Source organism: Schistocerca piceifrons, chromosome 1 (assembly GCF_021461385.2).
Source record: "Schistocerca piceifrons isolate TAMUIC-IGC-003096 chromosome 1, iqSchPice1.1, whole genome shotgun sequence".
Lineage (NCBI taxonomy): Eukaryota > Metazoa > Arthropoda > Insecta > Orthoptera > Acrididae > Schistocerca > Schistocerca piceifrons.
This window is the reverse complement of record NC_060138.1, coordinates 221,495,786-221,567,874: the sequence shown is the minus strand read 5'-3', so window position 1 is coordinate 221,567,874 and position 72,089 is coordinate 221,495,786. Positions and strand designations below refer to the sequence as shown.

The window sequence follows — 72,089 nt, the reverse complement described above, 5'->3', positions numbered from 1 at the left end:
CCTCCTGTAGTAACGGACGTCTGCTTCAGTTTAAGTGTGCATGAGTTGGCAAGGCCAAAGAGTTTTATCGCTGTGAAAGGGTCGTCCAATGATATGCTGCTTGTCTGTGAGTTCATTAGAAAGACGAGGTGAACTCTTTTAAAAAAAAATCATCCAAGCAAAATATATTTGTCATGCAATCGTAATCACCATCAAGGTGTTTGTAATGTTCTAGATAAAGTGTGATTCCTTCTAGTGTGGCTCATCTGATCGAGTTACTAGCTCAATAACAGCTTCAATTGCTTCATCAGTTTCACAGTGCCATTACCGATTAATTAAGAATCAAGAAGAAAATTAAGTCTAAAATTCAGCTTACAGATCAGAACTCTGTTTGTGAAATTTCCCTATGATTAGCCTCCTCTTACAATGTAGGAACTACGTCATATCATAGATCAGCCTTTGGCTGATGTATGAACACTCCATCAGTTTCATCATATGCTTCACCTTTTTTTTAGTGCCGAAATATAATGGTGCATGTTAATCATCTGGTGGTGGATTATAGGGCTTTGAACGAGAAGGTGGTATTAGAATTGGTCCCCTTGTCTGATCTCCATAATTGTTTCATTTGGTTTGCTGGAGCCCAGCATTTTCCAATTTTTGAACTTAATCAGGACTGTCATCAGAGGCTATTTACCAAAGAATCATTGCCTCTTATATGGGCTGGAATTTGTTCAAATACAACTGCATCCCTTTCGGGTTGCCATCGTGGTTTCTGTCACATTTACTGGATTCTGCTTTAGGTGAGCTTTTGATGAATTTACAATTACGTAGATGAAGTTGTCATGCATAGTAAAATATTTTCTGAACACCTTGACAATCCTGTTCACATTTTGTCCCGTTAACATGTTGAGTTAACTGTAAAACCTCTAAGGTTAATTGAGCCCATCAGGAAATGTCCTTTTGGTGACACATTGACTCGTATGATGGCATCGGGGTTGATCAGGATCACAGTAAGACTATCTATCCGTTTCCTCCACCTAAGTGTAAGAAAATTATGGATATACTGATATAGTAGCTTTGTTTAGACATTGCCTTTCCACGACTTATTTTCAGTAGAATAATGAGTTCTATGAACAAATTAATGGAGTGGCAATGGGTAGCCCTCGAAGTCCAGCCGTTGCTAATATTTTTATGGAATTTTTTGAACAGCAAGCACTGCAGTCAGCCAGAAAAAGACCTTTGAAGTGGTATCGGTATGTGGACGACACTTTGGTCATATGGAATCACGGTGAAGAAGAACTGAACCGTTTTTTGAAGCATTTGAATAACATCAATTCAAAAATACAATTCACTATGGAGACAGAGAGTAATGGACAGATAAATTTTTTGGACGTCTCAGTAATTAAACGAGCAGATGGGACTCTGGGTCACAAAGTCTACAGAAAAGATACGCATTCCGATCTCTATCTTCATAAGGATTCAAACCATCATCCCAGGCAGAAGAGAGGTATTATCAAGACATTGGTGGACAGGGCTAATAAGATCAGTGAGCCAGCTTATTTGCAAGAGGAACTAAACCACTTGCGAACCGCCTTCGAGAAAAATGGGTACACTGGCAAGGAGATAGATCGAGCACTCAATCCCAGAAGAAAAATGTCCGAAAACGTGCAACAACAACAACCATCGGTGGAGAAAGTTTTTCTTCCATTCATCCACAATATTACGGACCGTATCGGGAAAGTGCTGGCCAAGTTCAGAGTTGAAACAATCTTCAGACCCACCAAGAAGATTAGTGAATGCTTAAGATCGGCGAAAGATGCACGACACCCTTTAGCTGCTCTTGGTGTGTATAAAATTCCGTGTAGTTGTGGGAAGGTTTACATTGAAACCACAAAAAGAAGTATCAATACTCGCCTAACTGAACACAAAAGGAAATGTCGACTGGGACACACGGACAAATCGGCTGTAGCGGAACATGTTTTTGAAACGGGTGACCATGAAATAAAATTTAGTGAGACGAGCGTGCTAGCTAAGACATCGCATTATTATGCACGTATGTATAGAGAGGCTGTAGAGATTTTTAAACACCACAATAATTTTAACAGGAAAGAAGAAGGCTTGAAGTTAGATAAGATATGGCGATCGACTCTGTACCAAAGATGTGACAATCGATTACCTTCGATCGAGAGTAATGACGCCAGCCAGAGATAGTTTTACTGTTGACAACACGTGACGAGTGGTGGCGCCCTCTACGTGCTCTATATAAACAGGACCTCCACGGCCTAGCAGCCAGTCGTAGACTCACCTCAGATGATGTTGCCCGCAGCTGGCAACGAAACGTCAGGGAGAAGTATTTCTACTATTGGACCACGGCCTCTTAGCCCGGAAGTTTTAATTACTGATACGTCACAGTGTTTAGACAGATCGTGTCTTCCACATTGTTAACAAAGCTGGTCTAATAATCATTTGTTGATACATCCTCGCACAAAACAACATTGGCCGCTAAGCGAAAGAGTCAGACAACTAGGTATTCGTTTGAATTAACATACCAGGCCTACGACATAAACGTTGTTCACCCGCTGGGGTCTTCTGGCGACCCCGTCTATTTTTTTCTTAATTTCTCAACATAGCAGTGTAAAAGATTACTCAGGTTATTTTATTTGGATGTCTCAAAGTATATTTAAATTAAATAATAGTTTCTGACGTGGTGCTTTATCGTGAAACCTGATAAACTGATGAATATGTGCAAGTCTATTCCGTGCCATGGCACAAGTAAAACTAGAACGACGAATACTTTCTTCTGTTGTCCACATTTCAGACTGGTTCCTTTCGGTAACGAACAGCTTCAGCAATCAGTAGCACATCAAAAATGTTCTCAGTTTCACAGAATCTACATTGTCCATAATCTCACTCTGCGCAGAGCAGTATTTGCATTGTCATATTAAACAATACGCGACGCTTCAGCATTGGTAAAGGTGTATATAGTATCTACAATTTCATCATCAAAGAAATTGGCCATTTTCGTCGTGACTTTGTAATAAACTCATCTCCTTTACCGGAATCCCCATCACAATTTTCGTTGGCACTGTCACTTCCTTGTGAATTCACTTTCATGTTATCTTCCGATTCTGACGCATCTTGTTTGTGAATAAAGACCTCACTACGGTTGTGTCTTCGGTGTCACTGAGATCACATTCATCTAGCATACGAATAATGCCATCATCTGAGATATGTATGCAGAGCTTTTATGAAAATTTATGGCGTTGACATTATCAAAAATACCCCAAAAAATAAATCCATCGAAAAATGTAACGAAGCGTACCGAGCAGGGCTCTGCCAGGCCCCCAAGTGTGTTTTCATTTTATTTATATTTTTTTAACGAACGGATCTTTCATCTCACGTCATATAAAAGCAAGCAAGAATAAATTCTTACAATTGCACCATTATAACCAAGAATCACTCTCCGTGATCCCTAGAGGACACCGCTTTGTATTTTATAGGTGTACTTACGCAGTCTCTGCTTCTTGGCGAAATAAACTGATTGCCGTGAAACTTACTTTTTCCAGGACAAAAACACTTTTTTGGTGGTAATATAACTTTCGAGAATGACAAAACAGCAATACATCAAAATACAGAAAAATTTAACAGTCTGGAACCGCGCGACCGCTACGGTCGCAGGTTCGAATCATGCCTCGGGCATGGATGTGTGTGTTGTCCTTAGGTTAGTTAGGTTTAAGTAGTTCTAAGTTCTAGGGGACTTATGACCTCAGCAGTTGAGTCCCATAGTGCTCAGAGCCATTTGAACCATTTTTTGAACAGAAAAATTTAAGAGGAAAACAACACTTGAAAACCAAAGTTATACATGGGAAACCGTAAGAGCATGGCAGAGCGTATCTTCTGATAGGGTTACCGTTTGGAAAAACAATTGTATAGTATATGTTTCTCGAAAGGGAGTCTAATGACAACATCTGACGTGCAAAAAGCAGCGGAAATGTGTCTGTGGCAGCACACCAACAAACCTTTACGTTTGGTTCAAATAATTTCCTGATAACCAGTAAACTTCTTTTAATTACCATTTTGTTGAAACATCGGCTTAAGACGGAAAGCAAAAAATAAATTTTTTGAAGCGGATTTACAAGCAAGCCGTCTTCGGTTCTAATAAAGAATCCCAGCCTGTTTCGGACAAGTACTCGTAGATAATCTATGGTTGTAGACTGATTGGCAATAATGTAATCGAATATAGTGTACACAAAATTTAATGATTCCTTACTGAATTGGTCAATATAATCTTTTTGCAACATCCTTTTTCTGTGTTCATTATCTCTCTCATTATACAGGGGTACAGACTCAGTTTCTCAGGTGACTAATATGGAAGCTGTGGTACACAAAATAGAAACCGGAAATAACAGTCATCATAATGATATCTGTCGACAGTGTGTGTAGAGGTTAGAAATGACAAATGAATAAACATTGTAACGCCAGCTTTGTACACGGTGTTCATTATCTCTCTCATTATACAGGGGTACAGACTCAGTTTTTCAAGTGACTAATACGGAAGCTGTGGTACACAAAATAGAAACCGGAAATAACAGTCATCATAATGATATCTGTCGACAGTGTGTGTAGAGGTTAGAAATGACAAATGAATAAACATTGTAACGCCAGCTTTGTACACGGTGTTCATTATCTCTCTCATTATACAGGGGTACAGACTCAGTTTTTCAGGTGACTAATACGGAAGCTGTGGTACACAAAATAGAAACCGGAAATAACAGTCATCATAATGATATCTGTCGACAGTGTGTGTAGAGGTTAGAAATGACAAATGAATAAACATTGTAACGCCAGCTTTGTACACGGTAGGCAAAATAAAACTGGCCTGGAGAATATTTTATACACAATAAGATATGAAACCCAATTCATATCATCCTAAGCAGGGCAGGTGATGTAAGCTGTGCTGTCTATCTTAAGGTGCAACAAATATTTTACAGGCAAGTTTTATTTTGTACACCCTTTAGATAAATGAGCCAACAGCTTTGCCACAGGGGTAACACCGCTTCACACCAGATTATCGAAGTTTCGTGCTATTGGACATAGCTAGCACTGGGGTGGTTGAGTGTTCGGTCCTACCGAGCACTGCCGGAAAATTGGGTGCACTTGTGAGGCCAATTGAAGAACTACTTGATTGCGAAATAGCGGCTCCAGTAACAAAAACTGACAATGGCTGGGAGAGCTGTGAGCTAACCATTTGCCCCTCTATATCGCAGCCAGTGACGCCTATGGTCTTGGGGTGACACGGCGGTCGGCCGGTTTCCTTGGGCCTTCCGAGGCCTGAAACTTCCTGGCAGATTAAAACTGTGTGCCGGACCGAGACTCGCACCCGAGATCTTTGCCTTTCGCGGGCAAGTGCTCTACCAACTGAGGTACCCAAGCACGACTCACGCCCCGTCCTCACAGTTTTACTTCTGCCACTACCTCATCTCCTACCTTCCAAACTTTACAGAAGTTCTCCTACCTTCCAAACTTTACAGAAGCTCTCCTGTGAGGTACTGTCAGAAGTACAGCTGTGTGGACGGGGCGTGAGTCGTGCTTGGGTAGCTCAGCTGGTAGAGCACTTGCCCCCGAAAGGCAAGGGCCCCGAGTTCGAGTCTCGGTCCAGCACACAGTTTTAATCTGCCAGGAAGTTTCATATCAGCGCACTCTCCGGTGCAGAGTGAAAATCTCAGTCTGGCTGCCGAGGCCTGTTCGAATAGAATTATATAAATGAAGCAATGTGTGTATAGTGCAGGCAGTGACTGACATCGAGTAACGAATGAATAATGTAGCACTCGTTTTTACATTAAAAAAAAAGATAGTTGCTAGAATTTATAAGCAAGTCAGTATTCTACGCTAAGAATACACCAAATGAGGTTGTACAGTTTTAGACTGACGTCGTATTCTGGAAGATAGAGGCTCTAATTTCATCTGGTCATCCTGATTTAGATTTTCCTTGGTTTTTCTAAATTACTTCCGGCCAATATCTGGTTGGTTTCTACAATACGACCAAGGCCGATTACCTGTCCTATCAGTCAAATTCGACATGTTACTTTAACATCAAACCTGATAAACTGGAGAACATGCGGTCGATTCCGTACACGGCACAAGATAAAACAGAACGACAAATTTATTCGTCTGTTGTACACATTTCACACACTGATTCCTTCCGGCAATTCAACTTGTGTGTTAGTAAGCAAACGTTCTTTTTTCCTCGGAAATTAATGAAATGTTTAGTATCAACAACAAGAACAATAACAACAACAATACTACTACGATACTTGCAAAGAATAAAAGTCAAGCCGGCCGCGATGGTCTCGCGGTTAAGGCGCTCAGTCCGGAACCGCGCGACTGCTACGGTCGCAGGTTCGAATCCTGCCTCGGGCATGGATGTGTGTGTGATTTCCTTAGGTTAGTTAGGTTTAAGTAGTTCTAAGTTCTAGGGGACTGATGACCACAGATGTTAAGTCCCATAGTGCTCAGAGCCAATAAAAGTCAGCTCCAGAGCCTTGTGCACTTTGATTTACTATGAAGTACTATCATTGTTTGCAGAGACTTGGGCTGAGTGTGTGCAGAGGAAGGATAGTGAACTGAATGAAAAATGGTGGAGCTAATAAACTACGGACATGAAATTGGAGATTTACCTTAGTAGTGATGACAGGGAGGGAGTCTTCGCTTTTGGTAGGAGCTCCAGTGTAAGAGCGCCTGCAGATTTTCGATTGGAGCTGCCCCTAGCATGGCGTGACGTGGCGTGGTGGTCCTTCCCCTAATTATTTAATGACCCGTGGCGGAGACGTGCGACGGCCGTGCAGATCGCAATAAATTGCTGCGCGCCTGCAAGTGTAGGCAACCCGGCAGACAGGCGAGCTGGCGAGGAGCACATAGTCTTCAGCAGCAGGCGCTGTGCTGCTAAGTTCACTGAGGCACACGACACGGCAATAGCACTGCCGCAGATTGTCACAGCACTAGGAGGCGCCGACTTACGTGTAGTGCCAATGTACAGTTGGAGGAGCGACTTTCGCTGCTGTAATTAAGATTTACATTAAAATTTTCCTGGTGTCGAACAGAACATGTTTTCCAGTTGCTCAATTGCCCTCCTGTAGTGCATATTCAGAAGCATTAGCGCCCTCTCCAAGAAAGAGTAATGATTATTAATTAGGAATGCCAAGGCATTAGCGTTATTTAACCAAGTAACAAGCAATATATCTTGGAAGTAAGTTGAACTTCGTATTTTGTTGCTCGTAGCGCTACGTTGGGAAACGTTTATTGCAATGAGCTTTATTTGGCCCACTATGGAAAGTTAATTAAGCGATGATGAGCTTATCGTACTTATTTATATAAACATTTTATTTGTTAGACTACCTCGAATATTTGTAAAATATAGCTACATAGGACAGATGGCTGAAAATTATCTTTAATGATAACTAGTTTCGATAAATCAGTGATCATCTAGGGATATGATTAATCGTGAAAAGTAAATAATAATAGCAATAATAATAATAATTCAGTGTCGTTTTGTATCATGAGTTACCACAGGTACAATGAAGTATACGGTCCATTATCGTTACTTTCTAAGCACTTCGAACGAAGCAATCCAAAGAAAACACTCCGATTTGTGGCGAAACAGTTTATTGTTAAGTGACCTACAGAAATTTATCTGCTCGTATTTTAAGACTTGCTCCCGCATTTGTGGCCAAACATCACTATGATGACTCTGCCTACAAATTCGCCACTGTAGCCCGCTGTTACTTCTTCCATCTCCCGAAGTCGAAACTAAACCCCGAAAGGCCGAAAGGGTGAGTTTCGCCAAAAATGAATACATAAAGGCAGAAACGCTGTAGGAACTAAATGCTAAACCGGAAATAGTGCTTACGACGCTCTTTGAAGACTGATTAAAGGTCCTCCACGAATGTATTATGTCTCACGAGGAGTGCTTAGAAACGAGGATAATACTACTGCAGAAAACAATTTTTGAGAAAAAAGAAATCCTGTACCATTTTGTTAAAAGGAGGACTATTTTGATTATATCATGAATTGATTAAGGTCTGTGCCGTACTACGTTTCTCTTAAAGTAATCTTTTAGCTCTAAAACAAACATGCAATAGCTACATCACATAAAAGAACAAAATAGTCGTATTTATCTTCTTTTGACTGTACTACAGGGCATTATCATCAGTAAAATCTGGAACCCAGCACATAAATAAGTAACTCTGAACCTGGAAATAAAATACGACTCAATCCGTTACTCAAAGGCAGAGGCTGCTCTGAATGAATTTACCGACGACCGGTGAAAGTTCTGGGTGACTTTAAGTGTAGCTGACTAAGACTAATTTTTACACACACTTTTTCAACGTTATGTACAGAAAAACCTCTAACTCCTACTGATTAGAAAACACATAACTGACTACGACTCACTATTTTGCCATGTACGATTTGTGTCGAATATAAAAACACAACGTACTGGTAACGAATATATGTAATAACGCAAAGACTGACAATAAATATACAAAGACAACGGAATTAATTCAATATTATTCAGACACAAATGCACACGGGGATCATATTTCTTACTACATTAATGACAATCGTATCGTCTGCTCTATCCAATCAAGATTTAAAGATTCTAGTCGCACTCAACAACGTCTTACTTGTTATTTTGCTCACAAATCGTTTCATACCGCAGTCGATGCTGAAAGAATGCGTCGCAGTGCTACACATTGTAACCAGTAATCGCGCAGTAGACTAAATAGTTCATGAATACGTGGTTACCAAACCTTTCGTCTTTTAGCGTAAATCATTTAGTACGAACTCTGCATCTAAAAGTTTAATGGCTAGCCAGAAAAGTATATTTAAAAAATAAACTAAAAGTAATGAAAAACAGAAAAAGAACCTACGCACATAGGCTGTACTTAATGTACAAGTGCTTAATAAATGTCCAACATAGGTTAATGAAACACGAGAGTAGTTGTGTGAATAATTCGTATGCATTAATATGTATACTCTAAATATCTTAAACTAATGGTATACATGTTCATTTCATCTCGTACTTTCATTGCCATAGGACAAAGAAATCAGAACAAGGGAAATCTATAATCATTGCTCATGGAGTTTACCTTTCCCTTACACTTTGTAACTAAAAAAATAAAAATAACAACAGAAATTACGTGATACACAATATACAGATAATACTGTAAGGCTGTCCTTCAGAAATGGTCACATCTTACAGGCACTCGCTACGAAATACCGTAGAAACACCTCGAAGGTGATTCAGTTTACAAGAACTTCCGACAGAGTGTGAAGGATTACTCTTATCACGCAAAAATCGTAAGGATTGTGGCCTCATTAATCGATGTCTGAGAAGACAATTGACTCAGAGCACGCAAGCCACGAAGTGGAACGCAAAATCTCCAGATTTGACAAGAATTCCCTCTCAAAGAAGTCACAAGTGCTCCACACATTTTGACATAAAGAATCCCAAAATAGTTACGAAATGCACTGCCTAAATGCCTAGATGCGACCACAGTAAGAACCTGTAAACTCACCCAAAGGAACGTGGCAAGAAATTCCAACCAACATGACTCGGCTTCTCTTGAAGATGTAACAAATTGGCTTTGAGCACTATGCGACTTAACTTCTGAGGTCATCAGTCGCCTAGAACTTAGAACTAATTAAACCCCTACTAACCTAAGGACATCACACACATCCATACCCGAGGCAGGATTCGAACCTGCGACCGTAGCAGTAGCTCGGTTCCAGACTGTAGCGCCTAGAACCGCACGGCCACTCCGGCCGGCTAAGATTTAACACAATGAGCATAGAACACAAACGCTCTTGCCACAAATAACTTCCCAGTACAGGTTATAAATTTCCATGAATGATATCTCTTCAGTTTTTATTCGTTCTCCGTAACACATTTGTGTCGTCAATGCTATAAGAGAAACACTGGTTGCTCACACTTGTGAACACGACTTAACACAGGGAAAACAACTAGGAAACAATTGATGCATGCAATAAGATCATACAAAGTTTATCATCTTTCTCCTTCTTTTTCCATTACAGTACGATATCTTTTTTATTAGTAATCAAATGCCACTGTCCTAAGGACGACGTGATTCAGCTTCGAGCGGCCGCCAGAATCACATATATGGTAACTAGCTTTCAACGACGACGTACCGAGTTGCAACAACACCGCCGTTGCTCCAGTGCCCTCGAACCCAGTTAACAGAATGAAACACAAATACACAGTACACACTATTTTTAACATAAAGCTATAACTATCACAGGTATACAGGTTTTTGATGGTATGACCCGATACATTGTAACTACGTTTCCTTGAATATAAATATTACATACTTCGTATATGCAGTATTCTCACTCCAAACCATACGTCAGCGAAGGCAAGTGGTGGTGGCCAAGGATGTGGTATATTCTTTCATGAATATCAACACGGCATGTAGATCACGAATAAATAAATTACTAGGATTGGGGAATCTTCGTTTTTATTTGTCTACTATCAGGTATTAAAATCCATAGAGAAGAAATAAAAACTTTGAGGTTCGCCGATCATTGTAATTCTGTCAGAGACAGCAAAGGACTTGGAAGAGCAGTTTAACGGAATGGACAGTGTCTTGAAAGGAGGGTATAAGATGAACATCAACAAAAGCAAAACAAGGGTAATGGAATGTAGTCGAATTAAGTCGGCTGATGCTGAGGGAATTAGATTAGGAAATGAGACACTTAAAGTAGTAAAGGAGTATTGCTATTTGGGGAGAAAAATAACTGATGTTGGTCGAAGTAGAGAGGATATAAAACGTAGACTGGCAATGGCAAGGAAAGCGTTTCTGAAGAAGAGAAATTTGTTAACAACGAGTATAGATTTAAGTGTCAGGAAGTCATTCTGAAAGTATTTGTATGGAGTGTAGCTATGTATGGAAGTGAAACATGAACGATAAATAGTTTCGACAAGAAGAGGACAGAAGCTTTCAAAATGTGGTGCTACAGAAGAATGCTGAAGATTAGATGGGTAGCTCATATAACTGCCCGCATCTCGTTGTCGTGCGGTAGCGTTCTTGCTTCCCACGCCCGGGTTCCCGGGTTCGATTCCCGGCGGGGTCAGGGATTTTCTCTGCCTCGTGATGGCTGGGTGTTGTGTGATGTCCTTAGGTTAGTTAGGTTTAAGTAGTTCTAAGTTCTAGGGGACTGATGACCATAGATGCTAAGTCCCATAGTGCTCAGAGCCATTTTAACCATTTTCATATAACTAATGAGGAGGCGTTGAATAGAATTGGGGAGAAGAGGAGCATGTGGCACAACTTGACTAGAATAAGGGATCGGTTGGTGGGTCATGTTATGAGACATCAAGGGATCACCAGTTTAGTATTGGAGGGCAGCGTGGGGAGTAAAAATCGTAGAGGGAGACCAAGAAATGAATACACTAAGCATATTCAGAATGATGTAGGCTGCAGTAGGTATTGGGTAGCATGGAGAGCTGCATCAAACCAGTCTCAGGATTGAAGACCACAACAACAACTATCAGGTCCATTGTTACCGTGGCCGATGTATATGTCACCATTCCCTTAAATAAAAGTTTTTGTACGTGTGCTCCATTATCACTTAGCAGAAATTGAGTAGTGAAGGCCGTGTATGCACGTTTGAATCAGGAGCGCCGGCGTGACCGCCGTTATATAAGCGGCACGCGGTTCGGCAGTTCTTCCGCCGGCGGACGGGCGGGGAAAAATGAAAGGAGCGGAACGGCGCTGCACGGCAGCGAGAATGTCGGAAATGTAAGACGGACGTGCGGAAGAGGAGGGCGCTGGCGCCGCCGCCGGCTCCGGGCCCATCGCCGACAATAACTTGGGCAGTTATTCTTGTAGCTGCTGAAATATGACGAGGCCGCGCGTCTCCGGCGGCCTTATTGGCAGCGAAACTGCCCCCGGACCAGTTATTGCCGTCCCGGCGGCTGCGCGGCTCGCGGCTCGGTCGTTAGCCGAACCCGCCGCAGACGACGCCGCCGCCGCCTCCACCACCGCCGCCGCGCTTGAATAATTACCACTCGCCGCGGCGGAAAAACCGCAGCCCGGCCACATAAACCTGCAAATAAGCTACTAAACCGTCACGGCTGCGGCCTTGGTGTGTCGCAGCGCTTCTGACTCGACTCGGGCCTGCTTCTTTACAGCTACCTCAGATATAAGAACACTCCTCTCCCTTTTGAGACAGTCAGCAACACTCTCAGATTCGTAACTGACAGGCAGAATAACGAAATGATAAACTCCTACTACGTAAATTTAAGGTGGAGGGGGAAGAGAGGAAAGGAAAGGAACTACTGAAGTCAAATGTATCGAGACTTTTTGCGCAGTCAGCAGCGGCGAGTGAAAATGTGTGACGGACCGAGATTCGAACACGGGATGTCCGCAGCTCGTGGTCGTGCGGTAGCGTTCTCGCTTCCCGCGACCGGGTTCCCGGGTTCGACTCCCGGCGGGGTCAGGGATTTTCTCTGCCTCGTGATGACTGGGTGTTGTGTGATGTCCTTAGGCTAGTTAGGTTTAAGTAGTTCTAAGTTCTAGGGTACTGATGACCGCAGATGTTAAGTCCCATAGTGCGCAGAGCAATTTGAACCATTTTTGAACACGGGATCTCTAGCTTACTAGGCAGTAGGGTTAACTGCTGCGTTGCTCAGATACACCGATTATCGCAACTGCCTGGACTATCACGGCACTCCTCTCAGCCCATCAAACACTCCCACCTAGAGCCACCTATCCGCAATCCCCGCCCATTTCCTCCATGCTCGCTACTTTGAGATTCGCGCAAGAAGTAGAACATAATTGTGTATCTGCACTGAAGGTGGTGGATTCATTGCCCATCGAGAAAATCAATTTTATGAAAGCACCATATCTGTCCTTTCAGACATGTCCAAAACGACAGACACCACGCATTCATATAATAATCTCCTACCCTACCATCATTTGACCACTAAACTAATTTAAAAATTATTGGCATTATACTATTCAAAGTGTTACATGGCAGTTTTTGCCAAAATGTTACTTAACCTGTTTTTTCTATGTAATATTCAAGCCCAATAGTCAGTACATTCAATTCTGCAGACAATATTGACTGCTGCCAATGATTGCACTGCTGATTACTCCTTCTTCTTCCTTCCTTTTAATACAGCGAGGAAGGCCTGTTATTTCTGCAGCTTTGATGATTTTCTTTAGTTTGCTCGCAACAGGAAGTTAACTCAGGCGGTCTGGGGTGTCGTAAGATAGTTTGGTGCTGAAAGCCAACTGTAAGCAGGTAAATAACAGGGAAATGGTAGTCTCCCAAATCTGTTCAGTAGGAATGTAGGACAGGGCGAACTGCATTCCATATAAACTGCATTGTGCAAGGCTTATATGCTGGATAAGATATTAAGGTCAGATAAAAGACAGACTTTCAGAGTGTGAGGCCAGCAATCAGACACTGCACACCACACCATTACTGATTAACCAGGACCAAATATGGCAGAGTAGGAAACTGTTATTTACAAAATAACTATTGGTCGGAAGCCGTAAGGTCAACTGCAGTCGGCTGGTGGGATTCCAGTGCTGGCAGAAATATCTTAGTTTCATGGAGGAAAGTCAGGAACATTTTCTGCATGGTCATCGAAGAGTAGAATGAGATGTCTCCGTTTTGGAGCAATGAGCAGTTTATGAGGTCGACGCAGAATTTCCAGCAGCTATTGCCATCGTTTTCCACATTCGCTGCATTTAAGGGTGCAAATTTAACATTAAAAGTCAGCCAGTTCCACTCGTCATATGATGATGATGATGATGATGATGATGATGAAGTCCCATACTCCTGGACAGAGCGTAGGGGACGATGCGGGAGACCCGCACCGCTGTAGCAGGCAAGGTCCCAGCGGAGGTAGTTTGCCATTGCCTTCCTCCGACCGTAATAGGGATGAATGCGTCATATGATGCAGCGAGAATATTGATGTTCGGTCTTCCTTTTCTGGGGTTCTCTCTTCAAATCACTAATCATTTTCACCGCGATGATCATATCCACCATATAGTTTCATATTATCCTTTCATTTATCCACCCACCGGTTCCAAGGCTATACTTCATGCTCGCAATTTCTTGTCCACTTATTGACGGCCTCGGTGGTCTAGCGGTTCTAGGCGCTCAGTCCGGAACCGCGCGACTGCTGCGGTCGCAGGTTCGAATCCTGCCTCGGGCATAGATGTGTGTGATGTCCTTAGGTTAGTTAGGTTGAAGTAGTTCTACGTTCTAGGGGACTGATGACCACAGATGTTAAGTCCCATAGTGCTCAGAGCCATTTGAACCATTTTTTGTCCACATATTAAATGTTTACGTGCTTGATCTGGTCGCTAAATCATTTTGTTTCATGTGTTATGGCACTAAACCAAATTTTTGTAGCAACCAGTAATTTCCTTTTCTACTTTTGATGAATCCCTTCATTAATATCTCTGTGAGAAGTGTGGTACCCATACTTTCATTATAATTGAGCCACCCCTAGCAATTTTCTTTTAACAAGACATTATTCATTGCACAACATTATTTCTCTTAATTCATGTGATCTTATTGGGAGCTCCGATTCCTTCTTGGATACCTGGGACCGCATGTATAGCATCTTAGGGTATGCTAAACAGGTCAGCTGGCACCTAAACGAAGATAACACTGTGTGAATTATACAGTGGTGGAATTATTTACTGTATCACGTTCTATAACTGAATAGTTTTGTTTTAATCGTTGTATATCTAAGGGAAATTGGTTTTATTTCCCTCTGTTTCTATAGGGCGCAAATATACTCTATACGATAACAAGTATTATTTTATTCTCTTTATTTACTTCTGTAAAATGAGTTGCTATTTACACATCACTTTCTTAAGGAACCAGATGGGAGTGCATATGTAACCTGATCTGTTTTCCTTTCATTGTGAACTACAAGTGTTAATCTTAGAAGAGACACTGTATTTTACTTATGCGACACAACAATGTTAGCTGTTACTTTTTGTACATACACAGTTATCTGCACCTCTTCTGAATCCATTACTCATCTGTTTCCACTGTAGACATTTAACACTTGGTCGGCCCCTGCACGTGCCTTAATCGCCGCTCTAATCATGTGGACGTTGAGAGAAGTAATTTTTTAATGTGCTTCTCAGCCCATGAAACCACACTCGCGCCAGATGCTCCAACAGTTTCCCCTTTTTGCGACAGCATTTCCCATAACCTTCTAACATTTCTCACTAGGACATTGGGGCTATTTCAGGCCATTCTTCCGTTTGAACTCCATTTTGTCTCAGGAACATTTTTATTAAAAATGTAAAAATACGTAACAATTAAATTGGAACATCATCTGCTTCATGCATGATACAAACACTGATCGCGGGACTTACCTTCAAATCTCTGTCGTACGTAGCAGATTCATCCTGGAAAATGCAACTAGAGAGATTTACATACTAGTCTCTTATTGTGCTCATAAGCTTCTTTCCAAGCATGCTGACATATATATGTGCTTTGACTTAAACCATTTATGATGTCCAGACGATCTACTCCATGGGTAGAAATGCATCGTGCAGGATGTTTGATTATTTACGTTATATACGAAGGGAAAAAATTTTCACCTACTCTGCGACACACGAACAGTTTGCTGTTGGACACATGCAGATTAAATTTACAGTCATCGGAAAAGATTACTCTGTCCCACATCTCCGGTGTTCATGCATATCTGCTTTTGCCCATTTTAGCAGCTGTTGTGTTACTGTGTCAACAAACGCTTCTTTCCAGATCGACGCGCAACGAGTCTAGCGTCTGACAGTTTGTTTCTGACATTTCTGCTGCTTACTAGGACGTCACAAATTTCCTCCCAGTCTCGCTTTAGCGCAAATGATGAAAGGTGACGACTGATGAGAGAAATTCCTCCCACTTACATATGTTGCTTGACAGTAGACGCTTTTTTTCTACTTTTCCTTTCTTACGATCAACAGTTCCTTTCTCCATGTATTTTTTCAGTAACCTCGTAATTGTAGCCTGATTAAAACCTGCCTTAGAGGATATTTTTCTTGTGCTGAGGCCAACTGACTCTTAAGCAAGCAACTTCTTTGAAGTTAATTTCATGGGTCTTCGCATATTTTCACTTCACTGTGTCAATACAAAATGACTTTATGAACACTGTTTTGTTGTAGATGACAAGAACACCAACAATAAGTTAGATACTGTTCGAAAAATGTGATAATAAATGAAACAATAACGGCAACACTATATACCCGACTATTTAACAACAGTGGACTGGTATAACCTGAAGCAAACAGCCGTCAAAGACAAAATTATAAAGTCATATTTGGTGATTCAATAAATAATTGCACCACTGTAAGCTCACCAGACAAAATATTAGTTACCCCTTTAAAATGCCACTTGATGGTAGAAATGAACTTACGCATTCGGCAGTGCCTAACACTACATTGCGAATACTGTTGCGAGATTTGCGGATGTATCAACGGAGACTGATCAAAGTGTCTAGGAGGTATGGTGTATCTCTCGCAGCCATGTAACACATTTTTAGGAACAGTTGTCCTTAAATGATCTTAATAGATGGGCACCAGAGACGAGCGAAACGGCTAATAAATGAAAATCGGTTCACAAAATCGACAGAAATTGCTGCGTCGAGTAAATACACGTCTGTCTCAACAGGCTCCGAGTAAACATTACAGAGTAAGCTCCGTGCAGTGGACGCTTTGAGTCAGATACGTCCCAAAAGGCTATTATTAATATTTGTGTTGTGACTTAGCAAGACAGCCAAGTCACCACGAGAGGAAGCCGAAAGGCACGCGTTAAGCTCACGCAGATTGGCGTGAGGTCTGGAACAGGACAATATCTTGAGAATTGCAAATAAAGTACGTAGTTGATATAATACTTAACTTTAATCCACAATTGTAGTACATCGCTCTTGATGATACATGCTTCATAATATTAATTATCAATTGAATACGGCGCCTTGCCAGGTCGTAGCAAATGTAGCTGAAGGATATGCTAACTATCGTCTCGGCAAATGAGAGCGTATTTGTCAGTGAACCATTGCTATGAACGTCGGCTGTACAACTGGGGCGAGTGCCAGGACGTCTCTCTAGACCTGCCGTGTGGTGGCGCTCGGTCTGCTATCACTCACAGTGGCGACACGTGGGTCCGACGTATACTAATGGACCGCGGCCGATTTAAAGGCTACCACCTAGCAAGTGTGGTGTCTGGCGGTGACACCACAATTTGCACCTTAAGCTACACGTTTCTTTGGGCCAAACGAAACAGAAACTTAATAGTAGCTGATTGAAGGCAAGCAGTGTCGTCTGGAGAGTGGAGATTTTGCCTCTTTTCGTATGATGTAAGGCGCCGAATACACTGATGAGCCAAACCATTATGACCACCTGCGGAATAGCTTTTTTGCCCTTGGAACGAAATACATCACTGATTCTGCATATCAGGGACCCGACAGTTTGTTGGTAGATTTGTGGATGTGTGTGACATTAGATGTCTACTCACAGGTTAGGTAACTCGCGTAAATAACGGGCCGCTGATTGGCATAGCGACCCGGATGGTTCCATTGGATTTTCGTCAGGCAAATTCGTCGCAGAGGCGTCAGCATGGGTTCGCCATAATGCTCCTCAAACCATTGTAGCACGGTTTTCGTTCAAAGACACGGAAAATTATACCGCTGAAAAATGACATCGTCGTTGGGGAACATATCAAGCATGGAAGAATGCAGGTAGTTCGCAGCTGTTAGCGTGTCTTCGATCACTACCACAGATCCTAAGCAAGGAGAATGTGTCCCACAGTATAAAACTGCTCCCACCAACCTGTGTCCGTGGCGTGCTGCACGTTTAGAGACGCGCTTCACCTCGATGACGGCATTTGTGGAGACGACCAGCGACCTATTATAGCAAAAATATGATTCACCCAAAGAGCCGACACGTTTCCGTTGATCGACGGTCGAAGCCGTTTGGTCCCATGCCCTCCGCAGTCATAAATGTCGATGTCATTGGGCCAACATGTGAACACAGGGGTGGACTGCTGCAGAACTCAATTTTCAATAATGTATGATGTACGGTGTGCTCCGAAACACTTGCGCATGCACCAGCATTGTGCTCATTCGGCAGAGATGCAACAGATCACCATCTGTCCTACTTTACAGAGCAGACAAGCCTCCGAACACCGCGCTCTGTGAAGAGTCGTGGACGTCCAACCTTTTAGCACCTAGTGGTAGTTTCATTGTCCTTCTCCCTTTTTCCGTAGATGCTCACGACAGTAGCACGTGAACATTCGAAAATTTTTCGAGATACATGTTCACAGGCTCTGCGTAATAATAAACTGCTCTATGTCAGAGTCCCTTATCTCAATGGATTTACACATTTGGAGGTAACATCTTCAAAATGGTTCAAATGGCTCTGAGCACTATGGGACTTAACATCTGAGGCCATCAGTCTCCTAGAACTTAGAACTACTTAAACCTAACTAACCCAAGGACATCACACACATCCATGCCCGAGGCAGGATTCGAACCTGCGACCGTAGCGGTCGCACGGTTCCAGACTGAAGCGCCTAGAGCAGCTCGGCCACATCGGCCGGCTCCAAATCTTCGCTAGGGTGGTTCCCAGTCTGTGTCTGCCCCGTTACATGTTTCTGTTACCGCGTAATCTACCTTAACGCCACGAGGCGGCATCCAACACCACGGTGGGCAGTGTTCAAACGTTTTTGCTGATCAGTGTATACTATAGTTGAAGTCACGAACGACGGCGGTCGAGTTTAGGCTTGTTCTGCGCACCTACGTCACACATGCTCCGACAGCCAACGAGCGTTAAGTATGTTCTAAGCGCTGTGCTGTGAATGCCGTGGCTAATGTGAGCATTAAACGTGATCGTTGCTAATTGTTCAGTAAATTTATATTCCATTTGTTGCAAGTTTCCATCGCTGATTGTGATGTTATGTGATAAATTCTCCACAACTATGCAGGAGACATAATTTCCTTCAAGAGGAAAAAAGCACGCGCGTGCGCACACCACAACTGTCGCTCGGAATCGTCAACAATGCAATCCCCATCCGTGCCTCGACATGCGAAACCGCCATCAATCGTGGATCGGGCTGTAGAGCTCCAGTGATGTGCTTTACCCTCTGAGTCCCAACAATGTGAAAAATTATATAAGTTTAAAATTTCTCACAAAACTAATCGTTATTGTCATAATAAGCAACGAATACAAAAGAAATTGGCAAAAAGTAAAATTAAGTTGTTTTATGGACATGGTTTTGCTTTGAAACCTCTAGTACATATAATTTTGAGACACCTATTATTCCTTGTGACACATTATAAAGCAATTTGGCGTTTTTTAAAGATAATATCTTATATTTCGATACTTTAATGAACTCACAATGCAATTGACCCTAAACAATTACCAGAAGTGTGGCCTCATCCTCATCAGTACTAAAAGGAATCCGTTAAATTACGATTACACGAGAAATGACTCAAATCTAAATGTTGTCATATCGATTGAGTACCTTGAAATTACGATTACGAGCAACTTAAATTGGAACGATTAGACAGATGGTGATGTGGGGAAGGGAAACCAAAGGCAGCTTCCTACTGGCAGAAGACTTATAAGTTGATACCGGTCTACTAAAGAGACTGCCGACATTACGTGGGCCCGTCCTCTGCTAGACTACTGCGGTGCAGTATGGGATCCTTACTAGACTGGACTGACGGAGAGCATCGAAAAAGTTCAGTGGAGGGCAGGTTGTTTTGTACTATCGCGAAATAGCGGACAGGTTGCCAGACGGATTATACGCTGGCTGGGGCGGTAGTAATTCAAACGAAGTCGTTTTCGGTTCGGCGAGATGTTTTCACGAAATATCAGTCTCAAACGTCCTCCTCCCAATGCGAAACTGTTTCGTTTACACCCACCTACATAGGGAGAAATGATCACTGTAATAAAATAAGGGAAGTTAGAGATCACACGGGAAGTTTTAAGTGTTCGTTTCTGCCACGCGCTAATAGCAAATGGAACGGCAGAGAAATAATGTGAAAGTGGTATTTAAGAGTGAACATAAGAGCAGGCACGTACATGTAGACGTGTAGCTGTATATGCCTGAAACAAATTATAGTACTAAATAACAAGCAAAAATGGACCTAAAATATAACAAATTTTGTATCAAAACTACGTATTGCCCCAGTCATTTCATTGCGAAACTACTCTTAAAAGTAGCAGTACAAACTAAAATTTAGGTTACAATAAATAAAGATATACTTAATCTCCTCAATGTAGCTACTATTAAAAAAATCGCATGTTACGAACTCCTACAATCAAATAGCACAAACTCCACGTGGACTATTGCTTTCAAAGTCATAAGTGACTGCTACAATGCACTCCTTTTGTAGAAGTATCTCAGCGTACCTCTAGATATGTCTGTCTTGGAACAGCATTGGTGGTTTCAAGCAAAAGGCACTGGTACTTCAAATCAAAAAGAATAAAATTGTGGTTTTCGGGAGAAACCACTGGTACTCAAAGTTGTGTGAAGGCTGGATGTTTTGGTGGTATGTTTCTCACCATTCGTTGGGTCCTTTCTTTCAGATTACCGCGATTAGAAACGAGCATTCTAGAAGAACAAGTGTCGTGCTTTATTCTACGTATTCGTGATGAGTATTCTGTGGACGCTCCCAGCTTGCAAAATGACAACAGCCATGTCAACAGGGATATTCGCATGTGTTCCAGGTACAACAACACGCACCATAACGCATTTCGACTGGGCCGCCAAAACATCCGATCTTAACCCTGTGGGAAATTTCTGGAGCTTTTGGAACAGCAGGTGAAATTAATCATCACTGTGCGACTTCTGCTGGATTTGGCATACCTGAAGAAACTTGCTGACTCTGTTCGTTGGCGAATGGTTGTAGGCGATATGACGCGTTATTGGCGTGACGTCTCCTGGAGACGATTAATGTTTTGTCCTCTGTTCTTACTTCTTGTTAATAAAATTTGTTATTAACAAGTTTAGAAATTATTGTGCGCAGTGATATTGCAACACAGAAATAAGATTTAGAAATGTAATACAAAGTTTGCCTTTAACTGTATCTGAGGCTACTTCTTTCATACGAATGAAAGTTTGAGACTGGAAAATTACAGTCTTGTTGCAGTTTCCTTTTATCTTTCTTCTCGTTCCTTTTTTTTCCTTTCTTATTGAAAACGCTGCCAGCCGCTGTGGCCGAGCGGTTCTAGGCGTTTCCGTCCTGAACAGCGCTACTGCTACGGTCGCAGGCTCGAATCCTGCCTCGGACATGGATGTGTGTGATGTCCATAGGTTAGTTAGGTTTAAGTAGTTCTAAGTCTATGGGTATGATGACCTCAGATGTTAAGTCCCATAGTGCCTAGAGCCATTTGAACCATGTTTTGAAAACTCTGCGCAATTATCCTCATTCTGACTCAACAATCGGACTGATGTGGTGGGTGGTTAAAATTAAAATTTCGCTACTTGAGAGGGCCCTCATGATGATCGAGTAATCGTAGAACAATGAAACTTTGAGGAAACGTTCTTAAGGACAAGCCGAAGAAGAGTAATGAATAAAACACTTGAGACAACACATTTTAATTTCGACGTGAGAGGGTAAAATTTGTCTATTGAATGCCACGTTTATGTTCCAGATTACGAAAGCTGCAGACTGGTCTACTGCTGCCCGAAATAACGCCGGACCATGGAATGTTCAGCTGTCGTGACACAGCTCGTGCAGACTTCAAGATCGCACATTGCATCCAGCATTCTCAACCGTGGGAACAGTCACTTCTTCAACAATTTCTGACGCAATTAGCAGTCTGCTTCTCCCAGGAGCAATTGCCAAATCGCCAGCTAACTTGAACTTCGAAATCATGTTCTTCGGTCCCGGTGCTGAGAGATGACTTCTCTGTATTCCTTTAATTCGTCGTTACTTTCAAAGAGCAACAGCACTATTGCTCTTGTTTTGATAAAACTTTTTTACGAGTAAAACCCTGCTGACCTTGCTCACACTCATGTCGACTGTCTGCTAGTAGAATGTACAATGATACTTGTGTTTCAGGCCAGCCTTGCCATACCAGTACTGGCGCCTGTCGGCAAGTCAAGACGCTAGCGCTCATAGCAGTGCAAATCCTGCAACGCGCAGCCTGAATATCATTCGTATAAAGTTGGATACACGTACTTTATACAGTTTTCCGTCTACACTGCTTCAAGTAGCAATAGTCATCATTATGTAGATTGAGTGAATGGAAAAGAGGGCATGTCACTTGACTGTATGTTGTGTTTTCTAGCTGTTCTCAGTAAGGCGACTGTTTTGGATCAGCTCTCGACAGCAGTCTGTCTTGTACAAATCCGTTCATGTGTGGAAATTATATCCTATTCAATTCCTATTTGAACTGTTTATCGTCCGTATTTCAATTCCACGTCACGTTACATCAAATTTTCCTCTTTATAGATACGATTAAAGGTAAGATGCACCTATTTCCATATAGGTATATCAAAGTTCTCTTTTTTGCTGGACCCCAGACATTCACCGTGGAAAATAAGATCTGTTCGAAGAACCAACATTGGTTCAGGGATCACCACCACAAAGAAATACCAACGATAAAGTACTGCTCGACACGGTCCACATACCGTGAAGGAACTGCAACTTTCAGACAAGTTATGAACTGCCAGGTCAAAGCTCGCAGCCGAGTTCTGCACCAAAGAAGCATGGTCAACCCGAAGGTGGTTTTAGAGAAAGAGGGGGAGAGCAGCCTGTCTACGAGGAAGAATGCTTTCGAGACTCCATTTAAAAATAAGTGTATGTGTGTTTACCGTTTCCATTTAAATTCGCTTTACTCAAAACGATTTTTTTACAGTTACTGTTAAAAAAATGGTTCAAATGGCTCTGAGCACTATGGGACCTAACATATGAGGTCATCAGTCCCCTAGAACTTAGGACTACTTAAAACCTAACTAACCTAAGAACATCACACACATCCACGCCCGAGGCAGGATTCGAACCTGCGAACGTAGCGGTCACGCGGTTCCAGACTGAAGCGCCTAGAACCGCTGGGCCAGAACGTCCCGCTACTGTTCCTATATCTGGAAAACTACGTGTGAAAGGTAGATGAAACCTTGTGAACTGCTTTATCACGACTTTCCACACCTACTGAGGCACAATCACGGCAGTGATTTCAATGGGCTTGAAGCTACGTGTTTGCATTTACAAACATTTAATGTAAAAAATTTCTTTCGCGTTTCATTTCTTAGTCCTGTTTGAGTCAACATAAGAAGTTTGCATATAATACCTGTAAAGGTTTTAGTCTGTTGTCTTCATTGGTTCCAAAGATAAGGGTCAGAAATGATCGGTGGTTAATGCTGGTAACATAGGCCTCGAAAACTTCCTTTAAGGGAAAGAAGTAGCTGACATTTTGTGAGAAGAACTTTGTATATTTACTCAAACGCCAGGGGCGTTCGAGCTCCGTGCGGTAATTTTGACGGCGCGAGTCGCGTTTCCAGCGGAGCCGCTCGCCGTAACGAGTAATTTCCGCACGTGTCGCCGGCTGGAGACCGCGCTGCCGCTGCCGCTGTCGGCTGCAGCGGAGCGCGCCGTGTCACGGCGACTCGCCGCAGCCGCGTCACTAGGAGGGCGCCGCCGTCGGCGTCGGCGGGGCGTCGCGTCGCGTGACAGTGACGGGTGTCTGGCGGCGTGGCGTGCTGCTGGCGTGTGGCGGCAGGCGCAGAGCCGAGAGCCGGCGGGCCGAGGCGCCCGCTAAATCACGCTGTTGACAAACAAGAAGGAACCTCGCCGCAGCCTTACCGACAATAACTTGGGCAGTTAGTCTCGGAGATGCCCGCTCGCTGCTGAAATATGGTACGGCCTCGCTCCGCCCCGTCCGCGCTTATTGGCAGCGGAACTGCGCGCGTCGCAGCAAGAGAGTCACTGCCTGCGGGGGAAAGACCTGCTGTCTCTTCGTTTCGTCACACTCTGTAGCAGGTACTGCACGTTAAATTCACGTGGGAACGAAGTCCAAGCTACTCAGGGCGATTCCACGGACCTCGCTCAAAACGAGGGCACTTAATTTTTTCCTCCATAAAGACTACAATTGGTAGCTAAATATAAATAAAACAGTTTTTTATGTTAGTCACTTGTTTACTGTGTTCACTACACATTTCGTTATTTCATAGCAGCGTCTGCAAGTGCAGAACAGATTTGCAAAACTATCGCTGGCTATCGTAGACTATTATAACTAAGCGCAGACTACCGCAGTTTTCCTAGTAGCTTTCGTCACTTTAGGCTGTACCCGCCTTACCTGTACGTTTACATCTACATCTACATTTATACTCCGAAAGCCACCCAACGGTGTGTGGCGGAGGGCACTTTACTTGCCACTGTCATTACCTCCCTTTTCTGTTACAGTCGCGTATGGTTCGCGGGAAGAACGACTGCTGGACTGCCTCCGTGCGCGCTCGAATCTCTCCAATTTTACATTCGTGATCTCCTCGGGAGGTGTAAGTAGGGCGAAGCAATATATTCGATACCTGATCCAGAAACGCAACATCTCGAAACCTGGACAGCAAGCTACATCGCGATGCAGAACGCCTCTCTTGCAGAGTCTGCCACATGAGTTTGCTAAACATCTCCGTAACGCTATCGCGCTTACCAAATAACCCTGTGACGAAACGAGCCGCTCTTCTTTGGATCTTCTCTATCTCCTCTGTCAACCCGACCTGGTACGGATCCCACACTGATGAGCAATACTCAAGTATACGTAGAACGAGTCTTTTGTAAGCCACCTCCTTTGTTGATGGACTACATTTTCAAAGGACTCTCCCAATGAATCTCAACCTGGCACCCGCCTTACCAACAATTAATTTTATATAATCATTCCACTTCAAATCGTTCCGTACGCATACTCCCAGATATTTTACAGAAGTAACTGCTACCAGTGTTTGTTCCGCTATCATTTAATCATACAATAAACGATCCTTCTTTCTATGTATTCGCAATACATTACATTTGTCTATGTTAAGGGTCAGTTGCCACTCCCTGCATCAAGTGCCTATCCGCTGCAGATCTTCCTGCATTTCGCTACAATTTTCTAATGCTGCAACTTCTCTGTATACTACAGCATCATCCGCGAAAAGCCGCATGGAGCTTCCGACACTATCTACTAGGTCATTTATATATATTGTGAAAAGCAATGGTCTCATAACACTCCCACGTGGCGCGCCAGATGTTACTTTCACGTCTGTGGACGTCTCTCCATTGAGAACAACATGCTGTGTTCTGTTTGCTAAAAAACTCTTCAATCCAGCCACACAGCTGGTCTGATATTCAGTAAGCTCTTACTTTGTTTATCAGGCGACAGTGCGGAACAGTACCGAATGCCTTCCGGAAGCCAAGGAAAATGGCATCTACCTGGAAGCCTGTATCTAATATTTTCTGGGTCTCATGAACAAATAAAGTGAGTTGGGTCTCACTCGATCGCTGTTTCCGGAATCCATGTTGATTCCTACAGAGTAGATTATGGGTTTCCAGAAATGACATGATACGCGAGCAAAAAACATGTTCTAAAATTCTACAACAGATCGATGTCAGAGATATAGGCCTATAGTTGTGCGCATCTGTTCGACGACCCTTCTTGAAAACTGGAACTACCTGTGCTCTTTTCCAATCATTCGGAACCTTCCGTTCCTCTAGAGACTTGCGGTACACGGCTGTTAGAAGCGGGGCAAGTTCCTTCGCGTACTCTGTGTAGAATCGAACTGGTATCCCGTCAGGTCCAGTGGACTTTCCTCCGTTGGGTGATTTCAGTTGCTTTTTTATTCCTTGTACACTTATTTTGATGTCAGCCATTTCTACGTTCGTGCGAGGATTTAGAGAAGAAACTGCAGTTCGGTCTTCTTCTGTGAAACAGCTTTGGAAAAAAGGTGTTTAGTATTTCAGCTTTACGCGTATGATCCTCTCTTTCAATGCCATTATCATCCCACGTCACGTGTGTTGACTACGTATTGGGATCTACCTCCCAATTCCCTTTCTCTGCGTATGTGAGCTGTGTCTTATTACACTCATGCTCATAAATTAAGGATAATGCTGATACATGGTGGAACAACGCCTTGATGGGCGGTTTTCGGATTTAAATCACCTCAGGCTATGACCATGCGGTGCATTTGAGCTGCGGTCGTTGCACGGTGGCGCTGGCAGCAGTCCACATACGCAGACTTGTGTTGGTGCATGCCAGAGTCTGGTGCAGCGAGTAAGTGTGCAGACGTTTTCAGACGTGCTAATGGCGACTATATGTTGAAAATGGCTCAAAGAAAATATATTGATGACGTTATGAGGCTGGTCAACCACAGCACGTCGTAGAACGGGCCCTCCGTGTGCCACAAAGTGTGATCTCAAGATTTTGTCAACGATTACAGCAGGCAGGAAACGTGTCCAGGCGCTACAATATGGGACGTCCACAGTGTACAACACCACAAGAAGACCGATATCTCACCAACAGTGCCCGCAGACGACCACGGAGTACTGCAGGTTGCCTTGCTCTGGACCTTACGACAGTCACTGGAACAGTTGTCTCCAGACACACAGTCTACAGACCACTGAACAGACATGGTTTATTCGCCCGGAGGCCTGCAAGGTGTATTCCAATGACCCCTGGTCACAGAAGAGCCTGTAAAGCCTGATCTCAAGAACACAGTACATGGTCATTGGAATAGTGGTACCAGGCTATGTTCACGGACGAGTGCAGTGAACAGTGATTTTCGCCGGGTTTTCATCTGGCGTAAACCAAGAACCAGATACCAACCCCTTAATGTCCTTGAAAGGGACCTGCATGGAGGTCGTGGTTTGATGGTGTGGGGTGGGATTATGATTGGTGCACGTATACCCCTGCATCTCTTTGACAGAGGAACTGTAACAGGTTCAGGTGTATCGGGACGTCATTTTGCACCATTCTGTCCACCTTTTCAGGGGTTCAGTGGATCAAATGTTTTAAATGGCTCTGAGCACTATGGGACTTAACTGCTGAGGTCATCAGTCCCCTAGAACATAGAACAACTTAAACCTAACTAACCTAAGGACATCACACACAACCATCCCCGAGGCAGGATTCGAACCTGCGACCGTAGCGGTCGCGCTGTTCCAGACTGTAGCGCCTAGAGCCTCTCGGCCACTCCGGCCGGCGGTTCAGTGGATCCCTCCTTCCTCCTGATGAATGATAACGCACGGCTTCCCCGAACTTCCATCCTGAAGGAGTACCTTGAAACAGAAGCCATGAGGCGAATGGAGTGGCCTGCCTGTTCTCCAGACCTAAACCCCATCGAGCATGTCTGGGATGCTGCACGTCTTCGAACCCCTGCGACACTTCAGGATCCTCGACACGCACTTGTGCAAGAATGGGGCCTCTATACCCCAGCAGCTGCTCGACCACCTAATCCAGAGTATACCAACCCGTTGCGCGGCCTGTGTACGTGTGGAGGGTGATCATATCCCATTTTGATGTCGGGGTACATGCGCAGGAAACAGTGGCCTTTTGTAGTGCATGTGTTTTGGGACGGTTTTCTCAAATTATCACCAATACCGTGGACTTACAGATCTGTGTCGTGTATGTTCCCTATATGCCTATGCTATTAGCGCCAGTTTTGTGTAGTGCCACTTTGTGTGGCACCACATTCTGCAATTATCCTTAATTTATGAGCATGAGTGTAGATTCCCCTAAAAACAGGAAATAGTGAACCGTCTAAAAACTGAGAGAAATTGTACAGAGTGGACATTAACAAAACAGGCACTCTGCAAGGACGGATACCTGATTGGAAATGGTGGAAAATGGCTTCTATGAATATGCAACCTAAAACGCATCGTTGCCAAGATAGATGGCGCTGACGAATGAAAGTACGTCTGACCACGATCTTTGTGTTCCTTCTGTCTTGTAGGCTGTGTGATTGACGCAGCGTACAACACTGAAGCGCCAAAGAAACTGGTATAAGCATGCTATTCAAATACAGAGATATGTAAACAGCAGAATATGATGCTGCAGTCGGCAACGCCTATATAAGAGAACAAATGTCTGGCGCAGTTGCTAGATCGGTTACATCAATGACAGGTTATCAGTATTTAAGTGAGTTTGAATGTGGTGTTATAGTAGGCGCTTGAACGATGGGACACAGCAACTCCGAGGTAGCCATGAAGTGGGGATTGTACCGTACGACCTTTTCACGAGTGTGCTGTGAATATCAGGAATCCGGTGAGACATCATATCTCCGACATCGCTGCGGCCGGAAAAAGTTCCTGCAAGAACGAAACCAACGACGACTGAAGAGAATCGTTCAACGTGACAGAAGTGCAACCCTTCCGCAAATTGCGGCAGATTTCAATGTTGGGTCATCAACAAGTGTCAACATGCCAATCATTCAACGAAACAGCATCGATACGGGCTTCCGGAGCCGAAGGCCCACTTGCGTATCCTTGATGACTGCACGACACTTTACGCTTCGCCTGGGCCAGTCAGTACCGACATCGGACCGTCGCTGACTGCAAAAATGTTGCCTGGTCGGACGAGTCTCGTTTCAAATTGTATCGAGCGGATGGACATGTACCCTCTATCTCAACAGGGGGTCTTCAAGCTGGTGGAGGCTCTGTAATTTTGTGGAGCGTGTGCAGTTGGAGTGATATGAGACCCCTGGCACGTCTAGATACGTCTCTGATAGGTGACACGTACGTAATCATCCTGTCTGATCACCTGCATCCATTCATGTCCATTGTGCATTCCGACGGACTTGCGCAATTCCAGCAGCACAATGCGACATCCCATACGTCCAGAATTGCTAGAAAGTGGCTCCAGGAACACTCTTCTGAGTTTAAACACGCCCACTGTCCACCAGACTCCCAAGACATGAACAATATTGAGCATATCTGGGACGTGTTGCAACGTGCTGTTCAGAAGAGATCTCCACCCCCTCGTACTCTTACTGATTTATGGACAGCCCTGCAGGATCTATGGTGTCAGTTCCCTCCAGCACTACTTCAAACATTAGTCGAGTCCATGCCACATCGTGTTGCGGCACTTCTGCGTGATCGCGTGGGCCCTACACAATATTAGGCAGGTGTACCAATTACGTTTGCTTTTCAGCGTGTAAGCAGCAGAATGCTCCTGTAGTCATGTCGGGAACAAGCCGAGATGGTGTGTCTGTATACGGCTAAGCAGATGGAAACGGTCCAGAGGCAGGAATGATATACCCACACAAGTACCCTCACGGTCACCGACCACATCACGCAACATTTCAAGCCCTTTTTGGGCGTTTGTGTGATTTGGGTTCTTTCAGAGAGACAAACGTGCAGGGAAGTGGCGGACTGTGCGTGCACCAGATCTGGAGACTCGGTCCTACAGGATATTGAGACGAGCCCTAGTACAGTTTCCAAGCAAGTGACCCGCTGACATAGTGTAGGCCAAAGTACCATTATGTGTGTCCTGTATGAGAACACGTGCATCACATTCCATGGAGAACAGTTTGAACCTCTGTTGCGACGTGGATACCATGCAGTTCTGTACTGTGTTTCGGGACGATTTGTTGTCGTTGCACGCACACCGTCCGTTTCTGGACGCATGTTTATACGACATTTCTTGCCCCATTTAGTCAGGAATCTGTCTCTGCAGTTTGTTTTAGTAATGTTCACCCTGTATAAAGCCATGGTAACCTATGGAATATATTTTGTCTGCCCAGGGACTGAGCGTTTGTGTTGTCCTCATTATTTCATCATCATCATCATCATCATCATCATCATTCGTTAAGTGGCTACACTGGATTGCGTGAAAACTGGACTGCGTAAAACTTTGAAATTTGTACGGGCGCTGGTGACCGCTCAGCTGAGCGCCCCACAAACCTAGTCTCATCATACGGAATATATTCGTTCTACGTAGCTCTATTCCGATCTATTACATAGAAATAGACAGCATTTTTTTACGAAAATTGAAACTGTAGGTATTTCATTCAGGTGTTATTAGAAAATTGTGATTTGTGACGTGAAACAGACAATGTCGTAGCAAAAATAAAAACAATATTGCAGATTTATCGTACAGTGTTTCACAACGCAAGATCCTAAGAAGGTAAAATTGAAAAATATCCAAAACAAAAGTACATCAAACGTCGCCACAATAACTCGTCGAAGTTATATAAATCATGTTTCTGTTACCCATAAGCAACTTTCACATTTATCAGATAATGACAGGAAAAACCTGCCTTTGATCATGATGAAGAACGTTCTATTGAGTACTAAATAACAACAATAATTACACAGATTTTTTTATGTTTGTGCATGTGAACTATACTTGCTTCAAAAGTAATTTCTTTACTTACATAAAAGCGCAGATACAATGCAATCAACTAATTTTTATTATTTATAATATGCAAGTTATGTTACATAAGGACATAAAATAATGATGTGTAGTTCTAATTATGCGCAAAAGAAACAAATAGATAAACAAAAATCAAAGATTTGTCTGCCGCTCCCAGTTTCTTTCTTACACGCTCATTTAAGTTCCTTTCCCCGCTAATGCTACCAATACTACCGGTAATCCTACGATTTACTACGTCGTTTATGTAATGTACCAAAATTACGGAACATTATGTCAGACGCAACTCTAGTGGAGAACTACGTGGTTACACTTGGTACAGTAAATCGTCGTTAATTTCAGACCATGCAATCCCTTCCTGGGTGTGCCGCTCGGAGTGGCCTTGCGGAGTGGCCGCGTGGTTTGAGGCGCAATGTCACGGACTGCGTAGCCTCTCCCGCCGGAGGTTCGAGTCCTCTCTTGGGCATGGGTGCGGGTGTTGTTCTTAGCATAAGTTAGTTTAAGGTTGTTTAAGTAGTGTATGTCAAGGAACCAATGACCTCAGCGGTTTGGTCCATTAGGAATTCACACACATCTGAACATTTTTTCTTCCTGGGTGTGGAAAGGGATACGAAACTAAGTGCAAATGTGGTTGGATCACGACGACCAGTGTAAAGGGACCGACAGTGCTATTGTGGAAATGGTGAATAAAGTAAACAGAAGTTCTAGCGATGAAGCGGAGAGGACGATGTTGGTGCCAACAAAGTGAGTCATAGTGATGGAAAGGTGACGTCAGAATTAGCAATGCAAATTAAAAGCGAGGGAGATAACATTAAGAGTGCAATGGGAATCCCACTGTAAAATACAGAGGAGAGAGCGGGTAGGTGAAAGGAGTAAAATGAAGACCTCTACGAGGGGGAAGACATGTCTGATGACGTATAGAAGAAGAAGCAGGAGTCGACAGGGAAGAGATAGGGGATCTAGTACTAGAATCAGAACTCAAAAGAACTTTGGACGAATTAAGATCAAATAAGACAGAAGGGATAGCTAACACTCCATCGTAATTTCTAAAATCATTGGGAGAAGCGACAACAAACGACTATTCACTTTGATGTCTAGAATGTATGAGACCAGCGACATACCATCAGATTTTCGGAAAAAAACGGAATCCAACCCAGTCCGAAGGTCTGAAGACCCGACAAGTGCGAGAATTATCGCACAATCAGCTTAACAGCTTGTGCATCCAAGTTACTGACAAGAATAATATAAGAGGAATGAGAGAGCAAACTGAGGATCTATTGGACGACGATTAGTTTTGATTTAGGAAAGTTAAAGGCCCGAGACAGGCAATTCTGAGGTTGCGGTTGAAAATCGGAGCAAGACTGAAGAAATTTCAACATACATTCATAGCATTTTCCAACTTGGAGGAAAGGCTCGACAATGTAAAATGCTGAAAGATTTTATAAATTATGAGAAAAATAGGAATAAGTGTACGGGAAGAAGAGTTATATGCAAAATGTACAAGAACCATGAGAGAACTAGAAGACTCATAGACCAAGAAGAAATGTTAGGGTCGAAAAAAGAGTAAGACAGGGACGCACTTCTCGCCCTTTCTGTTCATTCTGTACATCAGAGAAACGTTGAAGGACGTGAAATAGAGAATCAAGAGTGGAACTGAAATTCAGTGTGAAAGGGTTTAGTTATAAGATTCGCTGATGACACAGCTGTTCTTGTGCCGTACGCCAGCAAACTTTCTAACTTGTTATTTAGCATCGATCCTTATTAATGGTCTTTGGCCACTTCTGTAGGAACCAATGTCAGGGCTCCAGGGCAGCGGTGTTCGCTGAGGAACGGGTATTTAGGGAACAGCATAGGCAGTACAGTGGAGAGCTGCCTGGACGAGGAAGGAGTGTAGTCGAATTAAATCAGACTATGGTGAAGGAATTAGCTATTAAATGAAACATTGAGAGTAGTAGATGAGTTTTGCTATTTGAGCAGAATGATAACTAGTTATTTCTGAAGTGGAGAGGGTATAAAATTTAGACTGGCAACAACAAGAAAAGTGTTGCTGAAGAAACGAAATTTATTAACGTCGAATTAAATGTATGTAAATCCTGAGGTTCTGTGGTCACGGCGCAATAGTCGTTATACATTTTCAGTAGGAAACGCAATTTAGGTTGCAAAAACAGCATAATGAGAAGTATCAAAAACTTTTTTAAAATACTGTAAGAACATCAAAGTGAATAGGGACTGCAAGTGACGCATTAGTCATCAGTAGTAAAAAATTCCCCCCCCCCCCCCCCCGCCCTTGAATCATGGACCTTGCCGTTGGTGGGGAGGCTTGAGTGCCTCAGCGATACAGATAGCCGTACCATAGTTGCAACCAAAACGGAGGGGTATCTGCTGAGAGGCCAGACAAACGTATGGTTCCTAAAGAGGGGCAGCAGCCTTTTCAGTAGTTGCAGGGGCAACAGTCTGGTTGATTGACTGATCTGACCTTGTAACACTAACCAAATCGGCCTTGCTGTGCTGGTACTGCGAACGGCTAAAAGCAAGACGAAACTACAGCCATAATTTTTCCCGAGGGCATGCAGCTTTACTGTATGGTTAAATGATGATGACGTCCTCTTGGGTAAAATATTCCGGAGGTAAAATAGTTCCCCACTCGGATCTCCGGGCGGGGCTACTCAAGAGGACGTCGTTATCAGGAGAAAGAAAACTGGCGTTCTACGGATCGGAGCGTGGAATGTCAGATCCCTTAATCGGGCAGGTAGGTTAGAAAATTTAAAAAGGGAAATGGATAGGTTAAAGTTAGATATAGTGGGAATTAGTGAAGTTCGGTGGCAGGAGGAACAAGACTTTTGGTCAGGTGAATACAGGGTTGTAAATACAAAATCAAATAGGGGTAATGCAGGAGTAGGTTTAATAATGAATAAAAAATAGGAGTGCGGGTAAGCTACTACAAATAGCATAGTGACCGCATTATTGTGGCCAGGATAGACACGAAGCCCACGCCTAGTAGTACAAGTTTACAGGCCAACTAGCTCTGCAGATGACGAAGAAATTGACGAAGTGTGTGATGAGATAAAAGAAATTATTCAGATAGTGAAGGGAGACGAAAATTTAATAGTCATGGGGGACTGGAATTCGATAGTACGAAAAGGAAGAGAAGGAAACGTAGTAGGCGAATATGGATTGGGGGTAAGAAATGAACGACGAAGCCGCCAGGTAGAATTTTGCACAGAGCATAACATAATCATAGCTGACATTTGGTTCAAGAATCATGAAAGAAGGTTGTATACATGGAAGATGCCTGAAGATACTAGAAGGTATCAGACAGATTATATAATAGTAAGACAGAGATTTAGGAACCCGATTTTAAATTATAAGACATTTCCAGGTGCAGATGTGGACTCTGACCACAATCTGTTGGTTATGAACTGTAAATTAAAACTGAAGAAATTGCGAAATGGTGGGAATTTAAGGAGATGGGACCTGGATAAACGAGAGGGTGTAAAGAGTTACAGAGAGAGCATTAGGGAACGATTGACAAGAACGGGGGAAAGAAATATAGTAGAAGAAGAATGGGTAGCTTTGGGAGATGAAATAGTGAAGGCAGCAGAGGATCAAGCAGGTAACAAGACGAGGGCTGGTAAAAATCCTTGGACGATAGAAGATGATGTTGAATTGAATTGGTGAAAGGAGGAAATATAAAAATGCAATAAATGTACAGGCAAAAAGGAATACAAATGTGCAAAAGGGCTAAGAAGGGATGGCTAGAGGACGAACGTAGGACCTAGAGGTATGGTGGAAGGAGTTTACATTATAGACGATCAATACCACGGCGATGTAATTGAGGGCATTATTATGGAAATGGAAGATGACGTACATGAAGATGAAATTTGAAAGAGCACTGAAAGTCCTAAGTCGAAACAAGGCGCCGGGAGTAGACAACATTCCAATAGAAGTACTGATAACCTTGGGAGAGCCAGCCATGACAAAATTATCTAGTGAGCAAGATGTATGAGAAGGTGAAATACCATCACACTTCAAGAAGAATATAATAATTCCAACCCCAAAGAAAGCAGCTTTTGACAGTTGTGAAAATTCTCAGATTATCAATTTAATAAGTCACGGCTGCAAAATACTAACACGAATTCTTTACAGACGAATGGAAAGCTGTTAGGAGCCGACCTCAAGGAAGATCAATTTGGATTCAGTAGAAATGTTGGAACACGTGAGGCAATACTGACCATACTAATTATAGGATGGCTTATGGAAAGGCAAACATATGTTTCCAGTATTTGTAGATTTAGAGAAAGCTTTTAACAATGTTGACTGGAATACTCTCTTTCAAATTCTGAAGGTGGAAGGGGTAAAATGAACGGAGCGAAACGCTATTTACAATTTATACAGAAACCAGATGGCAGTTATAAGAGCCGAGGAGCAGAAAAGGGAAGCAGTGGTCGGGAAGGGAGTGAGACAGGGTTGTAGCCTATCCCTGATATTATTAAATCTGTATTTTGAGCAAGCAGTAAAGGAAACAAAAGAAAAATTCGGAGTAGGAATTAAAATCCACGGAGAAGAAATAAAACCTTTGCTGTTTGCCGATGACATTGAAATTCTGTCGGAGACACCAAAGGACCTGAAATAGCAGTTGAACAGAATGGATAGTGTCTTGAAAGGAGGATATAAGATGAACATCAACGAAAGCAAAACGAGGATAATGGAATGTAGTCAAATTAATTCAGTTGATGATGAGGAAATTAGAATAGAAAATGAGACACTTAAAGTAGCAAATAAGTTTTGCTATTTGGGACGCATAATAGCTGATGATGGTCGAAGTAGAGAGGATCTAATATGTAGACTGACAATAGCAAGGAAAGCGTTTCTTAAGAAGAGAAATTTGTTAACATCGAGTATAGATTTCAGTGTCAGAAAGTCTTTTCTGGAAGTATTTGTATCGAGTGTAGCCATGTATGGAAGTGAAACATGGACGATAAATACTTTAGACAAGAGAAAATGGAAGCTTTCGAAATGTGGTACTACAGAAGAATGCTGAAGATTAGATGGGTAGATCACATAAATAATGAGGAGGTATTGCATAGAATTGGGCAGAAGAGGAGTTTGTGCCACAACTTGAGTAAAAGATGAGATCGGTTGGTAGGACATGTTCTGAGGCATCAAGGGATCACCAGTTTAGTACTAGAGGCAGCGTGGAGGGTAAAAATCGTAGAGGGAGACCAAGAGATGAATACACGAAGCAGATTCAGAATGATGTAAGTTGCAGTATTTACTTGGAGATGAATAAGCTTGCACAGGATAGAGTAGCACGGAGAGCTGCGTCGAACCAGTCTCTGGATGGAAGACCACAACAACATCATGATAATATTTCGTATCATTTTATCAGTCAGAGGTAACAATAACAGAGGATTTGAGAGACTTTAACTCAGACGGCCTCTGTGGCCGAGCGGTTCTAGGCGTTTCAGTCCGGAACCGCGCTGCTGCTTGGGTCGCAGGTTCGAATCCTGCCTCAGGCATGGATTTGTGTGATGTCCTTAGGGTAGTTAGGTTTAAGTAGTTCTAAGTCTAGGGGACTGATGAGCTCAAATAAGTCCCATAGTGCTTAGAGCCATTTGAACCATTTTGAACCATTAACTCATATTTCCAAACACTGAATTCAAGGTAATAATTTATGGCAATGTTCTCCACCAAAACAAGTACTCCATGTGTATAGTCATCACACTAGACAGCGTTCTATCTTATAAATATATATATATATATATTTATATGTCGAAAACACATTAGCTAAGATAAAAACTGGTAACCACATTGTTGCGAGGCTGTGTGACACAACCTGTGGGTCTTCAGTGGAGACTTTGCGCTCGGCTGTGGCTCTGGTTTTTTTCAGCCACAGAGTATTGTGCTTCAGTGTGATGTAAGAGTTATCTTACCAGCCTCATCGATGCGCAGCTCAAAAACACGATGCTCATGATTAGTACAAACACACCAACTTCTGGCTATTGGCTTCCCGTGCTAAAGAATATTTACCCACTACAGATTCGCAGGGGAGACCCTGCTTTCAAATTACCATAATATACAAGAGAGTAAGGAACTATCCGTTTGTCACAATGTACCTGTTTTAAGGAGAAGTAGGCTTCATTCGAGACACCCGCCGCTACTGTAGCCCGAACAGCTAGCTACAAGTAACACCAAGTATGAAATCTCTGGAATAAGACATCGGAAATTACCAAGACCGGGAACGGTTCGAGAAATATAACTGTGATCCTGCGGGTGTCGAATCTGACACGAAACTGTGAATCAAATTAAACAGGTTCCTCACTTGTGGTCAGTGTTCTGTTTCACGTGTAAGAGAGGAGTGCGTTCTATGTTGCTATAAGGGCACGTGGAATGGTTTTATGAATGACAATGCCACAGCGGAGCAATGGATTACAGACCCAAATATTAGTAATTAGTCGATTTATTTTTTATTTATGAAATGACAGTCGTTACACATTATACAGGGTTATTAGAAATGATTGAAGCGATTTCACAGCTCTACAATAACTTTATTATTTGAGATATTTTCACAATGCTTTGCACACACATACAGAAACTCAAAAAGTTTTTTTAGGCATTCACAAATGTACGATATGTGCCCCTTTAGTGATTCGGCAGACATCAAGCCGATGATCAAGTTCCTCCCACACTCGGCGCAGCATGTCCCCATCAATGAGTTCGAAAGCATCGTTGATGCGAGCTCGCAGTTCTGGCACGTTTCTTGGTAGAGGAGGTTTAAACACTGAATCTTTCACATAATCCCACAGAAAGAAATCGCGTGGGGTTAAGTCGGGAGACTGTGGAGGCCATGACATGAATTGCTGATCATGATCTCCACCACGACCGATCCATCGGTTTTCCAATCTCCTGTTTAAGAAATGCCGAACATCGTGATGGAAGTGCGGTGGAGCACCATCCTGTTGAAAGATGAAGTCGGCGCAGTCGGTCTCCAGTTGTGGCATGAGCCAATTTTCCAGAATGTCCAGATACACGTGTCCTGTAACGTTTTTTTCGCAGAAGACAAAGGGGCCGTCAACTTCAAACCGTGAGATTGCACAAAACACGTTAACTTTTGGTGAATTGCGAATTTGCTGTATGAGTGCGTGAGGATTCTCTACCGCCCAGATTCGCACATTGTGTCTGTTCACTTCACCATTAAGAAAAAATGTTGCTTCATCACTGAAACCAAGTTTCGCACTGAACGCATTCTCTTCCATGAGCTGTTGCAACCGCGCCGAAAATTCAAAGCGTTTGACTTTGTCATCGGGTGTCAGGGCTTGTAGTAATTGTAAACGGTAAGGCTTCTGCTTTAGCCTTTTCCGTAAGATTTTCCAAACCGTCGGCTGTGGTACGTTTAGCTCCCTGCTTGCTTTATTCGTCGACTTCCGCGGGCTACGCGTGATACTGGCCCGCACGCGTTCAACCGTTTCTTCGCTCACTGCAGGCCGACCCGTTGATTTCCCCTTACAGAGGCATCCAGAAGCTTTAAACTGCGCATACCATCACCGAATGGAGTTAGCAGTTGGTGGATCTTTGTTGAACTTCGTCCTGAAGTGTCGTTGCTCTGTTATGACTGACTGATGTGAGTGCATTTCAAGCACGACATACGCTTTCTCGGCTCCTGTCGCCATTTTGTCTCACTGCGCTCTCGAGCGCTCTGGCAGCAGAAACCTGAAGTGCGGCTTCAGCCGAACAAAACTTTATGAGTTTTTCTACGTATCTGTAGTGTGTCGTGACCATATGTCAATGAATCGAGCTACAGTGAATTTATGAAATCGCTTCAATCATTTGTAATAGTCCTGTACATGTACTGCAGTTGCGAGACATACGATTGATGATGATGATTCGTATTAGTGCACATTATTGCTCGGCTCATAGAAAATTCGGACATTCATTGTTCCACTAACTACGTACGTCAACGTCAGAGAAACAAACATTCTGAATTTCCTCTAGGCCTCGCCATATCTAATAATAAGGAGACGAAGTATTTTTCAGTTAACATCATGCCTAGAAATAATCAAGCAAAATATTCGTGAAAACTCTTTAACCATGTGACTACGACTATTTCTCTGAAGAAAGCAACTACAAAAAAGCAACTAACAACTAAAATCAAAGCCGAGCTGTCTAAGGCGCTGCAGTCATGGACTGTGCGGCTGATCCCGGCAGAGGTTCGAGTCCTCCGTCGGGCATGGGTGTGTGTGTTTGTCCTTAAGAGAATTTAGGTTAAGTAGTGTGTAAGCTTAGCGACTGACGACCATAGCAGTTAAGTCCCATAAGATATCACACACATTTGAACATTTTGAACTAAAATCAATGACAAATATGCAGGCTCATGTATTTCTAATGGAAATTCGGTGGAATAAATAGGACACTGCCTTACTGAAAGTTTTCATTGTAATTCTGATCCAATCATACAATAAAATGCAGGCTCATTTATTTCTGGTGGAAATGCGGGGGGATAAATGAGACACTACCACAATCAAATTAATTATTTTAATTCAGATCGAATCAAACAATCTGTGTCACTCACGTAATGTGATAAGTGGATTGTAGCACAGAAAGAATGTATCGAGGCAGTAGTTATGACACTGAACCGGCTTTTGGAGCAGCTGCTTTCAAATACCATCTCAGCCTTCCAAATTAGTTTTCCCATGTTTTACCTAAATCGCATTGGCTGAATGTCGGGATGCATGCTCTGAAAATTGATTTACTTCCCCACTCACTTTCAGAACAAGTGCTCCGCTTGTATGACACCAATGTTGACTGAAGGTTAAATCCTAATCGCCTTAACTTGCTTCCCTCAACACTTCTTTCTGAATAGGATATCAAAATTACTTGTTCCCAATCACGCCAAATCCTCTCCTTTTCGTCCCATGACAGTGAAATTACACATTAAGACACATTAAGAAGTTACTCTTGTCAACACCTCTTCTGACTGACTACTGACAACTTCTTTCCTGTATGTGCTGAAAAATTTGCCTTCTCTTTCTAAACCACGGTTCACAATCACATTTCAGCCTTGTCCACTGCAGTTATGTCTCGTTTCTGTTGGTATTAACATTTTTTCTAACGTACTAAACCGAGCTTCAGTCTAAAACACGAGAGATCAATGTAAATTATTCTCATACGATGCTGGTGCATCTCCTTCAAGTACAGAGAAAACCTTTGAAGCACAAACAACGGAAGATCACTGTGGGTAGGCTTGCTTCAAGATAGGGTTTTCAAAAAAAAAAAAAATGGTTCAAATGGCTCTGAGCACTATGGGACTTAACTTCTGAGGTCATCAGTCCCCTAGAACGTAGAACTACTTCAAGCCAACTAACCAAAGGACGTCACACACATCCATGCCGCAGGTAGGTTTCGAACCTGCGACCATAGCGGTCTCGCGGTTCCAGACTGAAGCGCCTAGAACCGCTCGGCCACTCCGGCCGGCATAGGGTTTTCAACGTCAGTATCAATATGTATAAAGTAATTCTGGCTGTCTGTCCGCATCGTTCCTATGGGAGCAAACTGCTGAGATCATCGCTCCTTAACACACACACCCATGCCCAGGAACGACGGAGGACTCGAACCTCCGAAGGGGAGGGGGGAAGGGGGGATGAGCCGCGGGGACTGTGACGAGGCCCCCCAGACCGCGTGGTTATCCCGCGTGTCTGTTCGCATCGTTGTGAAACTTTTAATGTAAACATTTTAAGTTCCTCTTGGCCGTAAAGGTTATAAATACCACCCGAAAATACAAATTGCTGTAATTAGTCGCATTTATTATATTATGCGTTATATTACGTTTTTAGGAGGATTATCTTTTAGCTAGCTTTAAGCCTAACCGTTGTAAATATCTAATAAAATACAAATTATTGTTCTTGCCCTTGTTAAATCCTAATGCATTCTATTTGCTTACTTCAGTGTGTAGTACGCAACGTAAATACGACGTTAAAAGTTGCCTGTGATACCTGAAATATGTTTAAGATGTTTATATTTATAATACTATCCACTCATGCAATCAAGGCGTCCACGTAACTCCGATTGTCTTCTGCTGCCAAAGAGTGGCTGAGGTTAGTCATACCCCACGTGTAAAATACTCTCATGGCTTATTAAGTGACATAAAATTGGCTAGATGATGGCGGTTTGCCCTCTTGTAATGTAAAATGCGAATGACTGGTTACAGCAATTTGTATTGTCTATTGATATCATTAAGAAACACTAGAAGACCGCCGGCTGGTGTGGCCGAGCGGTTCTAGGCGCTTCAGTCTGGAACCGCGCGACTGCTACGGTCGCAGGTTTGAATACTGCCTCGGGCATGGATGTGTGTTATGTCTTTAGGTTAGTTAGGTTTAAGTAGTTCTAAGTTCTAGGGGACTGATGACCTCAGATGTTAAGTCCCATAGTGCTCAGAGCCATTTGAACCGTTTGAACTAAAAGACCGATAAAAATGTTTTGACCGTTAGTGCAGCGGTCCACTTCAGGGCGACGAAATTGTATGACGATCAAACTGCAGCAGCTATGATACTCTGTGCAAAGAAGGCTGAAACTTGGGTTTTATACTTGTTATAGAGTTTCATGATGATGCAGCCTAACAACTAAAATCATTTTCTTAAAAAAGGAAATTCATCTACGAAATAATAATCCAGTCAACATAGGGCAAGAAAGTTAGATAAGGGACAATAATGTGCTTTGCATTGGAACCATTACGGCATTCTCGCTGATAATACGGATATGAATACAGTCAAACAACTGAATATGAGTCCAGTATGCTAATCACTGTCCCCGCTCACTCGTTCAGCCAAAAACTAGAGAACAATTGGCAGATGAGTCGAAGGAAGATTTAATTAACAATACAAATTCTATAATGCCAGGAGAGTACTGTGGCGGATGATGAATTTAGAGAGAAGAAAGGTACGCTCGGTCTTTCTTTTAGCTAGAAATAATCATGTTTCATGACTTTTGTGAAGGTCTTTCGCATTTACGTTCATGCACTAGATGCTTAGTTAACGTAAAACTTCGCTCGTAATTTTCCTTCGAGAACTGTAAAACAATATCATTGAACGGGGTTTCCCGTAACATTTCGTTTTGAACGGTTCGGCGCGCAAACTATTAATTACTGTGAACCAAGTCACAGAACAACATTCCATGGAAACGACCACCCTCAAGCCCTTTTCGCAGAACTCCCCCGGCGGAGAGAACTTTGAATTTAAGATTAAGGAGAACTTTATGGTGGCACGAATGCCGCAGCGAAAATCTCGGCGAGTGGCAGAATGCGTATATATATACAGGGAACTTGCGACAGTAAAGGCGGAATGCGCACGATAAACAACGGCCTTATGAAAAACAACAGCGTCGTTACAATCCATCAGCGCAGCTAGCTGTGCTAACGACGGACTCCGTCATGTGACCCCGGCCGCCGACACGCATGCGCAGAGCACTGTTGAGGCAGAATGCGATCTAGAAGACCGTCTCTCAAAGTCACTCAGGTTTATCCGGTCGCAAGAGCGGAAGAGTGAGAGCCTACTTATCAGTGCGTTTGTTGACTGAAGGTCAGGATTTCCTTCGCCTTACTTCACTCATTAACTTGCGAAGGATAACTAGAAAGTAAGATCCCTGTCAGGTTTTCGCATTCAAAATGTAGACGATTCCGCTACGGCCGTGTTTCTAGTACGGACATGTATAGCATGTTGTGGACATCAGCAAACTCGCACATCATTTTGGATCGTAATAAAATCAGGTATTGATTTCATTGTAATATTTCACAAGCGGGAATAAAATAAACGAACATCGAAATGTGGTTAAGATACAGTATGAGCTCCAGTAGATGCTACTACAATTATTCTTTATTCGAGCGCGTAATTGTGATCTCGGAACATCATCAGTTGGCACTAATGCACTGTACTGAATTACGTAGAAAGCAAATGAAACCCTGAAGAAGTTTACGGTTGGGCAATATGCAGTAACTTATGCTGAACATAAGAAGAACAAATCTATCAATTTCTGTTGGCAGGGGGGAAGGGGGCAGCAATGATAAATTCAATGTAGATAGTACAAACACACAATTTCTAAGAGTGAATATTGAGCGTCAGGTGAAAAGGTTGGAAGGTGCAAAGCTCGCTGAAAACAGAATGTCGTCATCACGCTATGCCATGTCATCAGTGTGTAACAGCCAGTGTTAATTTCATTCTAATCGTATGTACAATGAATTTTTAGCTACACAAGTGTTTGCAGGGGAACAAACACAGAATATGAACATAGTTTTCAAGCTACAAAAAAGGTTCAAATGTCTCTGAGCACTATGGGACTTACTATCTGAGGTCATCAGTCCCCTAGAACTTAGAACTACTTAAACCTAACTAACCTAAGGACATCACACACATCCATTCCCGAAGCAGGATTCGAACCTGCGACCGTAGCAATCGCGCGGTTCCGGACTGAAGCGCCTAGAACCGCTCGGCCACCGCGGCCGGCTTCAAGCTACAGAAAAAGATCGTAAAAATAACCTAAAATGGTTATCAGCCTCAAGACAGTGGATGTTTTAACTGCACCACGTAAGTACATTAACTATACAGTAATGGACTTCAAAAATAGCCGTGATAGTTACTGTAGAAACAGCGCTGTCCATGACCACGGAAATATGAGGTCTAGACTGAACCTGCCTTTACCAAGAAAGAACAAACATGAAACTGAAAAGAGCATTTTGTACTATGGAATAAAACAGTAAAATGAATATCGTAAGATGGGAAAGGAGATTGCTAAAGTAAAGTCATTTAAAAGGGCAGTTAGAAAGTGCCATTCCTTACAGTGAATGATTAGCTACCTTAACACAGATAACGGGTTTTGTAAAAAATATAACACAGCTGAATAATAATAAAAACATCAGTTATTTCGCATCACAGTTTTCACATTTTTTTACCTTATTCCAAAGCCTTGCAGTTGATAATACTAATAACTTGTCCTCTTTCTGAGCTCAAAGTCTCATTTATTCTGTGGTATGCTGACTCAGTTTTTCAGACACACTTACGGGAAGTTACGATACGTGAAATGTAAACCAAACATCGTCATTATTATTTTTATACTAGTAGGCAGTGTGAGCAGCGAATCACACTGAGAACTGAATGAGTAGTGTAACACTAGCTTTCTGCATTCTGAAATTATCTGGGTTTAGTTTTCGTAGCCAATGTGGTCAATGGTGTTGGGAAATGGAGGAGCATGGTGGCATTAAGTTTCTACATTATGAAATAACTTACTTGGCAGAAGTTGTAAAGTAAACAGTGTTGTGCTCTAGAGATTAACCGAATGAGCTTGCACTGTTTTAAACAAAATGGCCGTCTTATTCAGCAGGATAGAGGCTCTGTTCCCCATAGTGAGGTTAGAAGCAATGTGTCTGCTAAGTATGACTCAACAAAAGAAAAGGGTGGCTGAGTTGAGTGTCAGGTTGCTGGTGAATTACAAAGAGGCAGCAAAGTCAGGTAGGTCAGCGAGTCGTGGGAGGGAATGGGTGGGTATCCGGTCTCCGGCTGCGCACCCACTTCTTGTAAGAGCCGTGAGAGATTACCGCAGCCTGCTTCTGAGCGACAAGCAAACACGGCCAAATATCTGACTGTGTCAGTTTCTGAAGCCTCAAATATTCACTAAAATAATGAAATTGCTTCCAGGCAACCTACAGCAGATTTGATTACAGCTTTATGTATGTAATAAAGAGACGATTCCAATAATATTAACGACACACTTGTACAACCAATAATAGGAAAGTAATTAGTTTTTGTGTGTAAAATTTGCAGCTAAAGTAATTATATATGCCGGGTGGTTATCATTTAAGTGCAGCTACTGACGGAGGTCCAGTGAGGGCTGTAATTATGGTACGAGAGCAGAACATGGTAGATATTCTGTTACCAGGACGTATCATTTTGACTTTTGTATGTTATCGATGTACGCGTCTGAGAGAGAGAGCAAGTTACGTTGCTATTAAACAATCTTTGGTCTTGTTGTGGCACAGTCTTTATTTCTGCGCAGTCTAATATATTCTTAGTTGGAGTGTCGTAGCTGATGGACGTATTCAACAGTGTTGCGTTCACTTGAGATTGTATCTGTTCGATGAAGAAAGGTATATTCTGATGGACAGCAAGTATTAATATGATGTATATATTGAAAGATCAAAGGAATATAAATTGTGATTCACGCTATTTTTTTAAGAGAAGGAAAGACTGCAGCACTGCGCAACTAATTTGTAGAAATGTTTATTGGCCTTTAGTTAACTTGCTCAAATCTGAGAGAAAGATCCCCCACTTCATTGAATCATGCATTAAGATTTCAAGTGATTAAGCTGTTTGATTTTTATAGAAATTCTCTGTTAACATTGAACACTTTCCAAATCGCTGCTCACTATTTTAAGCATACTTTCGTTCAGACCAATGTTTACAATTATGCATTACGACATTGCACCATGTGGTCTGCAACAGTTCGAATATTTATTTAGAAAGAGAAAAATCGAGCTTAGCCGCTGCCTGCTTTCTGTTTACTGTAATGCTTTCGAGAAATTTGTAACAATGTTGCCAAGACGAGATGTAAGCAGAAATTTGATTAGGGCCCTGTAATATATTTACTTCAGTTGCGCATTTAATATAAAGACAAGATATATTCAGAACAGTTATATGTCAATTCAAATTACATTCTCTTTAGTCAAAGGTTAGCATATGAATGCAAGTTGGATAACAGTTTATGGGTACACAATTTTCGTAGTACGTAGATTTTTAGAGAGTGGGAGGCAAAGTTGGGCTAAATTTCGTACAGAAAAATATAATGGGGAAGTTACAATTCTGATACGTTCATATGGACCGATTTACACTGGAAAAATTAAATCCAGGTGCAAAACTGGCGCTGTACAGCATCTCGTCGACATCTCTGGTGTTCATAGCGAACAAATTATATAAGTGGCGGCTAATAATAAACTCAATATAGTGTCTTTCTCACTTGTTGGACTTTTTCTTCACACGTCCCTTTATTAATCCATTACATATGGAAACATTTCTATATATATTTTTTGCATTCGCATCACCAGACTTGCACTTGTTGATCAAAATTATCGTTTCCGCATTAAATCATTAGAGTATCTACCAAGCTTCGATGCCATACGATAATTACTCTTCGAGAAGTTGCACTTTTAATTATAACCACTTGGTATATTTGATGTGACATCTGAGAAAGTATGAAGTTATCTATAAAATAAGAATATTTAAAATATCAATAAAGAAACTAGAGATTTATTGTAAATAAATTATTCTATAACTGTTTCCATACTGCCAAAGAAAGAGTTTTCTAAAGTTACACGAAAAGTTTATCCTACGCATTAACAATTTCTACTACAGTTTCTAATCGTCTGCATTTATTTAATGAGAAATTTTTGAACGAATATTTGTAAAAGATCTGTAGAGGCCAGGGTGGCAGGTCTCAATGGTGGGTGATGGAATTTGTTGGCAGCGATCAGGAGCGTAGCTGTTCACCACCCTGGGAAGGGTAGCAATCAAGCGTGAGTGAATGCCTGGTAGTAGTCTGTCATATCGTTATGAAAACACCATTGCTAGAGGATTAGGGATGATACTCGGAGAGGCCAATGTCCCCTGACACGGTCCACTGTCGATATCCAAAGATACCGACGCCGCATCTCCAAGCAACGCTTACGTCGGCCACTGGCAAGCGTTGTCGTTCTATGACGTTTTAAGATGCTGTAGGCGGACCAGTTCATGGTTTTGGCGACCTCCAGCGAATGAGCCGCTGATTCTTCTGTGGCAGTGAAGGAGCTGTTTTCATGAGGAGTTGATGCCTCATGATCGGTACAGTGTTACATGAGACAGAAGCTCAGAGAAATCTTTTATAGTATGTACCTGAAAATAAAGTAGTGTCTCAAGTTTTGTCTTGAGTCTAAACCGAGCATTGGCGGTGAAGTTTGATGCGCAGCTAGTTTTTTTGTCGAGATTACGAGCTGTTTATGCAGTGTTGAGTGTGTATTACCTGTAGTGTCGTAGAAGATGGACGGCTCACCGAACCTCGACACAGTTCCGCCGGGTGGATTCGTGCCGGGGACGAGGCGTTAGACCGCTCGGCTAACCGGGCGGGCCTAAGTTTGGATTAGTGCCGTTAAGAGTTCTGATTACTCGTTTTGATGGTTACTGGTGTAGTGCTTTTAAATGACGTGTGATGAGGTACCTTTATGAATATTTTGCTAAATGTTTTAAGTTGTTTTAAAAAGAAACAAATTTCTGTAGCTTTCCTCTCGGTTTACAATATTAACAATCTGGTTTTTTTATTTATTCAACTAATAGATTTTAGCTAACCAACGATTCATTCCACTCTAGTTACATTTGAAATCATATTTTGGGAAAGTTTTTTATTTTTATTTATTTATTTATATTTTTTTGCCTATAGAATGTTGGCCAGATGTTGGTAAAACCTTGTTTATTTAAGCCGTAGTCAAGAGTTAAACTTTTATCCAAGTAGCGTCTCTAATTTAAGATCTGTTCTAACACTGATGCTTGGTTTTCATTTTACATTACCTAAAATACTTCACTGTACTTTACCATTGGACCCTCGTATACACTGTTGCTTCATTTTAGGGCGTAAAATGTTTTAACTGTTTTTCTGTTTTAAGATATTTATTCTAATTGCTTTTTATGTGTTTCAGATCATTGAAGAGTGTGATCCTCTCTGTATAATAACTTGTATCTGTCTGCGAAAGGAACATCTTTGGAATGCCAGACGGAGCGGTTACGCTGTAAAACCTGTTGGAAAATGTTGCAATGTCATTTTTAAACCGTGTTTGTTTTGAAGACATGCTGTATCGTTTTTGATGGCATTTATTGTTGTTACTCAATTTCTTCTAAGATGACCGTTGTCCTTGAAGTTACTTGAGAAAATAAAATTATGAAACCTGTACGTGTTTATTTCTGAGTAACTGCGCTTGCTACCTTCCACTAACGAACTGAGTGTGTTGTTGTTGTTGTTGTTGCTGTTGTTGTTGTGGTCTTCAGTCCTGAGACTGGTTTGATGCAGCTCTCCATGCTACTCTATCCTGAGCAAGCCTCTTCATCTCCCAGTACCTACTGCAACCTACATCCTTCTGAATCTACTTAGTGTATTCATTTCTTGGTCTCCCTCTACGATTTTTACCTTCCACGCTGCCCTCCAATACTAAACTGGTGATCCCTTGATGTCTCAGAACATGTCCCACCAACCGATCCCTTATTCTAGTCAAGTTGTGCCACATGTTCCTCTTCTCCCCAACTCTATTCAACGCCTCCTCATTAGTTATATGCGAGGAGGTCCTTCTGACCAGGTTGCGGATTGGGCATTGCCGGTTTAGCCACCGCTACCTGCTCTCTGGTGACCCAGCCCCGCAGTGCCCTTGTGGTCAGGCATTAACGGTGCGCCATGTTTTATTGTCGTGTCCCCGTTTTAGTCAATTTCGTGTTGTCCTGTCCCTGCCATCTACCTTACCGGATGTTTTAGCTGATGACGCTCGAGCAGCTGCTCGTCTTCTGCGTTTTATAACTTTAACTGGCTTGACCAAAGACATTTAACCTTTTTACTTATTTCATCTGCATCTTTGTCAGGTCCTTTTGATGTCCCCCCATCCCCTTGAGTTTTAGCAGGTTCCTTGTGCTCTAACACCAGTGACTGGGCGCTAATGACCTCAGCAGTTGAGCGCCCTTAAACCCTACCAAAAAAAAAAAAAAAACTCATTAGTTATATGAACTACCCATGTAATCTTCAGCATTCTTCTGTAGCACCACATTTCGAAAGCTTCTATTTTCTTCTTGTCCAAACTATTTATCGTCCATGTTTCGCTTCCATACATGGCTACACTCCATACAAATACTTTCAGAAACGACTTCCTGACACTTAAATCTATACTCGATGTTAACAAACTTCTCTTCTTCAGAAACGCTTTCCTTGTCATTGCCAGTCTACAATCCTGGAAATTGAAATAAGAACACCGTGAATTCATTGTCCCAGGAAGGGGAAACTTTATTGACACATTCCTGGGGTCAGATACATCACATGATCACACTGACAGAACCACAGGCACATAGACACAGGAAACAGAGCATGCACAATGTCGGCACTAGTACAGTGTATATCCACCTTTCGCAACAATGCAGGCTGCTATTCTCCCATGGAGACGATCGTAGAGATGCTGGATGTAGTCCTGTGGAACGGCTTGCCATGCCATTTCCACCTGGCGCCTCAGTTGAACCAGCGTTCGTGCTGGACGTGCAGACCGCGTGAGACGACGCTTCATCCAGTCCCAAACATGCTCAATGGGGGACACATCCGGAGATCTTGCTGGCCAGGGTAGTTGACTTACACCTTCTAGAGCACGTTGGGTGGCACGGGATACATGCGGACGTGCATTGTCCTGTTGGAACAGCAAGTTCCCTTGCCGGTCTAGGAATGGTAGAACGATGGGTTCGATGACGGTTTGGATGTACCGTGCACTATTCAGTGTCCCCTCGACGATCACCAGTGGTGTACGGCCAGTGTAGGAGATCGCTCCCCACACCATGATGCCGGGTGTTGGCCCTGTGTGCCTCGGTCGTATGCAGTCCTGATTGTGGCGCTCACCTGCACAGCGCCAAACACGCATACGACCATCATTGGCACCAAGGCAGAAGCGACTCTCATCGCTGAAGACGACACGTCTCCATTCGTCCCTCCATTCACGCCTGTCGCGACACCACTGGAGGCGGGCTGCACGATGTTGGGGCGTGAGCGGAAGACGGCCTAACGGTGTGCGGGACCGTAGCCCAGCTTCGTGGAGACGGTTGCGAATGGTCCTCGCCGATACCCCAGGAGCAACAGTGTCCCTAATTTGCTGGGAAGTGGCGGTGCGGTCCCCTACGGCACAGCGTAGGATCCTACGGTCTTGGCGTGCATCCGTGCGTCGCTGCGGTCCGGTCCCAGGTCGACGGGCACGTGCACCTTCCGCCGACCACTGGCGACAACATCGATGTACTGTGGAGACCTCACGCCCCACGTGTTGAGCAATTCGGCGGTACGTCCACCCGGCCTCCCGCATGCCCACTATACGCCCTCGCTCAAAGTCCGTCAACTGCACATACGGTTCACGTCCACGCTGTCGCGGCATGCTACCAGTGTTAAGGACTGCGATGGAGCTCCGTATGCCACGGCAAACTGGCTGACACTGACGGCGGCGGTGCACAAATGCTGCGCAGCTAGCGCCATTCGACGGCTAACACCGCGGTTCCTGGTGTGTCCGCTGTGCCGTGCGTGTGATCATTGCTTGTACAGCCCTCTCGCAGTGTCCGGAGCAAGTATGGTGGGTCTGACACACCGGTGTCAATGTGTTCTTTTTTCCATTTCCAGGAGTGTACATTTTATATCCTCCCTACTTCGACCATCATCAGTTATTTTGCTCCCCAAATAGCAAAACTCCTTTACTACTTTAAGCGTCTCATTTACTAATATAATTCCCTCAGCATCACCCGACTTAATTCGACTACATTCCATTATTCTCGATTTGCTTTTGTTGATGTTCATCTTATATCCTCCTTTCAAGACACTGTCCATTCCGTTCAACTGCTCTTCCAAATCCTATGCTGTCTCTGAGAGAATTACAATGTCATAGGCGAACCTCAAAGTTTTTATTTCTTCTCCATGAGTGTATTACCTTGAGATAATTTTAAAATTGTTCACCATGGACGCAAGTGGTAAGCGACGTGCGAAGAGCTGCGGTCTTCAAATGGTGATCCGACGGCGTTCGGTCTCTTACGGCTGATGAAGTGATGACGGCAGCGACTCGTCAAGGCCACTAACCACAGCAGCGGGTGGTGACCCATAATGCAGACTAGGACAGCCCAGCAGCAGAGGACAGGCCTTGCAGAGATGCTCAGAATCACGCCGTGGACATCGCGCGGATGAGCTGGTTCACAGCAGTAGAAGTGTCTGCCAACACGAACACAGGCAGGCTGCCAGGAGAAGGCAGCTGGGTGCCTGCACTATCCTGGGCTATAGGTCATCAGGTGACCCGCTGGCCGCAAGTCGCCAAGTACACTGCACCGGTCTCAGCGCGAGAAGCAGAGTTGCAGCTGGCATAACAGAGTCCAGATGTGATGTCTGGTTGATCCACGTAGACTAGTGAACCATAGCAGGTCCTCCATCAGAGCTAGCGGCTGGGAGATAACGGCACATCTAATTAGAAACGAGGAGTATTTATGCCCCAGCCTCGTTATGTTAAAGCAGCAGTTTCTGTCACATGAGCCGTAGCAGAACCGCGGCTCAAACTTAAAGCAGCCCGGCAACACATGTCGCACCGGCTTTGCCTTTCTGCTGTCGGCTGCGGCAGTGCTATTACGCCTCTGTTCTCTTTGCTTGCTCATAGCATGTGGTTACGAGGTCGACATTTCGGAGACAGTACTTGTTATATCAGCAGGCAGCCCCTGCTGTAACTTCCCTGGACAGCCCGAAATGCCCGCTTCCACGGTCTCTTGCATGAGCAATAAACAGGCCTCGGACCGACCGCCATGTCATCCTTAGTCTTAAGGACCATTTAATTCGTATATCGAGGAGCATGTAACACAGTGCTCTCCCGGCCGTTGTCCGACTCCTCAGCCAAGTAGCTCCGCAATTTGTCTCACAAGGGCGGAGTGCAGCCCGCTTGCTAACAGCGCCCGGTATACCGGAAGGTCACCCATCCAGGTGCTAGTCAAGCCGGTCAGCGCATAACTGCGCCGTTGGCATGGAGGGTGTCTCATTTTCATTCTGCAGTAACTATCAAATTATTTGCGGTGTGCCGGCCGCGGTGGTCTCGCGGTTCTAGGCGCGCAGTCCGGAACCGTGCGACTGCTACGGTCGCAGGTTCGAATCCTGCCTCGGGCATGGATGTGTGTGATGTCCTTAGGTTAGTTAGGTTTAAGTAGTTCTAAGTTCTAGGGGACTGCTAACCACAGCAGTTGAGTCCCATAGTGCTCAGAGCCATTTGAACCATTTGCGGTGCAACAGATCCTTTTGAATAGGTTATTGAGGGACCAGCCAGAACACTAAAGATGCTCAGTTGAATTGCAATCTTCGTTCTGGTTTGTGTAAAATATAATAAATATAATTTAATGTTAGTTATTTGCGAATGTGAAACTAAAAGAAAGTGATACTGAGTTGTAGTTATTCAGACGTGTATATTGTACATATTTAAAATTTGTAAAACTTTTAAAGAATGGTTTTCGCGACATGCTGGTCAGATGTGTAATTATTCTTTTGACTAAAGTTCTGTCACATGACAGAAGCGTTAAATGACCGAGCAGAACATCTTCGGCGAAGATGGACTTTAGATGTTCTCGTACAGTTGGGTAAGGATAGTAAGGACTTCTATGACGGAGAGCCTCGTGTCTTTAACTGATAGCGTGGTCTACAGTTAATCTGAGCTAAGTCATTTTCAGTGCAATAGTTTGCGTCTTAGGAAATGTGTTATCATTGAACGCCAGCATAGACATTCGCTACTGGATTGTGCTTTAAGGAATTCGTTATTGCAAACAGACTTATTAGAACTCGTTGAAAGTTAGGTATTTGTTCAGATTTTAGATGTGGTCCAATGCACAGTTCCTTTGGCATATATCAGATGTTGCCTCCGTACACTCCACTAGGTCAGTTGCGTTAGTTTTTGTTTTTTTCACTGTATATAATACTACCCTCTGTCAGGCCAGCATTCAGTAAAACTTGTTTCCTCTTGCTGAATTAGACTGAGAGAGAATCGTAACATTGATGTCTGGGTACATTCTCGTCCTAAGGGATTATTCTTGTATCAGTTTGTTTAACATTCACATTTAATTTTGCTTTGCACTTATTTATTGATTCTTCATTAGGGCCAATGCAACACAACCAGACGCCAAGGCCCAGCATTAATACACGGTCGTGTACTCGCCCTCCAGTGGTTAGGTAAAAACAAACTAGTTTCATGTGACGATTAATTTCACTTCAATTATTTTTTACCTATAAACCACCCAATACGTTGCACCGGCCAGCAATCCTGGTATAGATTTTTAATGAATTCCGTAATTTATTTCAGGAGAATGCTGGTGTGGTTCCCAAAACAAGGACAATACCAGTTAATAGGCTCATCCTTGACAAGCTAGACATGTAGTTGTGTATATGTCTGTATATATGAACTACGTCTTTGTTCCTAAACTGTAGGACGAGATAACTGCATAAACCGCACGATGTTCGCGAACGATCAAATAATGTTACAAGAAAGCGTGAACAATCTGTAGAGGAAAATAGGATTGCGAAGTAAGCTACCAACTCGAAAATGACATACAGACTACGTTAAATAAATATCAGAATCGTATTACTATATTATCTCAATACCATAGGTTTTTCCTTCATTAATTTAATTGTCTTAAATTATACGAGGGCTATTTGGAAAGTAAGGAACGATAGGTCGCGAAATGGAAACCACAGTGAAAATAAAAGCTGTTTTATTTGCAACAGTTAGCTACAACTTCAAGCTACCTATCTCCGATCTGACTTAGACGTTTGTCGTAGCGTTGTACCAACTTTCCAATATCCTCGTTATAGAAAGCAGCCGCCAGTGCTTTTCGCCAATTCTCTATGCTGGCCTACAGCTCGTCATCTGTGCCAAAATGTTGTCTTCATAGGCAGCGGTTCATGTGAGGAGAGATGAAACTCAGAGGAAGACAATTACGGGCTTTATTGTGGGTAATCGAACATTTCAAACTGGAAAAGATACAGGAACATCATCATTGCCCCTGCAGGATGTGGCTGAGAATTGTCTTGAAGAAGAAGACGCACGACAGTTATGTAATGTTGGCTGCATAGCTTCAGGCGAAATTTCTCACCGTGCACTCGTACTTGGCGGGAGACACTATGGTTCTAGGTATCTTTATGTGCTCCCTGTGTGCTTAGAACTAAAAAGAACGACGTAAAGCGATCGACGGGCATGCTAGACACTGCCCAACACACCCGTGCAAAACTTTATTGGATTTTCACTGTGGTTTCCATTTCGCAAGCGATCGTCCCTTACTTTCCGAATAAGCCTCGTACTTTCCTATTACGTATTTCTTGTTTCGAGACACTGTCTCTGAGGAAAGTGAAAACCTTCTCGGAGGAAGCTATTGCCCTCTTCTTACCTGCTGGTATAGACGACGATGAATAAGATGCTGAGGATGATGAGGAAAATACAAATGTCGCTGAGGAAGAAGATGACGAAAGAAATGAAGACGAGGAACATGAAGCACAAGAAGAAGATGTTTAAAAATACTTATAAAATTTCCAGTTTTTGTTACTAATACATATTTTCTGCTCCAATGTTCAAATGTGTGTGAATTCTTAAGGGACGATAGTGCTGAGGTCATCGGTCCGTAAGCCTACACACTACTTAACCTAACTTACGCTAAGGACAACACATACACCCATGACCGAGGGAGGACTCGAACCTCCGACGGAGGCAGCCGCCCGGACAGTGACAGGACGCCCTTAGACCGAGCGGCTACACCGCGCGGCCTTATTTTCTGTAATAAAGACAGTAATAGAGGCAGTTTGTAATAAATTTTGTAAATGTTCACCGAAAACATTTTCCGTCTATTCCATAAATATTTTCCTGTTTCTCTTAGCCACATTGGATCTGCCAGTTTAGATTTTTCGTTTTGATATAAGAAATCGTCATTAGAAGATTCAGAAACCCCATTCTACCCACTTGTGGCCATACTGAAGCAGATAATGCAATTTTGGCTAGGTGCTCAGGATTCTGGCCCTCGGTGTGACGCCATTGGTAGAGGATTACGCGGTAGTCGGTCGGGCCCGATTCTTCCGTCTAAGGTCAGAACGCAGAACAGTATGTTTTACCTTTACGAGTTCCATTTTGAAAAAAAAAAAAAAAATTATAATCCAGAACTGCTACAAACTGCTCGTGGATCATCATTAATTACCAGATTCGACATTCAGATAATCTTCACGTATTATAAAATTATTGACAATTTTCTACATGGCAACATTATTACTGCGACTTCTAATAAAATAAAAGCCATTCTTCGTCTCTGCTGTCAATTAAAATTAGATTACAAAATTAATAATGAAATGTTCTTACACAGTTAATCAGCCTTCAAGTACCGTCGGTAAGGTTCCAGCTCTCCATGTGGAGAAACAGCTGATTTTTACTAAGGTACATACTTTACAGTTCCACGAATTTTAGTCACTGAGTTTCCGTTTGGGAGGGCTGCACGGGTTCACCGGCCAGCGAGCTGATATTTCAGCTCGTTCCTCTGCCGCTGGCGGATACTGGACATACGGGCTTTTCCAGCGCACTGCCGCGCCTGGCGGCGGACGTGGCCCGCAGGCTGCTATCGGGGGCGGATCGCCGCGAGGTGGATGGAGAGCGGCAGCGGCGGTGCGCGCCCTACTGGCGGCTATACTTTTCTTCTGCCATCAATCCTTCAAGAGACAGCATTTTAATTAAACCGCTTATCAGGCGCTGCGGCGGCTCCTCCGCCCCCACCGCCCCCGGCCACCCCGCCGATTGGCCGCCTCCGCCGCCTCCGCCGCCGCCGCCGCCGCCGCCGCCAGCCACTATCTCGCCCGCAATGCCTGTTGTCACTCCGGCCCGGAGAGCCGACACTCAACTTAGATGAGTTTACGTGAGCTGTGTGCTTAACAGCCTCATTTGCCGGCACGCGCCCTCCTTTTCTGGGATTTTTTCTCCCCACCTCCTGTCTCCCTCGCCGTCGACCCTCATTCCTCCCTCCCCCGCTCCGGCCGCCTTGTGTACTTTTTTACGTGTTTACGTGTGAAGCGGTCTTGAGGGACGCGCCGCAAATCTGCCAGCCGGCTTGCGCGTAAATCACGGGAGAGCCTATCTAGTTGCAGCAGCACAGCCGATAGGCGTTAGGTTCCTGCGATAGGCAGTACGACCACGCGAGGGCCGCCTGTACTTTATTCGCACTGCAGGGAAACAGGGAATGCTAGTATTGTTACTACACTGATCGAAACTAGAAGTGTTACACCAAGAACACCTCATCTCAGCGCTACCAAATTGCTACGCCATTATACTGAGGTAACAAAAGTCGTGGAATAGTGAGATGGACATACATAAATGCGATAGTATCGCGTACAGAAGATATAAATCACCTCGAATCAGCGCTGTCAAACTGGTACTACATTACACTAATGCGACAAAAGTCTCGTGAACAGCAAAACGCATATACACAAATGGAGTTGTATCGCGTACACAAGGTATAAAAGGGCTGCGCGTTTGTAGAAGTGTCATTAGTACTCACGTGATTCATGTGAGGATATTCCTGATATGAATATGGCCGCATTAAAAGATTCTCAACGCGGAATGTTAGTCCTAGCTAGAGGCATGGGCTATTCCATTTCGCAAATCATTAGAGAATTCACTACTACGAGATCCACAGTGTCAAGAGTCTGCCGACAATATTAGATGTCAGACGCTATCTCTCACCACGGACAGCACAGTGGTCGACGGCCTTCACTTAACGACCGAGAGCAGCACCGTTTGCTTGGGATTGTCAGTGCTGACAGACAAGCAACACTGCGTGAAATAGCCGCATAAATCAATGTAAGATGTACCACGACCGTATCTATTAGGACAGAACGGCGAAATCTGGCATTAATTGGCCATGGTAGCAGACAACCGACGCGAGTGCCTTTGTTAACAGCACATCGCCTGCAGCGCCTCTCCTGAGGATATGACTATGTAGATACGACCCTAGACGATTGGAAAACCACGGTCGGGTCAGACGAGTCCCGATTTCAGGTGATAGGAGCTGGTGGTATGGTTCGAGTGTGGTACCCCTTGACCCAAAAGTTGTCAATAAGGCGGCATTATGCAAGCCGGTGGTGGTTCCATAACAGTGTGGGCTGCGTTTACATGGAATGGACTGGGTCCTGTGGTTCATTAGCTACTTGCAGACCATTTGCAACCATAGTGGAATTCAAGTTCTCAAACAACGATGGGAATTTTTTGTGGATAACTATGCGCCGTGTGACCGGGCGACGATTGTTCGCGACTTTGGCCAATTCGAGCCACTGATTTTGCCACGCAGGTCACCCGTCTTGAGTACCATCGAACATTTATGGGACGTAATCGAGATTCCTACACCGACAACAAGTTCGCAATAATGGGCGGCTACAGAGGCAGCATAGCTCAATATTTCTGCTTAAGTGTGGGGGGGGGGGGGGGGGTGGAGGGGTTTCCAACGGTTTGTTGGGCCCATGCCACGTCGGGTTGCCGCACTACGCCGGGAAAAAGCGGTCCGACACGATATTAGGAGGCACCCCATAACTTTTGTCACTTCAGTGTATGTAATTCCTATGCAAGCTCATATTCAGCTTTATGAGAACAGGAGAAAAGCTTCCTACGTATGAAGAATTGTGTAAGTGCGTAACTCCTGCTGTGTGTGAGAAGGATCCTTTACACACTCTGAATCAGCACCGAATTGTCTGTACAGACAGTGTTTGCAAAAATTCTATGCGTGGAATGAATCGTCGACTCAAAATTTGTCTGTGTTACTGTCTGTGTTGGGCCTGAGTGAAGTCGCGGCGTCTTAAATGACGCAGACAGGGGCGCTTATCGATTTTCCCATTTCAGTGTCATTTCTTCTTCTCTGTTTTCTACATTCGACTGATCAGGGGTTCAAAAAATGGTTCAAATGGCTCTGAGCACTATGGAACTTAACTGCTGAGGTCATCAGTCCCCTAGAACTTAGAACTACTTAAACCTAACTAACCTAAGGACATCACACACATCCATGCCCGAGGCAGGATTCGAACCTGCGACCGTAGCAGTCGCGCGGTCCCAGACTGAGCGTCTAGAACCGCTAGACCACCGTGGCCGGCATCAGGGGTTCGGGTTCCCAATCTTTCCCTCTGAGGGAATACTTCGATAATCCGGCACTTAGATTGAACATTTCATTTATTTTGAAGTTTTAAAGATGTTCAAATGGGTGTGACTCGTGATGGCTGGGTGTTGTGTGATGTCCTTAGGTTAGTTAGGTTTAAGTAGTTCTAAGTTCTAGGGGACTGATGACCATAGATGTTAAGTCCCATAGTGCTCAGAGCCATATGAACCATTTAAAAAATGAGTGTGAAATCTTATGGGACTTAACTTCTAAGGTCATCAGTCCCTAAGCTTACACAGTGCTTAACCTAAATTCTCCTAAGGACAAACACACACACACATGCCCAAGGGAGGATTCGAACCTCCGCCGTTTGAAGTTTTATGAACTTTTTAAAAATAAGAAAAAATTGTTTTAGTCAGTGATAACATCAATATTAAACCAAAACTAATAACAAAGAAATCATAAAAAGTTTTTTAAAAATAGTGTCGTCAGAAAATACTGTTTGGGAAACCACGGGCTAGGTGAATAAACGATTGTTTCACCATTCGCAAACATTCAGATAACTTTCGCACAGTTTCAAATAAATAACAGTACACGCAAAAAGAGTTGGGATACACATATGCCGTCCCAGGGTTGATGGGGTGGAGACAGGAATGACATCTGGTCATCCCTTAAATTAACCATTGCAGATCCTTTAATAACCATGCCAACCCTGCGCAGTTGCTGTGCAAAGGCACTAGAAAAAGAAGAAGTAGTGCATGTTATTTCTTCCAGTACCACTGCAGTCGTAACACCGTTTCCTATCGGAGCATATGGGTCCACCGAGCGCTGATGGCAAGCGAGTTCACTCAGCCCTTGTGAGGCCAATCGAGCAGCAACATTGTTGTAGCGGCTCCGGTCACGAATACGGACAACGGCCGGGAGATCGATGTGCTGACAACAGGGCCCTCCATATCTACATCCACTGAGGCCTGGTGGTGAGGGTGACGCGGTGGTCGGTCGGTGCCGTTGGGACTTCCGAGGCCTGTTCGGAGGAACACAAAGTACATCTCTTCGCCATAGGTAGATAAACCAGTCCACTCTTAACAAATTTTTACTCCTTCAAAAGATTGTCATGCGAAATCGTTACACATTTTGGTTGTCACTCTTTCATCGCTTTTCTGCGTAATGAATGTTTTCTTTTATAGCTTCCGAAATATTAGCACTGGACAGAATGATTTTCCAATAAGCAAATTCACATAATGTGCCCATGGCCAGAAAATACTATGTAGCCTCGGACTTCAGGATGTGCTAAAGCTGCACTGTGGCTGGAACGTGTAAATGCGAACTGAATACTGCAGACGAGATGTGCAGACGGTAGTTGCAAACATGGTCTGCTTAGGCAAACCTGACTGTGTAAAGGGCCCTTCACACACTCAGATATTGGGATCGGCTTGTTTGTACAGACACAGTTTGCACAGACAAATCGTTGCGGGTGAATGAATCGCCGACGGAAAAGTGATTATCTGTTAACTTTGTTCAGCCTGTGCGAAGTCTGGTGGCACTTGATTTTACGTAGACCAGAAGTGCAGACCAGATGAAGTGCATTGGGCACGTTGAGTTTCCGGAATACTGTGGCTCAACTGTGAAGACGATAAAACAGCAGAAAATTTAATATCACAATACCATAAATTTACACAACATAGTCTATGGAGAACAGCGACCTGATGCTATATTTAAGTTAAAATGAACAGTCAACATCGCAATAATATTTGTTTATTGATCGGCTTATGTAAAAGCCATTTTCAGAATTTTTTGCCCGCTATGGCTGGTGCTGGAGGCTCCTCGGTTGTCTCTGAGTGTACGATCGTGGTAACAAGAGACAATCGAGGAGTCGCTAGCACCAGCCATAAGCACTCCGTTTTCAGGCCACAAGTGGCCCATCGGGACTATCCGACCGCAGTGTCATCCTCAGATAAGGATTCGGATGGGAGGCGCGTGTGGTCAGCACACCGCTCTCCCGGTCGTTACAATGGTTTTCTTGACCAGAGCCGTTACTATTCGGTCGAGTAGCTCCTCAATTGGCATCACGAGGCTGAGTGCACCCCGAAAAATAGCAACAACCCATAGCGGCCCGGATGGTCACCCATCCAAGTGCCGGCCACGCCCGACAGCGCTTAACTTCGGTGATCTCACGGGAACCGGTGTATCCGCTGCGGCAAGACCCTTGCCCGGCACCAGCCATAGGGGACCAAATATTGTGAAGATGGCTTTTACGTAAGCCGAAACTGGCAAACAAATTAATAGTACTGTGATCTTGGCTGTTCATTCTAACTTAATATCAGCTTAGCTTCCGCAAATTACCAAGTACCTGAGTATTACTATATGTCTTTCATAAGCGCTTACCGACTTGCTCATTACAATGTTATTTCTCCATCGTGGGGTGTTATATTTTGCAACAACATGGAGAATGTCTCTTCGTCCTAAGTAGTTAAACGAGTCGTCCCTTTCAATATTTATATGTTTATAAAGATTAACTTGCTAAAGCATCACGTGTTTTAGGAGCTACTTTTTATCAGTCTTTTCTGTGCTGATCTTTTCGTAAATGCGAAATGAATACAGCAGATGTGATGTGTAGACCGGCATTGCCAACGTGGTACACTCAGACAAACCTGAGCATAGAGAGGGTCAGTAACGTTACCGGAAATTTATGCTACAGTAAACTCCCGCCCGAACAGGCCATGAAGGCCCAACGGTACCGACCGGCTGCCGTGTCATTCTCAGCCCACAGTGTCACTGGATGCGGGTATTGAGGGGCACGTGGCCAGAACACCGCTCTCCCGGCCATATGTCAGTTTACGAGACCGGAACCGTTACTTCTCTGTCAAGAAGCTCCTCACTGTGCCTCACAAGGTCTGAGTGCACCGCGCTTGCCAACAGCGCTCGGCAGACCTGACAGTCACACACCTAAGTGCTACCCAATCCCGACAGTACTTAAACTTCGGTGATCTGACAAGAACCGGTGTTACCAATGCGGCAACGATGTTGGCTACCGGAAATTTACAGGGGGAAAATTGTAAGGCAGCATGCCCGGAGGACGTACGCGTGATGCTTGTTGATATATTTCAGACTCTGAAAATCGCCGAATCGTTGGCATAATGAAAATGAGAATATCGTACAGTCAGGTCGCACGAGGATAGAGCAGGATTGTTCGAATGGCTATTACGAACAGACAGATGACAATAACGTAAATCAGAGCAGAGGTTACAAGCTGAGTGTGAAAACAAACAGTCTGGAACAGATTACTAGAAGGTGGGTTGAGATTTCGAGTTTCCATGTGTCGTGTACCACTAACGCCGTACCACAGAACACTGCGATTTGCATGGTCAAAAACTGGGACAAACTGGGACTCTGAATGGCGTTCTCTAGTGTAAGTCTCGCTTTTTGTTTGGTGGTCGGATCGAACGGTTCCAGTACGTCCGTAGAAGACCTGGGAGAAGTCAAAGCAATCGACGAATCTCGAGAACCATACCTCTCCGTATCCTGGAATCATGATGTGGAAAGCTGCTGGAAGTGACAACAGATCTGATTTGACAGTGTTGTAGAAGGGAGGCTTAATGCTGGCCAGTATGTGATAAGAACGGTTGCCATGCCCTTCACGAACGGGATACCAAGGAGCATATTCCAGCAAGATTTTTCTCGGCTCACAGTAAAGTTAAAACCATAGTCAGCTTGAGGAAATTTCGATCTTTGACCAACCTACTTGGTGCCCTGATTATGCACCAATATAGCGTGTGTGGAATACGATGGGTAAACCTACTTTCATACCACGCTCCAGCTATTAGACTTCATGAATTCATGCAGCATGTGTCTTACGGCTGGCAAGAAGTTCTACAAGATAACATTAAGAATATTTTTGCTTTCCTGACAGAACGGACACGTGACTCTATTCATGCCCGGTAGGCACACGCCTTGTACTGATGGTGATGATGGACATCACATCCGACAAAATTAAGTTTAATTACTTAATAAAAACTGGGTCTCGTGTATACGCCTGATTCACGTGGATGATATCCTGTACCACCTGAAAATAACGCCAGAAGACGAACGGAAGCATTCAGTAGCACAGAAGGTACCTAGTCCGATATATTTTGCCTTGTTGGCTATTGGACTAACGATTTCTTGAGGAAAAAATGCAGCACGTAAATGTGGACGAGGGCAAAGAATCGTCTAAGAACAAAGAAAAAATACGTAACGATACGTTGACACGCTACTGCGACGTAGAGAGAAACACATGGGCTCGCTTTACTAGTGAAGTATTTGTAGTGGATAATTAGTGTGGTGCCGTTTTTCTTGTTCTGAACTACGTTGGAAAATGTTGTATGCTAGGTTTGTACAAAAGAAAACAAATACGTTGCTTTAGCAGTAGTCGCCTTAAGACTTAACGCTTGTTTTTCGCCGAGTGCAAAACCAGCGCCGTAATTTATGCTCCACTCTACTCACAAGGGAACCTCCCCATCGCACCCCCCTCAGATTTAGATATAAGTTGGCACACTGGGTAGGCCTTGAAAAACTGAACACAGATCAATCGAGAAAACAGGAAGAAGTTGTGTGGAACTACGAAAAAATAAGCAAAATATACAAACTGAGTAGTCCATGTGTAAGATATGCAACATCTAGGCTAACGTGAGCGCAGGAGTGCCGTGGTCCCGTGGTTAGCGTGAGCAGCTGCGGAGTGAGAGGTCCTTGATTCAAGTCTTCCCTCCAGTGAAAAGTTTAATTTCTTTATTATCGCAAAGTTATGATCTGTCCGTTCGTTCATTGACGTCTCTATTCACTGTAATAACTTTAGTGTCTGTGTTTTGCGACCGCACCGGTAAACCGTGCGACTAGTAGACGAAAGGACGTGCCTCTCCAATGGGAACCGAAAACATTTGATCGCAAGGTCATGGGTCAACCGATTCCTCCACAGGAAAACGCGTCTGATATATTCTATACGACAGAGGTGACGGCATGTGCGTCACATGACAGGAATATGTTGTCGACCCACCTAACTTGTACACTTGGCGAATGGGTAAAAAGATTCTTTTACCTTACCCGATTTCGGTTTTCTTGTGGATGTGATAATCACTCCCAAAAAGTGATGAAAACATAAGAGTTTGTCACATAAACTGAAAATAAAAATTTAACTTTTCTCAGGAGGGAAGACTTGAACCAAGGACCTCTCGCTCCTCAGTTGCTCAGGCTAACCACGGGACCACGGCGCTCATACGCTTACGTTAGCCTAGATGTTGCGTATCTTACACATGGACTACTCAGTTTGTGTATTTTGCTTATTTTTTCGTAGTTCCACACAACTTCTTCCTGTTTTCTCGATTGATCTGTGTTCAGTTTTTCAAGGCCTATCCACTGCGCCAACTTATAACTAAATCTGAGGGGGGTGCGATGGGGAGGTTCCCTTATCAGTAGAGATACAGAGGTAAATTACAGTGCGATCGAGTATAAAATGCGAAAGGATCTCTTCACATTATTTAACTGTAAGGTTTGTAAAAAGAAAATATTTAATTTAAATGAATATATAATGAAATTGTTTCATGACAATCAGTAACACTGCTTGTGAAACCTTTGTACCCTTAAATAAGCTTACTGTCGTGTGGTTGCATTCATACCAATACTTAAAAACCTGATAGAATCATTGAAAAGTATATCAGATTGACATTGCAAGAACTGGGACAGCAGTGTAGACTGTGCGAGGTAGTTCACACTAGGCCAGATAGTAGCACAGTTTTCAGACTTGCTGGTTTAATGACTAATAAGGTAAAGTGCATGTGGCTCGCCTTCATTAATCAGTGCTCACCTCCGCGGCCAATCTATCTGTAATGTGACTCATAAGTGATAGAACGACACCCGCCAACCGATCAGAACGAAGTACAAAATACATTTTAAAACCAACAATTAACCATAACCTGGCAAAATGTAGAGATTTAGCCAATGGAACAACTTATGCCGAAGTATACCAGTCACTAGCAGCAGTTCAGTAGTGTGGCAAATGCCAATGTTCAACGGGCTTCAGACCAAGCATCGCATATCTACGCTTCAATCACAATTTGTTCCAGGAATAGCTACAGCACATCGGTCTTTCGCCACACACGCAGTGTGAATGTAGTGAAGAAGCGTTCTCCAACGGAATCTTCTTCGGTTACACAAATCAGCACGATGCCACTTAGGCTCTGTAGCAAGATCTGCTAAAAATGAACTGCTATCAAAACTTCATTCCATCGCCGAACAACTTCAAGTTTTACAAACTGCTGAAATGAGTTTTAGCCGGAAATCTACCTACAGTATGCAGTTAGTGATGAAGCGTTAGCAGTGTTGTGCGAAATTCTCCAAGAACGGTATTATTTGGTGGTATGTAATCGCGCTATCTGTATGAGGTCTCAAAATAAAACAGGAATATCTTCATGTAAGTCATCTCTAGTGGCTCAAAAGCTATGAGGTATACAACAGCACACATAGACCTTTTTGGTTATTACTACTGCATCTTTGACTCCTTGATACTATCACACCACTCCCATCATACTATGATACTACCATTAATAATTTTAAAACATCTAAAAAATTTCGAATAATTTCGAGTCGTCCAGTATCACATCTTCGTAGCTGAGGGGCTCTGAATTAACCGTTCCTGAGAACACCTTTTCTGCTCTCTATAGATAGATGTACGCAGAATGCCAAGATCAGGAAAGGTTACCACTGGTGGGCATTCCATTTAGACTACCTTTTGAAGCACAAGATTCCCAATTGTTCAACCCCTTTACCTAGCAGATGTGAATACGGAATATACGAACACGAATGCGATAGTACTGAAAGGTTTCTAGAAAACAGAACACGGTACATCGTTCTTAATGGGAGGCACACTCTGAAGCAAAGGTACAACCGATGACCCTCAAGGTAGTACGACAGAACTGCTGCTGTTCACGATATATAGAGCTTGAAAAAGAAACGTGAATCACTCAGAATGGGAAAGGAAAATGAAATGAAACTTCAAGGGCTGAGAGGGCATGCGATGTTATTGCAGGGATTACAAATGCTAATCAGATTTACAAAGAACTTGGCAGTATGATCTCCCTTATCAGCATGACGTTGCACCCCCTGCAATGGATGCACGTACTGATTCTGTTGGAAAGGGTGTCATAAAACCATTGCAGCCTCTCCTGAGGCTAGGTGGTATCTCGTCCTTGATATCCTGGGTAATGGAACTGGGGCTGGGACTAGATGGTCTCACATATGCTCTTTGGGCGACAGATCTGTGGATCTTGTTGGCCACGGGACTACCTCACAATCAAGTGTATAGTTCTCACACACACACACCTGTGTAGAGGAGCATTGTCCTGTTGAAAAGTGGCATCATCACACTGTCACATCAGAGGTAATATATGCAAGGGACGTATGCTGTCAGAATTACCTCAGTCGTTACCAGCAAAGTACTGCCGCTGTGCCTCTTAAAAAACTGGAAGATTGGGGTCTCTCCACAGGTCGCTGCATTATTCGCCAACGGGCTAGTTTACAACAGCGCTTCATCGTTGAACACAATGCGATGCCATTCATCAACAGACCATGCTACCTGGTCACAGCAGCACTCCAAACGCACCCGTTGCTTGTGTGGTCTTAACGGCAGTCTACTCAGTAGACAGTAAATGCCTATACTGGTTGCTGGTAAACTCCGACCAATGGTGTGGGATGACACAGAATGTTGTAGTGGGTCTATTACTTGTTCTCAGACGACAGGCAGCTGTGTGAATTGGTTACGATGTGCTTGTTCCATAATGTGGCGACCCTCGCTTGTGATGGTCGGACGTGGTCTATCGGAATCTTAATGACGAGTATGACATCTACAGGTTCCCATACAGTCGCACATTAGCACATCCGAAAGTCTTACAAATTTGGATATTGCAATATTCAATCACCCAGCCAAATGGAGACTAACAATGAAGCTCCTTTCAGACTCTGTCAGGTGCTAATAATGCTGTCTCACACGACTACACTAATCATTTACATAGCCGACAATGCTGTCTACATGTACGAAGTTACACCGACATTCGATCATGGATGCTAATCTTTTTTTCTTTTTTTCGGGCAGTGCATTAAATTATACGGTGAATAACATGTCGTATGCGGATGGTTACAGACTATGCAGTACTGAACAGGGAAGTGACAACGAAACTGGTTACGAAATGCATGGAGACTTGCAGATGATCAACACCTGCTGTAACGATTTCTAGCTGATACTAAACATTAACAATAGTGTTGTAATTACCGTAAATAGACGAAGTATCCCATACTGTTCGGCGACCAGTCTCTGGAATCAAATCCATCTCCAAGTACAAGTAAGTTCTTAACTAGAGGGATTGAAGGTGATACAATTACATGAACCTAGGCAGGGCGCAATGAGACACCAGACACATACACTCGAAGACATAAAAAAACGACGAGCAGCGAAGGAATTATCCGAATGGGACGGAAATGTGATACGATGTACATATACAGGTAAACAAATGATTATAATTTCAAAAAAATTGGATGATTTATTCAAGACAAGATCCTTTACAAATTAAGCAAGTCAATAAAGCGTTGATCTGCCTCTGGCCCTTACGCAAGCAGGTATTCGGCTTCGCACTGATTGATAGAGTTTCTGGATGTCCTCATGAGACATGTCGTGGCCATCGGTGCTCATCTCCAAGCAGGACACATCACTGGAGACAATTCCACTTCAGCCAATGAGATTTCGAATCAACGCGCCGAAAATTGGAGCGATACCAACCTATCTATCGCTCGCCATACGGCTTGGTAACCAGGACTGATGGTCTCCGTTGCCATTTCTTTTCACAACAGGACCCCTTAGGTTGTCATCAGACGCTCCCTCAAGCACAGAGGTACACCGAAGATGTTCTACGACCTGTTTCTTTGCCCTTCATGGAAAGCCATCCTGAGCTTACATTTCAGCAAGATAATGCCTATCTTCACACGGCGATTTCTGCTGCTTGCCTTCGTGCCTGCCAAACACTATCTTGGCAAACAACGTCGCCTGTTCTCTAACCACTTGACAACTTTTGGAGCATCATGGGCAGGGCCCTCCAACCAGCTCGAGATTTTGATGATCTAGAGTACCAATTGGACAGAGTTTTGCAGCAACTCTATCAATCATTGCAAAGCCGAATAACTGCTTGCGTAAGGGTCAGGTGTGGAGCAATGCGTTATTTACTTGCTCAATTTGTGCAGCTCTCCCTATTGAATAAGTCATCCAATTCTTCTGAAATAATAATTTGTTTACCTCTACATGTACAGCACATCTACTGATTTGTGAACATTCGGATGCTCCATTCGTGGTGTATGGTTATTTTTCTTTTTTGTCTTACGTTGGATTAACAGAGGAAATCTAAAGAAGTGAATCTCACACGAGAGACCACTTTCAAAATCCTCATTCAACCAGTTGTTTAATATGGTTCATTCGAATGGAACAGTTAACAAGTTGGTTTCATGCACACGAAAGAGGCCGCTTTTAAAATCCTCATTCGGTCAGTTATTTTAATATGATTCTTTGTAATGGGACCATTAACAAATTGGTTTCATGTAGGTGAATAGAGAGGATTCAAAAAAGAGCTGAATGATTCATCACATATTTGTTTAAACAGAACGAGAAATGGTCAACAAACTGAAATCTATTTCGAATTAGCTAGCATCTGGTTTTAAAGTAAAAAGTTCCGATGACGTCGCGTGAGATGCGGTCTGCAGGCAGTGCTAGATGGTTCTCTATTCCCTGGTGATGTAAACTCGCTTTCAAGTCTCTATCCCTTACAAAGCCGTGAAAAAATCAAAAAAATCTGGTGTAACCGTGTGAAAAACTTATTCGTTTTAATTTTGGCTAGAATCACGTTAAATATTTTGATGCTTTCATGTCTGAGGAAACAGCTTCCACGTTATCACGTCATCTCTCTGAAGCTATTCAACCCACTAACGTTCCTTTCTTTTGTTGATTATCAAAATACTTCACTCGATAATGCATCTTTCCAAAATTGTGTATAGTACTGCGTTTGCTAGGTATAAGTTCCGGAAAAAGGCTTTTTTGCAGTCAGTATTTAACTTGCAAAAATTATGAATTTAAAGTAACGTAACACTTTTGCAACTCATGTATGATATAGGTCTCTACATTGTCTGTCTTGTTCTGTTTTGGATAGTTTTATCGCACATCATACGGCACCTGAACCTTACACGAATCTGCTAGTGAAACGACTCACTGTGAACTGGCGTGCACAATGGTCTGGGCAGCGAAACTGGTAACAGCGTGGATCGCAACAGTGTCGCACCCATTGTTCGACGGTGGCAGGGTGAGACCAATCCGCGTGCTTCTAAATGACAACCTCTTTAAAGCGGACTATACAGAGGGAGACGTCACTAGAAAGGCGCTGTGTCTCGTAGCCTTGCGAAATTCCGAGAGCCCTCTTCCCAAAACCTGTGAAGATGCACTGCATTTTATCCTCCAAACATCACACGTGTTGAGTACGACTGCAAACACAGAGAAATTCTGGCTGAGAGATTGGCGTAACAAGCGTCCTTCTTCCCGTCTACCATCTGTGAATGCTGTGGGAAGAGGGAGAACTGTGCTGGTAAAGTACACTTGGCAGCCGAGAAGAATACCTGTAAGGATTGGAGACATGGAGCGGGGAACCTTGCTCTCTCCTTGTACCCTCCCGCCCCGCAGCTCTCCATGTTGTGTTACTGGCCGTCCGGAAATGTTACCTTACCAAAAGATTCCATTATTTGTCGCAATGTGTTTCATTGCTCGCCGTATACGATCTCCTACCTTTCATTTCTCGTGTAGAATACCACAGAAAAGCAGACGTGACATTCTCATTGTAAGCTATAAATGGACGTGAAAACCCAACCATTAGCGATGTTTTAACGGAATGAAACGAAATGTGTGTCGTGACGAAAGGCCGCGTTTCACACGTTCCATAAACTTTTTTTTTTTAAATATCTGTGTTATAAACTTTGAGTGCAGCAGCTACATATACCACTTACACAAACATGGAGAACTGTACTGATTTTACTCCTCAAGTACCAATGCTTTGAAAAGGTGAAAAGATTCAATATACACTGTGTCTCAAACCTTTTGGTTTACACCTGAAACTTCCATGCACATCCAAATTGTGTGCCACAGCGAGACTCGAGCCTGGCTCCAATACTTTTCACAGACACGAATCACGCCACGTCCTAACTTCTTTATTTTGTCCAGCTGTTTTCCTTTCCAAACTTCATAAATTTCTTCTAGATGCCTGGTGAGCTGGCACTGATGGATGATGGAGTACTGAGGAGAAAGGGTTTAGAGCAGAGGATTCATTCTGGATATCTACATGGCTCTAACCTCATGAAAACGTTCGCAGTTACAGTTTTCGTGTAACTGCATTCATTGTCTTTAGAATGCCGCGTACTGTATTGTGCTAGAGAAAACACTCCTGGCAGATGCTGGGACAGTTCCTTTGAGAGAGCACGATCAGTTTCCTTCTCCATCATTTCGTAAACCGAACTTGTGCGAGGGTCGTTCAGTAAGTAATACAACACCTTTTTCTTCTGATATCAGGTTGGTTTTACCCAGGATTCCAATACGTCATTATTTTAGCTAAAAACCCCATTTTTCAATATAATCCCGTTCAGTGCGACGACCTTGTACCAATTTACTGGGAGGACCTGCAGGCCCGCGTAGTACCACTCTATTGGTGAACGTCCGGCCAATGTCTTGCAGCGTCAAGATATTGCCACGATTAGCCTCGTAACGTGCAAGCAATTCCGCACAGATGGTCTTTCGTTGCTCTTTACGGTCTTGTGTTAGACGGCGAGGAACTCAGCAGGCGCACACCTTTGAATACAGCAAATGGTGGAGGAGTGAGTCAGCACTACCAACAGAGACGTCCAGTTGTGCAGCAAGATGTTTGTGATCCGGCGAGTGAGAGTGTCCGCACGTTCCAACATTGCAGGAGAACCAGTTGTGTACGGCCGGCCGGGAGATCGGACAGGCTTGCGCGACCTTTTTCGATGATGACAGATGCATCAACCAACGCCGCATCATATCCGTTCACTGCCAAGGATACGTAGACATTCTGCAGACACCTATGAATATCTACGGTACTCTGGTTTTCCGCCAAGAGAAACTCAACATCTGTCGGCTTGGAACGCACTTCCGTTACGGATGCTGTTTTGAAGGATAGGTGTATCACTGCTACCTATCGGAACTGCAGGAAACTATAGGGGACTGAAGTGCCACAACAAATCCCGCATTTTTTAAAAACGAAACTGGCCGAGAAAACAATGTGTTGCTTTGTCAATTGAACGCCCATCTTAATCTTCCTTCCTTTTTTGGGCCACAGGTGAGAATGCATATCCAACTCACTTCCACAATCCCATCGCATTGTTCTTAGCAACGGACACTGCGTAGCTTCTGCCACACACCGCACCGTGACTTACGGTGAAAAGATGTAAATGTAGCGCGGTTATATGAATTTTAGTCGGGACTGTACCCGTTGATGCGTAGCGAGAGATTGACGACTGGGACTTCCGCAGAATTCGTGTGCCAGTGCTTGTGCCGCAGCACACTGTCTGGCCCGAGATCCGCAGCGGCTGTCGGGCGGAGAGTGACGCGTCTGAAGGCAAGCCTGCGCGACGGACAGATGGCCGGCAGGTGGCACCCACAGCCTTCTAAAAGCGACGCCGGCCGGGAGTCATTGTCCCGATAAATCTGCCCGGCCGCTTGATCAATCACGGCCGCTATTTGAGGCGGCTCGGCGCAGTGCGGCGGCGCGACGCTTTAAATTAAAAGCGCCTGTCGCTGTCGCTGTCGCTGCCGCCTGCCAAGTATGCGGCCGACGCCCCAGCACTGCCCTGCCGCCGCCGCCGCCGCCGCCGCCGCCTCCTCCAAGGTGACACCCGCCGTGACGGACAACCGGCGCAGCTGTCGCGGGCCCCTCCTGACGGCGACCAAACAGGACACCGTTTAATTTTACCCGACGTCGAGTGTGGACACTCGCTAATCACTCGAGACTGAAATGACTCAGTGGTAGGCACAAACGAAGGTGACCTTCATAGATTTATGCAGGGTGTTTGGGTGAAAGCACAGATATTTTCATCACTGGTGCCTCAATACCTTATTCACTACAGTGTGTTACTTGTTTATCTTTTTCTGCGTCCAGTAGTCCTCCCGCAAATACTTCACGTACATGATGTTTTCTGCACGGTCGTCAAGACAATCCGATTTGGGTCCACATTTCAATACTTTAGATCCTGCCCAGCCATCTACATCTACATTTATACTCCGCAAGCCACCCAACGGTGCGTGGCGGAGCGCACTTTACGTGCCACTGTCATTACCCCCCCTTTCCTGTTCCAGTCACGTATGGTTCGCGGGAAGAACGACTGCCGTAAAGCCTCCGAGCGCGCTCGAATCTCTCTAATTTTACATTCGTGATCTCCTCGGGAGGTATAAGTAGGGGGAAGCAATATATTCGATGCCTGCCGGCCGAAGTGGCCGTGCGGTTAAAGGCGCTGCAGTCTGGAACCGCAAGACCGCTAAGGTCGCAGGTTCGAATCCTGCCTCGGGCATGGATGTTTGTGATGTCCTTAGGTTAGTTAGGTTTAACTACTTCTAAGTTCTAGGGGACTAATGACCTCAGCAGTTGAGTCCCATAGTTCTCAGAGCCATTTTTTTTACTCGATGCCTCATCCAGAAACGCACCCTCTCGAAACCTGGACAGCACGCTACACCGCGATGCAGAGCGCCTCTCTTGCAGAGTCTGCCACTTGAGTTTGCTAAACATCTCCGTAACGCTATCACGCTTACCAAATAACCCTGTGACGAAACGCGCCGCTCTTCTTTGAATCTTCTCTATCTCTTCTGTCGACCCGACCTGGTACGGATCCCACACTGATGAGCAATACTCAAGTATAGGTCGAACGAGTGTTTTGTAAGCCACCTCCTTTGTTGATGGACGTACATTTTCTAAGGACTCTCCCAATGAATCTCAACCTGGTACCCGCCTTACTAACAGTTAATTTTATATGATCATTCCACTTCAAATCGTTCCGTACGCATACTCCCAGATATTTTACAGAAGTAACTGCTACCAGTGTTTGTTTCGCTAACATATAATCATACAATAAAGAATCTTTCTTTCTATGTATTCGCAATACATTACATTTGTCTATGTTAAGGGTCAGTTGCCACCCCCTGCACCAAGTGCCTATCCGCTGCAGATCTTCCTGCATTTCGCTGCAATTTTCTAATGCTGCAACTTCTCTGTATACTACAGCATCATCCGCAAAAAGCCGCATGGAACTTCCGACACTATCTACTACGTCATTTATATATATTGTGAAAAGCAATGGTCCCATAACACTCCAATGTAGCACGCCAGAGGTTACTGTAATGTCTGTATACTGAAGGAGGAGGGATGAGAAAGGAAAGGAAATAAACTAACTATTTCAACTGCACTTGGACTTCGTACGGAAACAGCAGCGGCGACTGAAAATTTGTGCTGGATTGGTACTCGTACCGAGAATCTTCTGCTTAGCAAGTAGTTGCGTTAACTACTGTGTCATCCGCACCCAGTGATTAGCCCAAATGCGGGGACTACCTCGCGTACCTCCCGGCTTACTGACATTCCCACGTCGCGCCACAAATGTCTCCATCTATGTAACCCATGCTCTCTAATCTTGGTTTCTCGACAGAGGTCGAACGTAAAAGCGCATCCGCACTAAAGGTTGTGGGTTCATTGCCCATCGA

General features: G+C 43.7%; 1 protein-coding gene across 1 annotated transcript; it reads left to right on the top strand.

Moving 5' to 3' along the window:
- Positions 1–11,895: 11,895 nt before the first annotated feature.
- LOC124802810 (protein YABBY 3-like) lies at positions 11,896–55,051 on the top strand. Its single transcript, XM_047263853.1, has 2 exons — positions 11,896–12,045; positions 54,638–55,051. Exons 1-2 carry the CDS (start codon positions 11,896–11,898, stop codon positions 55,049–55,051), a joined length of 564 nt encoding a protein of 187 aa, XP_047119809.1.
- Positions 55,052–72,089: the final 17,038 nt, after the last annotated feature.

What these genes read in the sequence shown, in the direction of transcription:
- LOC124802810 (XM_047263853.1), top strand. Translation starts at nt 11,896, where the DNA reads ATGACGAGGCCGCGCGTCTCCGGCGGCCTTATTGGCAGCGAAACTGCC. An exon ending in CCGCCTCCACCACCGCCGCC is followed by an intron (nt 12,046 to 54,637) that starts GCGCTTGAATAA and finishes TCCGTTTGGGAG; the next exon opens with GGCTGCACGGGTTCACCGGC.